Raw genomic sequence first — 72,089 nt, 5'->3', positions numbered from 1 at the left:
GCATCTTATACTGCTCTATATTTACTCTCACTCACTTAAAACTGTGCACATATATTTATATTATATTGTAGATATGTTTATACTGTTTAATTTGTATTGTATTGCACCGACTACGCCAAAACAAATTCCTTGTATGTCCAAAAACGTACTTGGCAATAAAGCTTTTCTGATTCTGATTCTGATTCTGATTTATGTCCACAGTGAGGGGATGAAAACCATAAGTGTGAGCGGGTTAGCTGTGGTCCTGAATCCCACAATGCAAATTCAAAGACTCCATCAGGTGAAACATTGTCTCCTGCTCCAAGTCCTTAAACAGGGTGACAGAAACATTCATTCAGTCTCCGTAAGGAACTGATCAAAGGAAGAAGAATAGGATGATGGTATGTGTGTATAACTGAGGTCTGCAGAGATAAAGCTTCGGGTGACTTTCTTCTTCACCCAGCAGGTGGTCAAGAAGCTCTTCATTTCCTGAAGTGGTGATCCCATCTGGATGGAGGAGCTGGGAATCAGTCGAAATCTGAAACTAAATATAAAAGGAAAACTCTCGAAAGCTGCAGCCTGAATACAAAAGGGAAATTGAAAGCTCAGTAAATGCTGACTGATATTTTATTTTAATGGACTGAATAAAATATTTTTCCTTCAGTGGATTTTTATAATATTTCACCAAACTTTAGCTCTGTTTTTTCCGCCAACAGAATAAAGGTCATTCTCAAGGCAGAAGGTCATTTTACCCCAAAATTGTATCTGTTTATTATGTAAGCAGAAATAGTTAATTTCTTCGGTGGGTTTACTTTGGACCTGGAACTACAAAACAACCAGAATACTCAGAATAGATATCACACATGAAATAGCTTTTAACAACTATAAGTAGCTTCCATTTCTAAACTGTTAGTTTAGTTTGTAAGACTGAAGGTAAAGGCATTTTTTATCCATATTTGCAAATGTTCCTCTAACTCACTGTACAGCAGAATGTTGTTTAAAGTTTTACCTCAACTAAATGTTGTCGACATGGACCCAAACGCAGACATGAAGCGTGGTAGCAAGACAGCAAAGCTTGCTGAGCTGCTCAATGTTCCTTGAAATGCAGAATGAGAGCTTCCTTAAACTTGAAGGAGACGTTGACTCTGTGCAAGAACAATGGTTTGTACAACGCTTTCATCTGAAAATATTCAGCATCCGAGTGAAACGGAAACTAGCAGTTATACCTTGCATGTTTAGTGTGCTTTTGAAAACATGTAAATAATGTTTATACGGTACGTTCTTTGTCTTTGCTGCCGTACTTGTTGCTTCTATTGTAGCCGGCTTTGACCCGCCCTCTGGTGACTTTAACGTTTCCACAGAAGAACCAAGTATTCTGCAATGTCCGAGTTCAACCAGAGTTCATGCTCTGGAACTTCTTTTCGTCGGTGGAAACACGTGACACCGGTTCAAAATCACTTCCGAAAAAAAAATTTGTAGATTACCTAAAACCACAGCGTTGTATATCCTGTGAATTGTAATTCAGCGTCCCTCCTCCTGACTGCACTCATCTGTAATTTGTTTAATTCTGTGTTCCCAAATGCTCCTCCTAAACCTTTCCCTCAAAGGGTCCTAAAACAAAAAGAACATTAAGAGGTGTGTTTAAATCTCTGCACACCCATAAATGAGCATCTGACTGAGCAGAAAAGTAGAAAAACAATGTTTTGAAGAGGCAGAAACCTTTGTCATGCCATGAGGCACAGAGCTATTTTAGATGCCAGAACTCTGACAGATGCAACACATGTTGCATTAATGTGTGCGTGCATCCAGGTGTTAAACTGCTACCAGATGACAATGGAAGGAGAGCAGAGTGTGAACCGGAGCCGGGGCTGGAGGGTGAAGAAAATGCTGATCCAGTGTTTGCAAGGAAACAGAACATTTTCTTTGCAGTTCCTGATGGTGGGTTCATTTCTGAGTTCTCAAAAAGTAGGAGGAGAAATGGAAATCAACAAACTGGGATCACGACCAAGCACTGACAAGACAAACCATCAGTCAGGATTTGGTCCAGAAACTGAAATCCAGCAGGTTGGAGAAAATTATTGAAGTAATGAAGGAGATAAGTCATGAAAATGAACCTCTGCACAGACAGTTGATGTTGAACCTTTTTTTCACGCCTGGTTTACTGGACAAACACCTCACATATCTCCTCTGTTTTCACTTTAGTCCTTATGTAGATCTTACTTTTCACTGATTTAGACTTTTATCAGCCTTTGGGTTCAGATGTTCAGACTGATGGGGGGTGTAACTGCTGCATGCAGGACAGGGATCATTTCTGGGTTCATTATACAAGACATGGGTGGGAACATTAACAACGTGGTGCTGCATATTTTTGAAGTTTTTGCAGGGTGTTTTTGTGTGTGGACGTGGTTGCTAAGGGACAGTCCCTGAAACAAGGCCAAAACTATTTTTACACCCCGCTTCCTCTTCAGGGATGAAACCTGGGCCCTTACGGTCACTGCCAAAGGACTTTTAGAGGAACTCAGTGAGTCGTTCATCAGTTTCAGCTTTCATCACTCTGAAGGCGGGCATCAGCTTTGTTTGATGTATTTTTCCAAACATCCCATTTGACGGGTTGGATGCAGGGCTGTTTGTGGTCTAAATGCCTGTTTTTTGTTCCACCTGCATTATTTTGTTCTTCAAAGCGCAGCATTTCTACTTCTGAGGATGTTACAGATAAACACCGAAAACTCAATGGTTACAAGCGTAGGTGGCAGGCGCAGAAAGGTCTTTTATGCAGCTGTGTGTCCACAGTAGGAGGCTTCCTCCTCCGTCTGCTTCAGCATGATGATGCAGAACCAACACAACCAAAAGGGACTTTCTGGATCCGCCCTGGTTGCTGACGTAGGATTTAACAGGTGGAGCATCAGCCAGGTGCTGCTAAGCAGATAGATTGACTAACTGATCATCATCTGTGAGCATTTCCATATATTGAGAAATATTGGTAGTTTGCTGCTGTGGAGCATACATGTGCGTGACTTTGGCTCGTGGTAAAAATAGTTTTGCAGGTCATTGTGTCCTTGGGCAAGACACTTTACCCTGCTGATAGGGGTCAGAGGGCTCAGTGGTGCCTGTGTATGGCAGCCTCACCCCTGTCAGTGTGACTGTGTGGATGAATGGGTGGATGACTGATTGTACTGTAAAGTGCTTTGGTGTCTCTGAGGTCTTGATAGACACTAAACAAAAAGAAAAGAAAAACACAATGTCGAGAGAGAAAAACAACAGCAATTAACTTGGAATTGGACCCCGGAATGCAGACGAGCAGGCAGCGTGATGGTAAGTGAAAAAAAAAAGGTTTAATTACTGTTGTGGAATTTTCTTATCAAAGTGGGTAGAAGTTGACTCATAACAAGAGAAAATCCAGACTTTGTCTTATAAGTTTTATTCAAAGGCATTCAGCGTTTGAAGACCCTGACACTGAGGTTAGTCAGTGAAACAGAGCCCCGATCAACATTTACACACAGTATTTATACCAGAACATGACAGTGTTATCTCAACTTCAAAGAGTCTGTGTTTTACGACCCCAGACCCTTCCCGGGTTCAGAGGTGACTAGGTTACCTAGGAACAACCATCTACTCTCCCCGAGGCATCACCCTAACAAATGCCCTTAACCATTAAACTTCTGATAATGGCTTTTACAGCTTCCTCCTCTAACACAGATGTTCACTGGAGTGAGGTAAACCAAAGGTCATACACTGTGAAATGCTTACTGCAAGAATTTCCATCACATTACAAAAACTCACACTCAGCAGGAGGCAGGAACAAAACAAACGGGCAGGCAAGACAGCCATGGCATGATCAAAAAAACAAGACTTGGTTAGAGAGCTAGACATGAGAGCTAGACATGAGCATGAGAGTGAAAGATGTTTCCGCGAAGACTAACAGAACAGGTGTGAATATATGGCGTGAAAACCAGGTGGAGTAAGGAGACAGATTAACTTGAAGCAGGTGAACTGAATAAACTTAATTAACAGAACAAAACGTGACTGGAGCAAAACAGAGACTCTTGAACACAAACTAGAAAAACATGAAGCAAAAGAATAACTAGATCCGAAAACCACACTTGACAAAACATGAACAAGACGACAAAACTAAAGCATGACCAGGAAAATAAACAGAAACATGATTCAGAACTTGAACAGAGAAACACATAAGGAAAAACCCGAAACCAAAAACCAAACAACCCTACATCATGACATTACCTTAAAAAAATGCAAGTGTTGCTGTCCATCAGTCTGGAAGGGTTATTGGGTCATTTCCAAACCATTTGAAGTCCATCATTCTACAGAGAGGAAGCTTAGTCCCAAGACGAAAACGTCTCAGACCGCTGCCAGTTTTCCCAGGAGTGGACGTCCCAGCAGATTCAATCCAAGATCAGAGTGTGAAGCTGAAACAAAATGACAAAAAACCCAAAAGCTCCATCTCAGACTCTGCAGGCCTCAGTTAGCAGGTTAAAGGTCAGGGCACTGAACCAGTCTGGCTAATTGGAAGGGCTGAAGTAGAAAGCTGCTTCTCTAAAAAAAAAACAAGATGGCAGCAGGACTAAGGTTGCAAAACTGCATCTGGATGAAGAACAAGACTTCTGGAACAATGTCCTCTGGACACATGAGACCAGAGTGGAGATGTTGGACCATAATGGACAGAACCATGGTGTATGAAACCATACACAGCACATCAGCACAAACACCTTATCCTAATTGTCAAGCAAGGTGGTGGAGGGGTGATGATCTGGGCTTGTTTTAAAACCACAGGACCTGGGTACCCTGTAGTTACTGAGTAGACCATGAACTCCTCTGTAGACAAAAGTATTAAAGAGTCAAATATGAGTCCATCGGTCCAACAACTGAAGCTTGGTCCAAACTGGGTCATCACCACAACGATGTCCAGATCTCAGTTTGATTGAAATGCTGTGGTGAGACCTTCAGGCAGATGAGTAGAAACCTTAAAGAACTCAAGCAGTGTTGGAAAGAATGTTATGATTTGGGGATGTTTGGTTTCGGGTTTTTCCTCATATGTTTCTCACAGTTAAGGTTTTTACTCATGCTTCTGTTTATTATTTTCCTGGTCATGCTTTAGTTTTTGTCTTCTTGTTCATGTTTTGTCAAGTTAGGTTTTTGGATCTGGTTATGCTTTAGTTTCATGTTTTTCTAGTTATGTTTCTATTAGCTTGTATCCTTGAATTTCTGTTTTGCTCCTGTCACGTTGTGTCCTGTCTGTCCATTAACTTTATTTGGTTCACCTGCACTAAGCTAATCTGTCTCCTTGCTTCACTTAGTTCACTCTCCATAAATATACATCTATTCAGTTATTCATCGCGGAAACATTTTCAGATCATGTCACCTGTGTCATGCCTTGCTTGTCTCACCTGCCTGTTTATTGTTTTAGTTCCTGCCTCCTCCTGTGACTGAGTTTTTGTTTTTTGTTCATTAAATCTTTTTCGCCGTCATGCTGCCTGCTTGTCTGCATTCCAGGGTCCTATGCTGCCCTAACCCTGACAAAGAAGAATGGAGCAAATTTTCTCCTCATTGATATTAGAAACTGATGAAGTCAGACATAAACTGAGAGTTTTTGCTGCTGAAGGATGCAGGTGGTTGGATCATGGGGTGTACTTAGTTTTCCCCCATGGCTTCAGGTCAAAACGTACCTGTGTTACAACATTTCTCAGGTTTTTTACTTTATTTATTGGGGCAATTAGAAATGGAAAACGTGCAAAACAAAATCTAAATGGGAAGCAGATGAACCTACCAGCTGTCCAGGATGGAAAGTAAAAGAAGAAATGTTTTCCGCCCACGTGGAGTTATAAAATGGGAATGTGTTGCACACATGAGGAGCACAGCTGTGGATCATCCTTCAGCAATGCCATTTTCATTGATTTCCCTCACCCTTATCTGGGATTAAACACTGACGCTCTGGAATGACACCCATCTGTCCAGACGACCCACGCTGATGTGGCCTTTTGTCTCCATACCTGGATCTTCACCTGGAAGCAATACCAGTGAAACAACAGCTGATCTCAGCTGTTTAATTTAAAGAGATGCTTTAAAACAAGCCGCTCAAAGCTGACATTAATGCATCTCATTCATTCAGTCATAGAGGGAAGAAATAAAATCTCCTAATAACCTCACAAATGCTGCCAGGCTTTGAACGGAAACATCAAAGTTGCTGCGGAAAGTTGTTTGTTCTGCCTGCAGTTCTGTTCAGTCCAACCCTGACAACATTATGTCATCGCTCCAAAGCTCGTGTTATCAGACCTCATGTGGATTTCTAACACTACAGAGAACCAGGAGTCTGCAAACTGTTGATAAAAAAGCATGATGAGGTATGATTACTTTCCTTATTTCCTTACACCATCAACAGTTAGTCAGATGTTTGGTGTGTGTAACATCCCAGAACAGATGAACATATTGATAAAAGTACATGTTATTCATAATGAGATTATCAGTCGGTGGGGGACATAAAACCAGATGAAGACCAATACATCTGATGATTAAAGAAAAGCTCATGCTGCTGGTTTGTAAGAGCTTTCTTGAACATTGCTCTGAGTAGATTACAGCTATTATCTAAACAAATCAAAGAAAAACTGCTGTGAATCTTGCAGTAGTGTTCAGGTGACTGAGGTTGAGCAGCTGAGCAATGCGAAGGTAGGAGATGAGAGACATGAGGAGGTGGCAAAAACTTAAAATGGGCACCAGAAGTGAAGGGATATGATAAGGTTCAAGATGAAAAGTGTAGGAAACCAGACCAGATGACAGGGAAGCAGATCAGAGTTGATGGGAAGATGGATGGAGCTATATCCAGAACAATCCAGGAAGAAAACCTGTTAGAGGCTGCAGAAGACCTAAGACTGGGGTGGAGGTTCACCTTCCAGCAGGAGAACCCTGAACATACAGCCAGAGATGGATGGTTTAGATCAAAGGATAACCATTTGTTAGAAGGGCTTAGTCAAAGTTGAAACCTAAATCCAACTGAAAATCTGTTGCAAGATTTGAAAACTGATGTTTACAGATGTCCTCCATCCAATCTGACTGAGCCTGAGCTGTTTTGAAATGAAGAATGGACAGAAATATCAGTCTGAAGATGTTCAAAGCTGGTAGAAACAAACCCCAGAAGACCTGCAGCTGGACCTGCAGGCAGAGGTGTTTCTACAGAGTTCTGACTCAGGGAGGCTGAATATAAATGCACTCCACACTTTTCAGATTTTTATTTATAAAAATGTTGAAAACTCTGAATCTTTTTCCTTTTTTTTGACCGTTCTGCAGAACTTTCTGTTGTTTTGTCCCAAACAAACACACTGAGGTTCACAGCTGGAATGTGACCAAATGTGAGAGTTTAAGGGTAATGTCCAGCTGCAGCCATTTCCTCTGGGCGTGTAAGCACTTCTCTTCATAATCTGTCATGTAGTGAGTAAGGTCAAAGGTTAAACTGCTGAAGTATAAACTGCAGCATAACATGAAACGTGTTTCCATTATGTCTGGTTGAACATTTACTCTGCAGATATACTTTGTGAACCTTTAGTGTTTGCTTCATTCGACAGCAGATCCACGTCACCAGTGCCTGAAAAACTGATTTCTATTACTAAGTGAAGCATTCAACATACAGACTTGTAAGTATGTCTCCTATCTGGGATTTTCTGCTCCAAGTCAAAGAATCTCAGTCCAAGCATCATTAGTTTATTATTTCTTATTGAAACACATTCACGTTTCCAGTGTATTTTTTTAACAAGCCACTTTGAGGAAAAAGCCCTCGGTAACATGGCCGATCACGTGGTGAACACATATTTCCATAACCGCTTTGGTTTGGAAACTCATCCATTCCTTCTCTTGTTTTTCCCATGGCCAACCATGGCTGCTGCTACACCTCTTCCTACATGGAAATGCTGGAATAACCGACAATCCCACTGAGACCTTAACACAAACAAAGGACAAGATTATTCTTTTATTAAATAACAATAAATATATAGCAGGGTTTGTTTTTCTTTCAGCCAATGTTGACCTTTATAACTCCAGGCCATAGAGATTTCTACTTTTCTGGTTCCCGTTCAGCCAGGAAGGGGCAGAGACTGAATGTCTCTCCAGCTTTTAGTGCATCACATCTCCCTCTGGTTCTGCCAAGTGCAGCCGCACAGTCCCCCCTCCCAGGCTTATTCTCTGACTCACCAGTCTTCCTGAACAATGGCCGCCATTGAAGTCTCAATTGGTGTCTTTAACTGACAGCCTGCATCTATTAATGTGGTAACCGGCCGCCATGGCAACGCCACAGCAACGCGTACATGTTGACTCCTTATTCATTTTAACATGGGACTGGAAACTTTGTTTTATCATGGTCCACAGTAGCAGGGAAGAGGAGAAGGTCCTAAATGCAGGACTCAGAAGTATGACGGGTTCTTCTGGCTGCTCAAATCAAAAACAACAAAACCACCAAGAAGCTCAAAATTGTATTTACTGAGAAGGCAGCAATGATGGAGGCAAATAATAGGAACATGAACTTATCCAAGCTTTTGCTTGAGTGAGAAACATCTAACATCCTTAGAATAAAACAATGCTGTAAACTAAAACACCATCAGCCCAACCCTTCTCTACTTTCTGCAGAATAGAGTAGGTATTTCTCCATAAACCTAGAAACCAGACTTCTGCTCCAGGCATACTTTGCAGAAATCCCTCCTACTAATGAATTAAGACTTAATGGATTGGGAAGGCGTGGTAAGGCGTGTTCGTCACTTCCTGTTTCCGGTGTTGCACTCGGTGAATTGTTTGGTGTGTGAAGCTCTCTCGTTTGATCTGATTTCTCTCTACTATAATATCTCTTACTTGTTCTAATACATAAGCACGTTAAAACACTTACTTTCTGTTGCTACATTTAACGTTTGGGGACTCTCCGTGTTTTACACGGTTTTTCTAGTAGTGGTAAAGGGTCGCTAGCTTAGCTTTAGCTCCATCATGACTACCTGTTCTACTGTTTCTCTCTCTGAGTCTCCTCCTCTCTCCTTCTCTCTGTGTCAGATGTTCAGTTACTCCTCTGCCTCCTTTAGTGATAATGGTACGTGTAATAAATGTAGTATTTTTGTAGCTTTGGAGGCGAGGGTGTTGGAAATGGAGGCCCGGCTCCACGCTGTTGAAAAACCAGCAGATAGCCGAGGCCCCTTAGCCAGCGCGGAGCCACCGAGGGTAGCTCCCCGTAGCAGTCCTCCAGCAGAGCCCGCGCAGCCGGGGCCTCAGGCCGGCTGGGTGACGGTACGTAGAAAGTATAGTCCTAGATCCCAGCCCACAGGTCACCACCAACCTGTCTGCGTTTCTAACAGATTTTCCCCACTCAGCGACACACCTGCTGAGAAGCTAACTCTGGTAATTGGCAGCTCCATAGTCAGAAACGTGGCCCTAGAGACACCAGCGACCATAGTCAAATGTCTGCCAGGGGCCAGAACGGGCGACATCAAATCCTACCTGAAACTGCTGGCTAAGGATCAGCGTAAATACAGTAAGATTGTTATTCACGCTGGCAGTAATGACACCCGGTTACGTCAATCGGAGGTCACCAAAGTTAGTGTTGCTTCGGTGTGTAAGTTTGCTAAAACAATGTCGGACTCCGTCATTTTCTCTGGTCCCCTCCCCGATCTGACCAGTGATGACATGTTTAGCCGCATGCTGTCATTCAACCGCTGGCTGTCTAGATGGTGTCCAGAAAACAATGTGGGTTACATTGATAACTGGCGAACATTTTGGGGAAAACCTGGTCTGATCCGGAGAGACGGCATCCGTCCCACTTTGGATGGAGCAGCTCTTCTTTCTAGGAATCTGGCCAAATTTATTAGTTCTCCAAAACTCTGACAACCCAGAGTTCAGACCAGGAAGCAGGGTCGTAGTTTAACACTCCTCTCTGCAGCTTCTGTAGTGCTACCCACCCATTACCCTATTAAGACAGTGTCTCGCCCACAGCCAAAATTGAATAGATTTTAAAATAATCTAAAAGGAGGAAATCAGGAAAATCTCATAGAAATAAACACAACTTAGACTAAAAAGAAAAAGAAAACAATTAAATGTGGCTTACTGAACATAAGATCTCTCTCTTCAAAGATATTGCTAGTTTGTGACCTGATTTGTGACAATCAATTCAATTCAGTTTATTTATATAGCGCCAATTCACAACACATGTCGTCTCAAGGCACTTCACAACAGTCAAGTTCATACAAGACGACTACTCTTCCTACTGACCATAAATGAGTCAACTCCTACTAATTCTTTAAATTTTCACATTCCTCGAAATACTGGGCAAAGAGGAGGAGTAGCAACCATCTTTCAGTCCAATTTATTGATTAGTCCCAGACCAATCAATAACCCTAACCCCTAACCCTTATTATATTGGGGGATTTTAACATTCATGTTGACACTGAAAGTGGTAGCCTAAATATAGCCTTTAATGCTATCTTAGACTCAGTTGGCTTTGCTCAAAACATTAACAAACCTACCCACCTTTGTCTTCATTCTCTGGACCTTGTGCTGACATATGGCATTGAGTGTAAAGATATAACAATATTTTCTCATAACCCTGTCCTGTCTGACCATTTCTTAATAACCTTTGAGTTTAATTTAACCGAGTACTCCACACCTGAAAGAAAATTTCCTTACAGTAGATCATTATCAGACAATGCTGTAACAACCTTTAAAGAATCTGTTCCACTTTTAATTTCCTCATTATCACAGAAAAACACAGTGGAGGACCATCATTTTGTTTCTTCCCCTTCACAAATTGATTCTCTTGTTCATAGTGTTTCTTCATCATTGCGTGATGCATTAGACAATGCAGCCCCCTTGAAAAAGAAGGTAATCATTAATAGGAGGCTAGCTCCCTGGTTTAATTCAGATCTGCGTACTTTAAAGCACAATGTTAGAAAATTGGAGAGAAAATTGCGCTCTACACACCTAGAGGATTCCTACTTAATCTGGAAAAATAGCCTACTGCTGTATAAAAAGACACTTCGCCAAGCCAGAACAGCTTACAGTAAATCATCTTTAAACTCCAGGGTTAATTGTGGAGTACCACAGGGTTCAGTACTGGGGCCAATTCTCTTTACTATATATATGCTTCCAATAGGTCAAATTATCAGGCAGCATAGGATACATTTTCACTGTTACGCTGATGATACTCAGCTTTACTTATCCATGAATCCTGATTAACCCAACCAGTTAGATAGACTACAAGCATGTCTTGAAGATATAAAAACTTGGATGACTTTAAATTTTTTGCTTCTAAATTCAGACAAGACAGAAGTTGTCGTCTTTGGACCAGAGTCTTTAAAAAAGAAACTGCTTAGTCAATCACTTAACCTGGATGGCATTAAATTGACCTCTGATAATAAAGTAAAAAACCTTGGTGTTAACTTTGACTAGGACATGTTATTTAAATCCCATATTAAACAGGTTTCTAGGATTTCCTTCTTTCATCTCCAGAACATTGCCAAAATTAGAAATATTCTATCCAGGAGTGACGCTGAAAAACTAGTCCATGCATTTGTTACTTCAAGGCTGGACTATTGTAATTCTTTACTATCAGGATGTCCACAAAATGCAGTTAAAAGCCTTCAGCTGATTCAAAATGCTGCAGCAAGAGTTCTGATAAAAATTAAAAAGAGAGATCATATTTCTCCTACTTTAGCTTCCCTTCTTTGGCTTCCTGTTAAATCCAGAATAGAATTTAAAATTCTCCTCCTCACATATAAAGCCCTTAATTGCTGTTCTGGCAATTGTGGGGCTGCCTGGCATGTATGATGGGATCTTCAGGGCGATCAACACTCAGACTGAGATGTTGCTTGAGCTGAGTCGCAGACTGGATGTGATCCTTAGGATTTCAGGCAGGTTGTGGTTCCTGGACTCAGGGGTGAAATGGGATGAATCTTGGAGAAAGTTGTTTGCTCGGATCTGGCGAAAGACCAGGAATTTGGCTGTTTGGATTCGCCTTTGAGAAGCACCAGCGACGGAAAATTAAGAGTCAGTCTAACCCAAATAATTATTGTTTTTCTGAATCTGGCACCCCTGCACGGCCTTGATGGCTGGCTATCTTCAACTTCTCCTGGAAGTTATGTAACCATGACGCTCTGCTCCCTCTGCCCCCTCCCTTCCCTGAAGACATCTGTGGACCTGCTCAGAACTTTGTGGCCGGTTGATGAACATTCCAACGTACCATCAAGGACAATGGCCTCTGTGACAGTGCTTCATGGACTTACTTGCACACACACATGCTCAAGATAAACATATGCACCCTTCACACCACCTTCACTGTTCCCGGCATGATGTTGTTTTGTCAACTTGTTGCTTCTTTGTGTTGAAGTTTTTTGCAATCTCAATCTGTATCCTGCTAAGGATAAAGTGTGAAATATGATTTTTTCCCTCTACTTTCCTAATGTGGCCTCTTTTCTCATCTAACAAGGGCAGCGCCTGTGAGTGGGCAGCAAAGCCTCGGTGACCCTTCCCCCCCTTGTCTTGTGTCATGATGTATGTTTGGATGGGTTCTACTGGACTTCTAATGTCCCCTTGGGGATCAATAAAGTATCTTTGAATTGAATTGAATTTGAATTAATGATCTAGCTCTATCATACTTCAGAGATCTGATTGGTCCATATCTCAAAATATTAGCATATTGTGATAAAGTTCATTATTTTCCATAATGTAATGATGAAAATTTAACATTCATATATTTTAGATTCATTGAACACTAACTGAAATATTTCAGGTCTTTTATTGTCTTAATACGGATGATTTTGGCATACAGCTCATGAAAACCCAAAATTCCTATCTCACAAAATTAGCATATTTCATCCGACCAATAAAAGAAAAGTGTTTTTAATACAAAAAACGTCAACCTTCAAATAATCATGTACAGTTATGCACTCAATACTTGGTCGGGAATCCTTTTGCAGAAATGACTGCTTCAATGCGGCGTGGCATGGAGGCAATCAGCCTGTGGCACTGCTGAGATCTTATGGAGGCCCAGGATGCTTCGATAGCGGCCTTTAGCTCATCCAGAGTGTTGGGTCTTGAGTCTCTCAACGTTCTCTTCACAATATCCCACAGATTCTCTATGGGGTTCAGGTCAGGAGAGTTGGCAGGCCAATTGAGCACAGTGATACCATGGTCAGTAAACCATTTACCAGTGGTTTTGGCACTGTGAGCAGGTGCCAGGTCGTGCTGAAAAATGAAATCTTCATCTCCATAAAGCTTTTCAGCAGATGGAAGCATGAAGTGCTCCAAAATCTCCTGATAGCTAGCTGCATTGACCCTGCCCTTGATAAAACACAGTGGACCAACACCAGCAGCTGACACGGCACCCCAGACCATCACTGACTGTGGGTACTTGACACTGGACTTCAGGCATTTTGGCATTTCCTTCTCCCCAGTCTTCCTCCAGACTCTGGCACCTTGATTTCCGAATGACATGCAGAATTTGCTTTCATCCGAAAAACGTACTTTGGACCACTGAGCAACAGTCCAGTGCTGCTTCTCTGTAGCCCAGGTCAGGCGCTTCTGCCGCTGTTTCTGGTTCAAAAGTGGCTTGACCTGGGGAATGCGGCACCTGTAGCCCATTTCCTGCACACGCCTGTGCACGGTGGCTCTGGATGTTTCTACTCCAGACTCAGTCCACTGCTTCCGCAGGTCCCCCAAGGTCTGGAATCGGCCCTTCTCCACAATCTTCCTCAGGGTCCGGTCACCTCTTCTCGTTGTGCAGCGTTTTCTGCCACACTTTTTCCTTCCCACAGACTTCCCACTGAGGTGCCTTGATACAGCACTCTGGGAACAGCCTATTCGTTCAGAAATGTCTTTCTGTGTCTTACCCTCTTGCTTGAGGGTGTCAATAGTGGCCTTCTGGACAGCAGTCAGGTCGGCAGTCTTACCCATGATTGGGGTTTTGAGTGATGAACCAGGCTGGGAGTTTTAAAGGCCTCAGGAATCTTTTGCAGGTGTTTAGAGTTAACTCGTTGATTCAGATGATTAGGTTCATAGCTCGTTTAGAGACCCTTTTAATGATATGCTAATTTTGTGAGATAGGAATTTTGGGTTTTCATGAGCTGTATGCCAAAATCATCCGTATTAAGACAATAAAAGACCTGAAATATTTCAGTTAGTGTGCAATGAATCTAAAATATATGAATGTTAAATTTTCATCATGACATTATGGAAAATGATTAACTTTATCACAATATGCTAATATTTTGAGAAGGACCTGTATTCCTAACAGAGCACTTCGTTCTCAGACTGCAGGTTTACTGGTGGTTCCTAGAGTCTCTAGAAGTAGAATGGGAGGCAGATCCTTTAGTTATCAGGCTCCTCTCCTGTGGAACCAGCTCCCAGTTTTAGTCCGTGAGGCAGACACCCTGTCTACTTTTAAGGCTAGGCTTAAAACTTTCTTTTTTGATAAAGCTTATAGTTAGAGTGGCTTAGGTTATCCTGAGCTATCTCTGTAGTTATGCTGCAAAGTCAACACCAGTGACTGTCCACTGTCTCTACAAGCTCATCCAGGAGGAGTGAATGCTGCAAGTCACTGACTGGATGCAATCTGCTGGGTTTCCTTAGATAGAAAAACGTTTTATCCAATTTGAATAAATAACTGAATCTGACTGAACTGTTCAATAGTTAGGATTAATTGGAATGTATGTAGCTGACTTTTGTGAAGAACCTTGAGACGACATGTGTTGTGAATTGGCGCTATAGAAATAAACTGAATTAACTTCTCTTACCTCTGCTTCTTCTGCTTGATTGTTGATGCTCTCTTCTTGTATTCTTGGCGCCACCATTTTGATGATTATTTTCACGAGAACTGACGTTTTTTGTTGATGCTGTGTCTGTCTGAGCCCGTTAGATCTGACAACGTTTTGTCTGAGACCCGAGGATGTCTCAAGATTTCAACTAAAAAAACATCCCTGAATGCAAACTGGGTGAACCTGAGAGCTCAGTCGCAGCCACTGCTAGAACTCCTAGTCTCATTACAGTGCTGTGACAAGTCTTCACAGTTTACTTCTGTTTCTGCTTGTTTGTCACACATGAGGCTATGGTTCTCAAAAGTAAAAAAGCTGGACTGCTCCCGCCAAGTTGGCATCAGTCTTTGTACTCCAGAGGAGTTAGGGTATCTAGGTGCCCTGTTAGAGGGTGATGATGGAGTAGGAGATGGATAGATGGATGGAGACCTTGCTTGGTAAGGAGAGCACTGCAGGGGTCTGTCATGGTGAAAAAAGAGCTAAGCCAAATACCAATGCTCTCAATTTATGGGTCCGTCATGAGAACTGTGTCCTGCACTTGTAACATTTTAGGAAACAGGTTCCACATAATTGTATTTTGTTAGTTGAAAGCATAAAAGATTAATTAATCTTACTAATGACATTATGTTACTAGAATAAACCAATTTAATCCAAAAAATACATTTGTTTATGTGTTAACTGTATATTAAATGTTAACATAAAGTGGACAAATGCCCTGTTTCACTTTGAGTGTGACCAAAAGAAAGACATCCTGAAGACAAGCGGCTGAAATTAGCTTCCTCCATAGGTTTAACTGAGCCCATCTGAAAATATAGTGTGAAGAGCTCTGTCATCCAGGGGGAGGCTTAGAGTAGAGCCACTGCTCCTCTGCATCCAAAGGAGCCAGATGATGTGATTTGGCCATTTTACCAGGAGGTTTTCTTCCTTGGCGTTCCCATTTGGAGGTTTTTCGGGGTTGTCCCACTGGTAGGAGATTCTGGGCCAGACCCAGAACACGCTAGTGGGACTCTATATCCTGTCTTCCCTGAATATGTTCTAGTGTGACCAAGTCTGGGATCAGCATAAGACAGAAGTTCAATTTTACTAGCCAAATCCAGGCCTCAAGAAATATCTTAATTAGTACCTGTCTGACAACACGAGGTAGGCTAAAATACACCAAAAGGCAACACGTCATTAAGTATGAATTGTGAAATAAGCACAAACAAACGATCAAAAGTCCAAAAAAATGTTTCTCAGTGTGTTTTATATGAGTGTCAGCCATATTAGATTTTGAGCTTGCAGTTGGTGAGAAACCTCACCTGGTGAAACCTGGTGAGAAGATTTTAGGAGTCATTCCAGCTGACTTTTTAAACATGCAACTTGGAAATTTCACCTTCCAAGCAGACCGACAAAATAAACAGGAAGTGAAGCAAGAAATGCAGTAGGTAACCAGAAAGTGGAGCCATATCAAAACCTTTAAATGTAACAATAAAAACCAAAAGAGCAAAATGTGAATTTCTAACTAGAAAGTTAACATGGTATAGAGACAGGGCTGGTCTTTAGCTGTGCTGAAAAAGTCCTTCAGTTGCAGATGTTTATGAGCTGACTCACTCAAACCGTTAACCTTTCCATCCCACTCTACGAGTGGTGTTTACCTTGAGAACTTATAATTTCCATGATTTGGTTTAAATGAGTAAGCGTGTTTCACATCTGAGAATAATTTCTGCTCATTAGGCAAACAATCCTGCTCTCTCTGCTGCGCTCAGAGCCGACCTGGATTCACACAGAGGAGGGAGAAAATGAGATTACAGGACTCCAGCAATAACAAGCTGATAGTTTTGAAAATGAGTCATGTGACATATGTTAAACCTCCGTGTCGTTCTGCTAATGTTTGTTGAGTGAAGCTGGGACACACTGCAGCAGAGACTCTGGAGCAGCTGTTCCCAACTGGATGAAGTTTAAAGCCAAACGCGACACAGAGGGTTGCTTATAGGCGAGAGCTCATGTTGCAGTGGGGCAGAAGGAAACAGAGTGGGATGAAGTTGAACCTGAGCAACTCTCCTTCTGTAAAATTATGTTTCCTAACGGTGGTCCTTCAACATGACGATGTCCTTCCATTCATTGCTCCTTCAAGCAATGCTTTAGTTTTGTGGTCATTACTCCCCCTGCACACGTGTAGTATGTTACTTTTAAATACTGTGCATCATGAGAAATCTAACATTTACTGTGTATTTGTTTAACATTGTCAGTGACATGAAAAAAACTCTTAGAAGGAAATGAGTAACCCTGACAGTTTAAAACACAGCGCTGCCTGGCATTAAAAATAAAGACTTGATGACAATTCTGCTTCATACTCCCAGACTGAAATCATACAGCCTCCCTGATTTTATTTCCACCCAGTTTTAGTCATCAATCCTGCTGAAGTTTCATAAATTCACTGTAACGTTGGAAATAAGAAGCTGAAACCATACAGTTTTTACGGTTTTCTTGTATCTTTTTCCAGCAGTTACAGATTAAAGCCTTTCGTCTGGTGAAACCACTCCACTGCATTCGTCTCCTGACACATCTGTTTCAACAGACGTGTTGTTGAGCGAACAGAGCAGAGACACAAAGAGAACAAAGAAGCACTGATCCAGGAGTACTTTCTATGGGAAAGAAAAGTGAAACATTAATGGTTGTAGCTCCTTTAGAGGCTTCATCTAGGAGAGAAAGACAGCTAAGCAGATGAACTCTGAGCCAGTTTTCAAGTCCAGAGGATGAAAGAGAGAACATTGAGTCAGTCCCAGTAGAAGCTCAGTCAGTAGCCATGTCTAGGAGAGAGAAAGGGTTAAACACTGAAAGACAGGGCTATGTAGATCATCTGTAGAAGGGGAGCATGAAGTTGTTGACAGCAGAAGCTCGGACCTTCTCCAAGAAGGTGTTAAAGGTAGACACAGGATAACCTAAGCCACTCTAACTATCACTGCAGCGGTTTGGATCAGCTGAAGGCTTTTATCTGTATTTTGTTGACAAAGTCTAGTCCAAAGTTTAGTGCTAACGCTAAACTCAGTTTTTCTCAGTCTGGAAGACATTTCACTCCTGGTGTAATCTAAATCTGCTCATAAAGGGAAAATCACAATAACTTAATGTGTGTCCACAGTAGGTCATCTTCATGAAAAAGGAGGAAGAACAAGTCCAGATGATGGGATCCAGCTAAGACTGCTCCTCCAAGTCTGAGGGCAACAACAGAAGCTGGATTATTTCTGGGTCAGAGTGAGACTTTAACTCAACCAGAGGACTGTAACTACCTGGGTGTCCAACTAATGATGGCAAGATGGAGTAAGACATGACGAGATGGATATGGATCATGTGTAGTAATGGGACTTGCTCCTGACTGTCATGGTGAAGAAGGAGCAGAGCCAAGATATAAAGGTACCAGTATGGTATAGTCCTGCCTGAAAGAATGAGGTCCTGGTTACCAGCTTCTTCTGGTGGGTTTTTGGGGTGCTGCCTTCCAGATTAAGAGAGCAGTAAAAACCTTGAAGGTGAAGATGTCTAACGTTTGAAGAGCCTCATGCTGGTCGAACCAATTAAACTGAGATTTTTCCATTTTTTTATTTGACACTCAGGAGCTAAGCTACACAAAATACAAATTCATTGTCACACAAAGCAGTTTTCCCACATACATACAGGAAGTGCTCAAACTGTTTTCTATGAGCTCTTTGTCTTTTGTTCCAAACAGATTTTACATTAAAAGTGTATTAATGGCCAGAAGGGTTTCACAGCTGTTCACTTTCCAGCCAAAGCTTCCAAAATTTTTAAACTGGGGATTCCCACAAAACTACTGGTGCTGTAAAAACCCATTACAGAACTCAGAAAGAATGTCTGAGTGTAGCTGAGTTCTGATCTCCAGCCTGAAGCCTTCATGCACTTTGAAGTGAAATTAGGAAACTATGCAATAATTCAAACAGAAAGTAAGCAGAACATTGGCACTGATGAATGATGAAAGCAGTCTTTAGACACCATTTACTGTTGATTCTGATAAAAAAACAAGATGCTTCCGGTCAGTCTAAATAAACCCGCTTGTTCTCAACCAGGACCTTTACAATGGAAAGCAGCTATTTATTCTAAATGTGCTCTATGTGTATACGCATACATATTTGTCCCTGTATTTACATATAAATTCAAGCTTTTATTGTTACACTGATTCTACTATTACACTGTAAAAAAACAGAATCATCTGCAAACTATGGATGGATGGATGGATGGATGGATGGGTGGATGGGTGGGTGGGTGGGTGGATGGATGGGTGGATGGATGGATGGATGGGTGGGTGGGTGGATGGATGGATGGATGGGTGGATGGGTGGGTGGATGGATGGATGGATGGGTGGATGGATGGATGGATGGGTGGGTGGGTGGATGGATGGATGGATGGATGGGTGGATGGGTGGGTGGATGGATGGATGGATGGGTGGATGGATGGATGGATGGATGGATGGATGGATGGATGGGTGGGTGGGTGGGTGGGTGGGTGGGTGGATGGATTATACAACAATAAAACCAAAATGGTTGAAAATAAGACTCTGTGAAAATCAGTTTAAATCCATTTGGAGTTTTGATAGTTGGATAATCCCATTTACCAGATGTACTTGAATGCAGCAGCTGTTGGGAAATCCCTTCAGAGTCAGAGGGACTCATCAGATGTTTGCATTCAGCCTGAAAAGATGCTGACATCTGCTTTGGCCCACCTTTCTTTCTCCACTGTAGCTGCATGAAAGACCTTAATGTTCAGAATCAGAATCAGAATCAGAAAAGCTTTATTGCCAAGTACGTTTTTGGACATACAAGGAATTTGTTTTGGCGTAGTCGGTGCAATACAATACAAATTAAACAGTATAAACATATCTACAATATAATATAAATATATGTGCGCAGTTTTAAGTGAGTGAGAGTAAATGTAGAGCAGTATAAGATGCAAGAGCAATACAACAGTGCAGATGATCATTGTGCAAGTAAAGCAGAGCTCTGTAGCGCCACCTCAAAGGTAAAAGCCTTAACAGTTGGTGTTCAGGGTGTGTGGGGTCTGCAGAGATGTTAGTTGCCTTTTTCCTGACCCTTGACCTGTATAAGTCCTGGATGGAGGGAAGGTCAGCCCTGATGCTTCTCTCTGCAGACCTGAGTGTTGGTTGCAGTCTGGACCTGTCCTGTTTAGTGGATGAACCAGGATGGTGGGGGGGTGTATGTGGCGGTGGTGTTCTCAGAAAGTCCACCATCATCTCCACAGTCTTGAGTGGGTTTAGTTCCAGGTGGTTCTGACCACCCCAGTGGACCAGCCAATCCACCTCCTGTCTGTATGCAGACTCATCACCGTCCTGGATCAGTCCAATAACAGTGGTGTCATCTGCAAACTTCAGGAGTTTCACAAACGGGTCCACTGAGGTCCAGTCATTAGTGTAGAGGGAGAAGAGGAGTGGGCAGAGAACACACCCCTGGGGGGCGCCACTGCTGATGGTTCTTTTGCAGGAGAAGATGCTCCCCAGTCTCACCTGCTGCTGTCGGTCCTTCAGGAAGCTGTTGATCTACTGACAGGTGGAGGTTGGGACTGAGCTGGATGAGCTTCTGGTGGAGGATGTCTGGGTTCATGGTGTTGAAGGTGGAGCTAAAGTCCACCAACAGGATTCTGAGTATCCTTATACTCTGTTTTGTTCTAGTCTCTATTCATTTCTCAGTGATTCTGGTTCCTTTCTCTCTACTTATTGGTTTATTTTAGAGAGACAGCTTTCAAAGTGCTAAAAAAAAAATAAAATCTTGCTTATTTTTCTTTTAATCCTCATTGCCTCCTTGTTGTTAGTTGCAATAAACCTAAATATGTATATTTCTTACTCTTAAACAGGAGGAAATTGGGTACAGTTTTAAATAAACACATCAAGTCCCAGAAGAAGTTGGCTTTAGATACAACATGTATCATAAAATAATGCATTCACTACTGAGAAATTCTGAATAAAATACTTAATAATTAAACTTCCCTTAAAGCGAGAACAGGGCAAGCGTTTAGCAAATACCTAAACAATAATGCACTGTGCAGGATGTCAGTATGTTTGCTCAAGGTGTGATCCAACATAGATAATTAATGCTGACATACACTGGGAGGGTCCAGGAACTGTCTGGGCTGCTCTTGTTGCCTCAACCTTCACATGTTCTTGTTTTTCATCAAATGTCTTCAAACCTATAAAATGTTGTAGTCCTCAAATTTTATTGGAAATAAAATAAATTAAATATCAAAAATGTGCAAAAAATCAGAGGTTTCTGAGCTATTCACAAAGACAAATGTTTCCTTATTCCATACCTTCCATCTCTACTCATGAAACCAGTAACTATTTTAGATGTTTAGCTCACTGGATGCCATCTTCAGTCTGTAAAAATCCAACCATGAGATCCAACAAACAAACAGCAGAACCTGTTAGTATCTTTAACATTATTGACATTGTCTCCAGGGAGAGCTGGAAGCTCAACGTCATTCTGTGGTCTTCATGTTTTATCTAAAAGCTGTTTGGATGCCTGGAAGTGAAACATCATATCTTCTCTGTTGCAACATCTTGTCATGAGGCTGAGGGTTCATCATGTTTTAAGTAGGCTCCTGTTTGGATTTCTCTGCATCAAGAGTTTTGCTTATTTTTTTCCATCTTGTAAGTTCCAGGCAGTGAATTTTGTCAGTTGTTATCAGCATCCAGCTCATCACACCTGTTGTCCACCTGTAACCACACCTGTCTTCATTCAGTGATGAGTCAGGTGTGTCTCTCTGCACTCTGGACTCATTGGACAGACAAATATAAGTCTGACACACTGAAAGGGACAGAAATGCTTACATTTGGATGTAGAAACTGGACCTTTGAAGTTCATCATGTGGGCAAAGTAGATCAAACCAGAACGTTTCTGAATGTTTTACAGGGTTAAAATCCAGGGTGTGTAGCGTCACGCCAAGCTGAACGTTCTAGTAGGAAAATGTAGAAAACTTAAACTATAATTATTGAATAATTTGGGTTTAGGCAACAGCACTACTCGGCACTAGAAATAGATAGCAGGATTAATAATGATCTTCTTTAATGCTGCTGGTTGGCGTACATACATTCACAGCAGCTCATCTTCCTCCACGTGTTTATTTGTGGTTCATCAACTAAACGTCTTTTGGGAGATTTTAATGGACCTTCGACGACGAATGGAGGGTGGAGGACGACCTGTATGGGTGACTGCTGAGTGGGTGACGACCCTTCTAATGTTCATCGCTGGATAACAGGAAGGATTATTTTCAGCAAACACGTCTCCATGGCAACAGGCTTAAATCGGGCTTAAATCTAGACGTACTGGCGAGCTGTCAGTTTGGGTTTGTAGAGGAATCTATATCCTATTGCTGAGTTAAATCTTGATGCAGTAACATCAGTCATTGACACTACCACCCATCAACCAGTATTAGAGTTGGTTACCATGGAGACTGGATGCAGACTGAAGAAGAATCTCTTCCTTCTGCCTCGGTGTTGGTAGATGTTTCAGGTGCTGCTGTTTGATCTCCTACATCAGTAGAAGACTTACTTCATTACCTCCAGACTAGAGAAACACAGTTTCTCAGGAGGCTCCAGGATGGCTCCAGGATGATCTAAGAAGGCCTGTAGGTTTCTGACTACTGTAACAGTTAGAAGATACAATGACTGACCTAAAGAGAAATTGAACAAGGGTTTTTCGTTTCGGGTCCAGGAGCTGCAGACTGTTTGTCAGACGAGTCCAAAATCATGAAAGCTGCAGTACGCTGCAGAAGGCACGGTGGCTCAAGCATCATGGTATGGACATATTTCTCATACTATGGTGTTGGGCCTATTTATCAAATACAGGGAGAGGTCATGGTACCTTCTGCTGGAGAGGAAATACCTTGAAATGGGTGTGGCCCTAGTAAGCAAGCAGCATCTGCCATCTTTGGTCCAGAACATCAAATTTAATATTATGAAGCCTCCAGCCTGATCTTCAGACCCTAATCTAGTGGAAAACCTGACATCTAGGCTGACATCAAATCTGCAGTTTCTTAGGCAGCACCAGAAATGCAGCATGTGGTCCAGGCGTCCTGGGCTACAGTGAAAAATCATCACTAACCAGTTTTAGCTTGTTAGCACTAAATAGATTATTTTAACTTCATGCTCACTTTCACTGTTAAACCTCACATGCAGCTGTTCTAAATTGAGTTCCCTGCAAGACACAACTCTCAATGTTGTTTGGAGGATTTACTTCATGCATGTGTTCTGCCGGTACCTGGTACCACTGGGCCAGTTTCAGCTCCCAGTCTCCTGTTCCTGTTACAGAAATGGTTCCATCAAGCCTGATTGAGAAATGAGCCCTGCAATTTGAACTATATTGTCATCTGTTGGTCTATACATACGTGCATATGGAAGTAATAAAATAACAATTATGTAAAACAAAATGAGCAGCTATCCCTTCAGAGGCTATGTTTAGGTTATGCAATCAACAGTAAAAGGCCTGAAGATTGGGCTAACAAGAAAACTGGATTGCTGAACTGGTCACATGGTTGGAATTAACATTTGGAAAACATGAAGCGTTGCAGGAGGGCAAGGAAGTGGATTCTGCTGTTCGCTAATGTAAGAATAAAAGAGATCAATCTCACTAATAAATTTTAAAAACTACAGCATTTCACTTCTTTGCTGCTCTTTTACAACAATTTATTTGATTATTTTTGGCCCAAAAAGGTCCAGTGTTGCTTGTTTGTAATCATCTGGACATTCAGCTACCGGACCTCAGCTGGCCTTTGGAGAGTTCAGAGACCATGTTACTGTTCAGGTAATTGTGTATTAATATGCTTTAATTATTGAAGATTCACTTAGATAACATTGGGTCTGTCAAATATTGTCCTGGGAATCCCAGCCCAATATGGCAGTGGTATCAGAACAATAGATGAAAGAATGATCGAGCTCTGGCATTAATGAGCAGCTAACTCCGCGCACATGTGGACTAAATTCACAAAACTCCTTAAAATATAAAAATCTATTAAACTATATAACTCTAAGTTAAACATATTTCAATTAACAAACTCCTTACTGAGCAAGAACAACAACAAAACTGCAAAGCAAAAGGAATAAAGAAACTAATGGGTATAAATGAAAGAACAAGAGAACCAATAAAACTGATACAATAATATGATAGTACAAGATTTTTTTGTTTAAGAACCAAGGTTATTTTTTGTGGAAATAAAGAACAACAATTGGTATGTCTTTAAACAACCACTCGCAATGGAAAATCATAAAACATTATTTTAATAAAATAATGTTTTAAAATGGTGGAAAGAAACCTCTATGGACTCTATTATTTATAGATATTTGATTATCCCAGCGCTAGCTTTAACGGTTTTGGTTAACAAAGGAAAAATTCTTCTGTACCAACTTTTAGTTTCACATGTGGTTGAAACGCCATTAATAGAAAGACTAAGGTGTATGTGAGCACCAGCAGCGCCTTATTCAGGCTTTTCTTCTGGAGTAATCTTTTGAATGAAGCAAGATTTTTATTTTTAAGCATCTATAAATTTATTATATTAATGCAATATATTAATTATCCATAAAGTACACGAATAATTCCACCCTGAGGTATTGTACCCATCTTTAAAAGCTGGAAATGGATCTACTCTTATTCAATTCTCATCAGAGCATCACTGAATCTCTACACTTGTAGGATGTGTTGGGGGACATTGTTCTGCAGGTCAGAATTCGGGCTGCTGAGATTTTGGTCCCATCTCCTTTAACCCTAAAACAGATAAAACAGGTATGAAACTCAGACCAGTAGGTCAGAGTACTCGTGTGATGTAGCAAGTTGTATGTCATTCATAACTGTCTATTCCTCTAAGATAGTAAGGCATGCACTTTTCGCTATAACACCAGCCATCATGTGCTCTCATGCATGAGGTTTTACCACCACAAACAAACACCATAAAATAAACTACATTTAGATTGTATCATCCTACAGTAATTTTCTCAGCCCAAACACCACCTCATACATGAACTGTTCTGAAGAACAGGAGTACAGGAGGTCCAGGTGTAAGGATTATGATTATTGATTAATTAATATTCATCAAAATTATAATTAAAATCCTAATTCAGAAAAATTATTTATTAACCTAAAATCATTACTTACGAATAGAAATCAGAGATGTCCTCTGGTTTTGTGATTATGGGCTCAAAGCCCTTAATAATTATAATTAGTTAACTATCATTAATGATCGATAATTATTAACCAAACCACACTAAATGTCAACTGTTTAATCAGCTGCTTCACCAAACGGTGGGGGAACTTTGACCTTATTTTGACAGATAAATCATTCTTGCTCAAAATAAACACAAATGTTTTCTCTTTATGTACGTGAATATTTATTAAATCAACAACCCTGATACACTTTGCTATTCTGATTCAATAATCTTCACCTAATCAAGCATGTATAATTCTACAGAACGGGTAAAATAACAACCAAATAAAGGTCAAAACAATATTGAGTGTGTATGAAGGTGAAACCAGCAGTTTATGGGCAAAAATGATAATGGAACGAAGCTTTGGGAGCTGCCTCCACCAGCCCGCAGTCATAAAACCCTCAAAGTTGGAGCTCAGTGAAACACAAAGGCTCGTAAAACTTTTAGGCATCAACCAGTGGAAAAACAGTAAGAGTGAAGACCATGGAATAGTGAGTGTTTCACCATGAGGTTCTAGCTGCAGTTTCAGGGCTTCTAAGAACCTCTAATAGTCCAACTTTAAGTTCACCTGAGTCTGCGCTCAGGTGTTCAAACACAGTGAGACACACACAGCTTCAAAGCATGGCGGCCTTCAGAGTCCAACAGCAGTCAAAGCTTCAATAAGACATTTCATGCACATACAACTTAGAACACACTGGACTACAATAAGTGTCGATTCTAAATCGCCCTAAAATCTTACTCTATCCTGCCCAAGCTACTTCTATCGTACTAACAGAAATAAAACCAGAACGAAATTACTTGGTGTCGTCTTCTCTGGAGCAGTGAGTAGAGGGAAGAGGGGGAAAAGAGTTGTTACCCATCCTTAACAAACTCAAGGACGGTCGGCTTCTTCTCCTTTGGCAAAAGGGGAAAATTATGACGGACCGTCAGCAGTCGACTGGAGCAAAAACAGAGGAAAATTTCGTCCTTCCTTGGAAAACCTCAATGGGTTTTTCTTGAGTTGCGTGTCAGGTCCACGCCTTCGATCGGTAAGGTAAAACTTGCTGGTCCTCGTATCCCAGTAAGCTTTTAGCTCGTTGAGCTTCTCATGAGTTTGGCCAGTGAGGAGAATGAACAGAAACCCACGTGTGAGTTTGTTCTCCTGAATGATGCTCACCTTCGTTGGTGGTAACCAAGTCACGGTTCCAGCAGGAGAAAAGCAATGGTGGGGCATCTCACGTACTGTTTTAAAGCTCACTGTGACATCAGAGCTGCAATGCCCACTTCCTGTGAACTGTAATGCATGCTGGTTGTAGCAGACGATGCTGGGAGGTGTAGTAGAGGATTTCTAATCAAATGGAGCATATCCGGTCTTAATAAAGAGGCTCCGGTCAACAGCTCCTCTAACACAGCTTCAGCATTCTGCCATGTTGGACCCCGGACACGTGACTGTGGATTTAAATCCAACCAGACCGAATGTGGCCTCGGGATTAGACGGTCCAAGTGACCAGAGGCCTCCAGATAATTTCTTCCATCAAGGATCATTGAGCTAATCACATACTTTCCTGAGATAACACTTTCTGCGGATTAAAGAAATCCCATTAATGTGGTCAGGTGAGACACATAGGCTGACCTTTAGAAGATCAGACAGAGTGGGAAGGCGGAGAGGAGGCTGAGTTTAGTTTTTTCTCCTCCTAGTTAACAGGACATGTGATTAGTATTGCTGCCGTCTCCTTGCTTTGCCCTGCAGTCAACCCGGTCTGCCTTAGGAGGAAATACAGCCTGCAGGCGAGCCAGTCAAGGTGAGTAAACTCTACCGCTGTCTTCTACATGTTGGAGCTTCAAAAAGGTGATGATGCTGTTTTAGAGATTTTTGTGCCTGTGTGGGTTTTCTGTAGTTAGTTTGTGAACAGAGAACTTGTTTAATGTAATTATCCTTTAGGTCCTAGAGTAGTATAGGAGCAGGTACAACAAACATAAAAGCTTTGTTAACCCTGCGTTATGAGTATTTCAGGTCTGAGTTTGTTTCCACCTGTGCAGCTCATGCATTCCCTCCACAAACGCAAAAACATGCAGCAGCTGGCCTCCTCATTCTGCTGTCCCCTTCCTTTTATTTTACACAATAAATCTAATTTCATCATGGTTTGTAGAAACAAAAATACAGAACTGGAGACTTTGGATTTGCTATGTTAATGAAAAAGATGCCAGGCTGTTCCCACCCGCTAAGCAAATACCTGCAAAGCTTGTGTACACGGTGCAGCTTTACCTGTGAGAAGGAAGTGGGCCGCTCTTTATTTAGCTGCATGTTTGACTTAGAATCAACCATTTCTGTTTAGGACTTGTTTCCTGATTAGAAATCAGATAATTAGGTTACAGAGGGCCCAAAGATTGGAGTTGTATAACATGGCTCGTGGAAATCAAGACAATTATGGGAAGATCCTAAACATGCCACTGCTCCATTTGCCAGTTAGACTGCAGCTCTGTCAGTGGAAGAGGAGAATGAACGCATCCTCTGAAGATTGTGTTTTTTATTGGTTACATCTTAGTTTAACGAAGACTTGATTAAAATCCTCCAGCAATAAAATGGCTGAACCGTGCCAAACCCCTGAGAGATCACAGGACAGGACAGGCAGAGAAGTTATTCCAGACACAAACCCACTGTACAGCTAGCGTAACATGAAACAGGAAAGAAAGTACACCCTTTTCAATTTCTAAGGTTCAAATGTTATCTTGTCTGGTTCTAAAATCATTTTGGTCTAACTCTTATCATTCATTAGATAAAGATGAAATTAACGTACAGACGCAGTGTGTGAAAAACATCTCCGGACTATTTTCTCAAGCTTTGAACGGAACCTTTTCCAGTTGCATCGCTTTCCTGCACTGCTGTTATCTATCGGCTACCAAAGAACAACAAAGATAATTTCTTTCTGACTTCTTGGGTGCAATCACATTAAAATATGAGCAAGTTTTAAGTGTTTGGGATTTTAATAATCATGCATGTTGCTTTGACAAGCCTCTGGTGAAGGATTTGGAGATTTATTGACGTCACTCAGTCAGAATCCAGCATTTTTGGAATAAATTGTTGATACCCAGCTGAAGGCCCTCCTGGATGAATATAATCTGATAGGAGTTTCTGTGTCATGATAGATGACTTTAGCTCTGCATTTGCTGTCCTCCCATGGGGAGTACCTCAGGGATCCATTCTTGGTCCTCTCCTCTTCTCTCTTTATTTGCTACCACTTGGTGCTATTTTTAGAAAGCAGTCAGTCATTTTCTATACCGCTTCTTCTTTCTTTTTAGAAAGCCAAAATCCAGTTTCCCTTTAAAACATAATGGTTCTATTCAGCCTCACCTTGACTGTCTCGTTGACATCAGGAATCAGGTTTTTTTTTAAATCCAGTGGCTTCAGCTGTGTCCCTTCTTTTGATTTTTCCCCCTTGGCCCTGCATGAAAAATCCAGCCTCACTAATTTGGTTGTGAAAATGAACCCTAGCCTACAACTGGACTCACATCTCAACACTGTAGCTGAAACCTCATTTTTTCAGTTGGGGCAGCTGTGAAAATCAAGTTTGTCCTGTCCAACTCCACCTAGAGACAGTGATTCATGCTTTTATCGCCTCACACCTGGATTATCTTTTTGATTGGAGTTAGCCAGGCCTCCCTCTGGCGTCTGCAGCTGATGTTCCCGAAGACACTTAATAAATCCACAGGAAACCGAGCCTTTGCCTTTTTGATTCCTAAAATGTGGAATGAGCTGTCACTGCAGATGTTTAAAATGAGACTTTCCCAGGTTGTGTAAACCTACAGTTCTCCTTCTAAGATCTTCACTGGGTGCTTTGGACTTCCCTTGTTGTTCTGAGAATTGTTGGTCCAATGAGAGCTTTCAAATAAATCCTTTTCATGCTGCAAAGAGAAACTACCAGCTGCAGTCAATTAAGTTCATTGGCTTTGCTCTTGTCAACAAAAACAGTTTCAGAAACATTAAACGTATTGGGTTAATGCATATATACTGTATATACATATATTTTAGCTTGCAAGTATAATTTTGTAGATTTTGACTTCTCCACAAAGAGGCAATAATAATAACATTTTCATTTACCTGTAAATGTTTTAAATCGATGCTGAGAGAAACACCTTTTCCGACTGCTCTTGTTTGTCAGGTCACATCCATCGGCCATCAGGTTGCTCTTGCATCATGCCTGCCACTGCAGTGGGTATGAAGCTGGATTTGTCCAAACTCACAGACGAGGAGGCCAAACATGTGTGGGAAGTTGTCCAGAGAGACTTTGATCTGAGGAGGAAGGAGGATGACCGGCTCAGGTAACTTCAGAAGATACTTTCTTTGATTATTAATTAATTATTGCTTTAATTTCAGTAGCTGTTCTGTTGATGGTAATATAGAGGTCCATTGACATCACATTACTCACAGAAACGTTAAAGTTAGAAAGAAATAACAGGAAGCTCAACTCTTTAGTTCTAGTGAACAAGTCAAACAAGGACATTTTGGTGAACAGGTTGGGGACGGTTCCTTCCTCTTCCTATTCCAGCACGACTGCACACCATTACACAAAGAACGGTCCGTAAAGACAGATGAGCGAGTTTATTGTGGAAGAACTTCTGCACAGAGTCCTGACCTCAACCTAATAAAATACCCTTGGGGTGAATTAGAGCAAAGACTCTTAACCAGACCTTCTAGTCCAACATCAGTGTCTGACCTCATAAATATAGGTGTGGAACAACGTTCAGAACCTTTGATAATATAGCATAGTTAGATTGTCTTTACTGCCTTTTTTTACTGGCATATTTCTACTGGAACCTTTCTGCATCCAGGCTACGTTTCCCAAAATAGACAGAGGACACATGCCAACATAGAGGGAGAGAGTCAGGACACAAGACAGAAATGTCCTTCTTCGCTTTCGACCTTTTTGGTAGCAAAAGTTATTTGTTTTCCATCTGAATGTTTGTTCCTGTGTAACTGCTGCTGTTTTCATTCAAGGGCCTCTGTGGTCTTTAAAGAGGTGCAGATCTTCATGCGGTTTCCATATAAAACTGTCCACTCCTCAGTGTTGGAAAACCAAATATGTTGGTTTAGAAAATGAAATATTTTGTTTTGCTTTTCCGTGTCAAATAAAACAACAGAATCCAAATTGTTTTCCTTTGTTTTTCTACTTTCCTAAATATTTAATCCACTATCATTCAGAGTCATGGAGAAAAGACTTTAAAGAAATGATGTGGTCGCTCCCAGCTTTTAAAATAATTTAGATCAGACCTCAACAGAACCAAACACACAAGCTGAGTTAGTTCACTTTTAAAGACATTTATTGATTCAAAGCAAAAACAAGAAAGAGGGAAACAGAACAAATATAAAACCTAAATTGTCACAAATTTACATGAAAGCCAATGATTCCAAATGTTAGTATGAAACACAACTGAGCTTAATGTAGGATCTGTCAGTGAGAAAATCATGTCATTTATACAGTTCATTAAGCCTCATGTTCAACAAGACAAACATTTGATCTTCGCTTCTCCATCTTGGCATCTTGAGCATCAGCATCACTACCTGCTAGAGAGAGTCTCTGCATGGTGGTACCATGCAGGTTGGAAACTGACATGAGATCAAGACTTACCAGCAAACCAGAACCAAACCAGACTGAGACGGATGAAGACAGGACAGACTGAATGATGGCAGTGTAGAAGATGACCAGCAGCTCCTGTGGAAGGTTGAACTTCTTGAGTTGCCTCAGGAAGTACAGTCTCTGCTGGGCCTTCTTCTGAACATTGTCTATGTGTGAAGACCATCTCTGGTCCAGAGAAACGGTGGTTTGTATGAACCAGAGGTGGTCCACAGCAGACACAGTGTTGTTGAGGATGGTGAGGGGGGTGTATGTGGCGGTGGTGTTCTCAGAAAGTCCACCCTCATCTCCACAGTCTTGAGTGGGTTGAGTTCAAGGTAGTTCTGACCGCACCAGTGTACCAGCCGATCCACCTGCTCTCTGTATGCAGACTCATCACCGTCCTGGATCAGTCCAATGACTGTGGTGTCATCTGGAAACTTCAGGAGTTTCACAGATGGGTCCACTGAGGTCCAGTTATTAGTGTAGAGGGAGAAGAGGAGTGGGTAGAGAACACATCCCTGGGGAGCACCGGTGCTGATGGTTCTTGTGGAGGAGAAGATGCTCCCCAGTCTCACCTGCTGCTGCCAGTCCTTGAGGAAGCTGTTGATCCACTGACAGGTGGAGGCTGGGACGTTGAGCTGGGTGAGCTTCTGATGGAGGATGTCTGGTATGATGGTGTTGAAGGTGGAGCTAAAGTCCACCAACAGGATCCTGGCGTACGTCCCTGGGTGGTCGAGGTGTTGCAGGATGAAGTGTAGACCTAAGTTAACAGCATCATCTGACAACCTGTTTGCTCAGTAAGCAAACTGCAGGAGGTCCAGCAGGGGGCCTGTGAGGTCTTTCAGGTGCTTCAACACCAGCCGCTCAAAGGATTTCATGATCACAGACGTCAGGGCTACAGGCCTGTAGTCATTTAATCCTAGGATGGTGGGTTTCTTGGGCACCGGGATGATGGTGGATCGTTTGAGGCAGGAGGGGACCTCACATTTCTCCAGTGACTTGTTGAAGATCTCAGTGAAGATGGATGCCAGCTGGTTGGCGCAGACTCTCAGGCATGATGGGAAACAATATCAGGTCCTGAGGCCTTCCTTGTTTTCAGGTGCTGAAAGAGCTTATTTCCATCTTCCTCTGAGATCCTGATTTATCAGACGAGGATTCTGCTCAGGGTTTGGGGGAAGGTCTCCTGTAGGCAGTCAGGTTTTTCAAACCATTCCAAACAGAAGCATCTTCATGTGAGAAGCTTTTCTTTAGCTTCTCTTCGCTGCTTTGATCTAAATGAATGTCTTGTTGCCAGGTAATCCGGTGTGTTGGAAAGGGATGCATCTAAAGTTGGACCATTGCAAGGCATCCTCACAGAACACTGTATCACATTAAAACTATTTTAACTTAGACATAAATGGATGTGACTGATTTGTTGTAAATAACACAGAGCTTTACATTAAATAAAAACTATGTCAGTATTTCAGATTCACACTCGTTGATCCCTCTGACTTTAGAGGACATTACTGTAAAAATGTTCTGAGAAAAACACGACACCATGATTATAACCCAAGAAGCTGCAGGTTCAACAGTGTCTGAGAAAATAAACCAACTTTAGAAAGAAGCTTTGTATGGAGCACACATTCAGAGAGACCAAAGTAAACTCCTGGCAACTGGTCCCAGTGTCCTGAGCTTGCCAGTTAAGCAGAAACTCTGCCGTACCTGCTTTTAATCAGAGGGAGCAAAGAACATAACCAATAAGAAATGTAGGAGTTCTATCCTTTCTATGACTGAAATTTGGAAGAAATACAAGAAATAAACAGAAACTAAATTGTTCATATTTGTTTCATTTCATTTCTGAAAACAAATTAGATATTTGAATTTTAAACAGTTATACATTAGCTGTCTTACAAAGTTTCACTGTACAGTTTCAGTTCCAGTGGATCAAACTGAATGTTAAACAAAGTCCTGCTGAGTGTTTCAGTCTTTGACAAACAGTTTATAGTTGATCTCATAAAACCTTTAGAAGTAAAGCCCCACCGTTGGACGAAGACCCCTCTACATTTTATTAAGGGTTTTTCAGCACAGCCATATGCATGTCAGTGTGTTAGTGCATCAGTCACTGTGAGCTGATCACCCCAGGCTCTGAGGCCTAAAGGTGGTTTTATACAGCCTCAATGGACAGAGCTGCATGCAAACTGCAGTCTAACAAACACAGCAATCAGCAGAGGTGCAGTTTGGAGGTGTGAGTGCTTCTCTCAGGCCCTGAACCTGTCTCCAGCAGCAAGCACACTGCTTCCTAGGTGATTCCTAGGCATGCTGTTGTTTTTATTTGGCATGTGACTTTTATAGATTTTGGAGCCACCAAAAACAACCTTACTTACTTACTTCTCACACTCTTTAAGGTGTAATGGACACCATACTTCTTTCTTATTCAACACTGTCAGTCACGCGGAGATCCTTCAAAGACCGTCCACATTCTGGCTGACCTTTGACCCTGTAGTATTCTTCATCAAGTGAGTAAGGGTCCAAATAAAAAGGTTACTTTCAACAGAAATGTACTCAAAATTACACCTGAGTACTAAATGTAGTTAGAGGCTTGAGGTCAGTGACTTTACCGTATTTGCCAGGAGCTACAGAAACACAACATTTTGCAGTTCAATTCTCTAAAACAAATGAAATTTACAGGAAAACATCTAAAAAAATTTAAAACCACGTTGTGGATAGAAATGTTTCTCCTGACATTTAGATGGTGGGAAATAAGATTAAAGTCCTGCACTCCCCTCCTCCTCCCTCTGCTGGTAAGTGACCCTTTGGTTTTTGACCTTGGCCAATATATCAGAACTGAGATAGCCATGGCATTACATACAGCGCACATATGTCACTGAAACCATGGATGGTAATCCTGTGCACCAGATTTATGGGATTTAATAGGACTGAAGATATTCAGCTAATATTACTTTTAAATCACACAAAGTTTAAACAATAGCAGCTGTATCTGCAAAGGCTTAAGGAGTACGGAAACATTTATCAAGGTGATATGGGCTATAATTCAGACTGTATGGTCCAAACAACAGGCTTTAATACACAATAAGACTGCTCTCATCCTTGCAGCAGTTGTTTCTTATTTGTAATTTTTCTTTTCAGGCTCCACCCAGGCAGGGACATTTGGGACTTGTTATCTGAATTTTTTCCTTTCTACTGCAGTCAGCATCTCAAAGCTCTGAAGGAGGCTTTAGCTTTTCCAACAATCAGGACCAGTTTCCAATAAACTCCACTGAAGTAAACATTCTGTTTTGAAGCACTGAAGACATTTATTACACAAAAAGAGTTGCATGAGTAGAGGAAAGATAGAATTTGGCTTCAGATGGATTTTACTGCATATTGCACTACACTTATTCTGTCAACTAATAATGACTTTGCTTAAGAAAGTTTTTTGCAGTGGTGTTTAACCTTGAAGTTGCTAGATTGTTTGGAGAAGTGAAAATAAAGTAGTTCTTGGATGAATAACTCAAAGAAATAATATCTGCATATTGCAGTGGTGCACAGTCTTATTTATTTAGCTGTTAGAGAAGTAAGTGATTTTGAAATGTGTTTCAGTTATTACTTCCACAACTTGAGGGAAATGTGCTTATTTCTTCCTCCAGTTGAACTCTGTTAGATACAGTAGCTTAGCATTAACGCTGGGTTCAGCCCTATGAAAAGGGCCATAATAAATAAATGAAAGCTAATGCTAACGCTACTTTCCATCCCACTGGGGTTTTATATTGTAGTTATGATCACTCAGTATCTTACCTGCAGTAGACAGAAGTCAGGGTGACCTCAGTGGAGTGAATCATGGAGGAGCCAAGCTAAATGATGCAGAGAGCAGAGACACTTCACAGAGATTTTAAAAGATCTGGTAGTTTTAGACATCAGTTCAATTTTTCTCACTGTTTACTTGAAGTAGTTCAAAATTCAGCTCACTAAATAAAAACAAAATTATTTAATGTTCATAGTTCATCAATAAAAATTGTGCTATGGTGGTATGCTGATTGTCAAAACTCTGAGTACAGGTAAGATACTGACTGCTTATAATGATTACAAACAACCCTACAACAATGAATTATCTCTTAAACATGATGTCTTGAGCTTTAAAGGAAAACATACAGACAGTGACCGACTGATTTTACGGGAGATCTTCACGACGATATTAGAATTCATCAATACAGGCAAAGGTGACCACAAGCTTTGGGTTTGTTTCTTACTGAATCACATTTTGTTTTGTTGTTGTTTTCCAGTGAACTCAAGAGCAAGATTGAGAGAGAAGATACCAAGAGAGAGCTGTTGGGAAATCAGACCAGCCTGACTGAGTCTTACTGCATTCGTTGTCTTCAGCCCTTCAAGTTCCTGGTCAACATCAAACGTCAGTGTTTGGACTGCAGAATTTACGTCTGCAAGTCCTGCAGCCGCATCAGTAAGCGAGAGCAAGGCTGGTTGTGTGATCCCTGCCATATGGCCAGGTAGGACCGGAACAGTTTGAGTATTAGATGAGTGATTCAAAGTAAGCCTAGGAAAATGTCTGCAGGTTGAACGACCGTTAAAATAAAGAATTTCCCATTTTCTGTTCAAACTGTTGTTTTCCAAAGGCCATTAGATACCAAGTAAAGCAAAGGAAAGGCCTCTTATGTTATTCTTGGTTTCACTTCACCCCCGAGACTTTCTGACTCTGATTGTTAAAAGTCCCTACTCTCAAGTTTCACAGTTGCACTCAGTGGAAGGCAGAAATCCCTCAGAACCAACAGAATTTGACTAAAACATTCAATTTGAGCATAAAAGCAACCTTCAGGATCATAATTATGCAGCTCATATAACATACATGATTTACACTGATCTCATGTCAGTTCCCAACCTCTAAACTTTACAACAATGCTCCAAATCATTTTGGTTTTTATGGTGCAGACTGTTACCTGTGTGATGGTGCCAGTTGTTTTTGGTTTGATGCACAGCTGTGACTTAGCTGGCGCTATGACCTCATACTACTGGAGCAGTGGGTTTTTAAGTTTAGCAGAGGTTTTAATTCATCAACTAAAAATGAAAAGTCCTATATGTGGTTAGCTTTTTATCTCAGCTATATGAGCTAAACAGTTTAAGCAAGTGCAAGCTAAACAAGCTAAAGTCAGCTAGGTGTTGTTGAGACAGGTCTACTGTTTTAAATATTCTTATTTTACCAACACACTGTGTGGTGTTTAGGGATGTGAAAGTATTCCTTTATATTTCTCTATTTTGGGAAGTGTCTGCAGATAGCTGAAGAAATATGATTGTTTAAATTTAATACATTTCTCCTAGTTCCTGCTGACGTCCAACATTTTTCAAATGTTTTTTTTTAATATTGGTAATAATCTTGACCTCTAAAACTACTTTGTGAACAGTTAAAGAGCTCAGTTGCTTTCCCAGGCATACTTAAAATCACATCCAGCTAACGAATGACATTTTGGCCTCTGCATTCTGATAAGAGAGACCTTATATAACTTTTACGGCTCACTCTCTGCAGCTAGGAGCGAAAGACATTAATACATCCAGTTTCTTTCAGGTCCATGTGCAAACCATCACACCATTGTTTTCTCATATTATGTTTTTTTTACATTTTATTAGAAGATGTGTGTCTGGAAAATATTTGGTCTCCAAATCTCATTGTTGAAGCTGCAGTTCATAGTTTTACTTGTCTAGAGATTGTTGTTGCAAAAATGCTTGTCCAGTTGAATCCGTGCACTTATTTCCTGTGATGACTATTTTCTTGCAGAGTTCTTAAAATTGGTACCTTGGAGTGGTATCATGAGAACGTCCGAGCCCGTTTCAAGCGCTTTGGCAGTGCCAAGGTGATGCGATCGCTCTTTAAGAGGTTAAGTGAGGAACACAGTTGCTCTCAGAGTGACCATGGAGGTTAGTGGTCTACTTACATGGTTTTATTGGAATTTCAGTGCAGCCAAAGATTATGACAGGAACGTTTAAATCTTTGTTCCACTTGGGAAAATCTGAATGAAGTAGGGAAATACGTGACTGCAACTTGACTTTACAAACTCTTTCAGAGTGACCATTTAGCTGAAAGATTAAGCTCCCACTGATTAACTAAAACTGCTTAGTGGTCAAACACTGTGGTTACTGAACAGCTGCCAGGTTCAAGACGTTCGTATGAAGAAGGAAATAAATGTAAATCAAAAGCCTTAGGATACCATTCAATTACTTGACAGCGGAAACCTTAACAAATTACCATCTGTTTCACTTCTTTCTCTGCAAACCCTCAGGAGTTGCTGCTGGTCAAAAGTTCAATCTGCCACAGTTAGGAAGCATGAACGTGAAGTCAGGGAAGTCTGAGCTTACCGTGAGAAATCCTCAAAAAATGAAAGACTTCAGTGAGATTCAACAGCTGCATACTAACTCCCCATGGCATCAGTATTGTATGCATGAACTGGATTATCTTTCAAAGAGGTGTGACACTTGTTTTAAGTGTGAATGTCAAGGTACAACAAACTCTAAACATCCTGTCTATCCACGCAAGACTTTTCAATGCTGGGAAAAAGCATTTGCCTCTAACAGGTTTCTTCTGTTGTAACTTTTTGTAACACTTAAATGTTTTAAATCCATCCATCTTTTTTTCTACATGCACTGAAGCCTGATTTCTACCAGACCTGAAGAATCATGAAATTAATTAAATAGTGTCCGAATGTGACATTATGGACTTTGTGTTTTGTTTTGTTTACTGATGATCATATTTCTCCAGCCCCTCTGGTTAGGTTGTGTTTACTTATTGTTTACATCCTAGTCCTCATGTTCTCTGCTTCCCTTCCTGTCTGTTCAGTCTGTGTGGTGTTAGGTTTCATTACTCTGTAATCTGGTTTGCTTTATGGGTTCCTTGTTCGTTCTTAGATTTGGTGTTTCGTATGTTCCCTTCAGTTTCTCAGTTTTCCTTCGGAGTTCGCCATCGACTTCCGGGTGGCAGCACTCAAGGATGAAGCGGCACTCAAGGGTATTTTTGTGAATTCCCTTACAGATCAGATAAAGGACCAGTTGGTTTTAAGAGATCAACCTGTGAGACTGGATGATTTAATCAAACTGTCAATCCGTATTGACAACCGCCTAAGAGAGAGACAAGCAGAGAGGAATCATAAGTCAGAGTGGCAGCACTTTATGGCACCTCGGACCGCTTACCTTGATACACCCACTTCCTCTTCGGAGGGATCTGTGGAACCTAAGCCTATGCAGGTTGGTCACACTCGTCTCTCTCCTGAAGAGCGACAACGTCGTTTTGGGGCTGGTCTTTGTTTGTATTGTGGACAAGGTGGACATTATGTTGCAAGATGCCCTAAGAAGGGAAAAGAGGGGGCTCGTCAATAGGTCAGGGGACTTTGATGAGCATGTCCCATTTTTCCCCTATATCTCGTCTGTGTTTTCCAGTCACTATTATTATTGGCCAAGAAAAGTGTCCAGTGGATGCTTTTATTGATTCTGGTGCGGAACAGAATCTTATTTCCTTGGATCTAGTTGACAAACTTAAGATACCTTCTCAGTCTCTCAACCACCCCCTTTCTGTTTCGGGCATCACTGGTCAAACCATATCTCAGGTGAAGTTTAAAGTGCCCCACCTTCACATCATTACCTCAGGTAACCACCATGAATGGGGTGAGTTCTTTGTTGTCTCCTCTATCTCCCCACAATTGGTTCTAGGATTTCCGTGGTTGCAGAGACATAATCCCGCGATTAATTGGGTGGAGGGCAGGGTAGAGAAGTGGAGTGATTACTGTCTCCAGAATTGTCTAAAGACTGCTGTCTCTCACTCTAGCAAACAAATTGAACCACCTGAGCCTGTTGATCTGTCTAAGATTCCTCCTGAATACCACAATCTTGCATCTGTTTTTAGTAAACAGGGGGCTCTTTCTTTACCCATGCATCGTCCCTATGACTGTGCTATTGATCTCCTCCCAGGTGCTCCGTTACCATCCAGCAGACTATACAATCTCTCTGGACCGGAGAGAAGAGTCATGAAGGAGTACATTGAGGATTCCTTAGCATCCGGGATCATTCGGCCATCTACCTCCCCCGTTGGCGCCGGCTTCTTCTTTGTGGGGAAGAAAGATGGCACGTTAAGACCCTGCATTGATTATAGGGGGTTGAATCAAATCACAATCAAAAAGAAGTACCCCTTACCACTCATTGATTCTATACATGACCAATTACACTCTGCCAAGATTTTTACCAAGCTCGACCTGCGCAATGCGTATCATCTGGTTTGGATCCGAGAGGGTGACGAGTGGAAGACAGCTTTCAAGACTCCCCTGGGACATTTTGAATATTTGGTGATGCCTTTTGGATTGACTAACGCACCCGCTGTTTTTCAGGCTCTTATAAATGATGTTCTCCGTGATTTCCTCAACCTCTTTGTGTTTGTTTATCTGGATGATATTTTGATTTTCTCTCAGAACATTGATCAGCATCACCAGCATGTCAGGACCATACTCCAGAGGCTTTATGAAAACTAACTCTTTGTAAAAGCCGAAAAATGTGAATTTGGTGTTTCTTCTGTGACCTTCTTGGGTTTTATTTTTGAAGCAGGCAGGTACAGAACGGATCCTGAGAAGACCAAGGCAGTGGCAGAGTGGCCTACTCCAACGGATCGCAGGCAACTCCAAAGGTTCTTAGGTTTTGCAAATTTTTATAGAAGGTTCATAAAGAACTACAGTCAGGTCACTGTGCCTCTCACTCAACTTACCTCCTCTCTGAAGACATTCCATTGGTCCCCTGAGGCAGAGAAAGCTTTTTGCAAATTGAAAACTTTATTTTCTTCTGCACCCATTCTGACTCATCCTGATCCTAGTGCGCAATTCGTTGTGGAGGTTGATGCTTCTGACATTGGAGTAGGGGCCATCTTGTCTCAACTTTCTCCTATAGACAACAAGGTGCATCCTTGTGCTTATTTTTCTCGTCGTTTGTCGTCAGCAGAGCAGAATTACGATGTGGGAAATCGAGAGCTTCTGGCTATCAAGTTGGCGCTTGAGGAGTGGCGGCATTGGTTAGAGGGGGCGGAAGTCCCTTTTCTCATTTGGACTGACCATAAAAACCTCTCTTACATCCAAAATGCCAAGAGACTTAACTCCAGACAAGCCCGTTGGTCCCTGTTTTTTGCTCGTTTTAATTTTTCTATCTCTTATAGACCCGGCTCCAAGAACATCAAGCCCGACGCTCTCTCTCTCGCCAATTTTCTCATTCTGAGCAATCCAAGACTGAAGCTTCCATCTTACCGGAATCCTGCATTGTGGGCGCCCTCACCTGGGCCATTGAAAAGGACATCAGGGAGGCACAACAATCTGAACCGGACCCAGGTACTGGTCCTGTAGGCAAACTGTTCGTTCCGAACTCCGTCATCAATAAAGTTCTGGATTGGGTTCATAATAATAAACTTACCTGTCATCCGGGGATTAATCGTATGATCACTTTTACCAAGAGGTATTTCTGGTGGCCCACTATGAATCCCGACATTAGAGAGTTTGTCGCAGCTTGTCCCACATGTGCCCGTAACAAGAACTCAAATCAACCTCCTGCCGGTCTTCTTCAACCTCTGTCTACCCCCAGTTGCCCATGGTCCCACATCTCTATTGACTTTGTCACTGGTCTCCCGCCATCTGACGGAAACACAGTCATCTTTACCGTTGTTGATAGATTCTCTAAGACTGTTCATTTTATTCCCTTAACTAAGCTTCCGTCTGCATTGGAGACTGCTCAACTTCTGGTTCTTCATGTCTTCCATATTCATGGCATGCCCTTGGATATTGTCTCTGACCAAGGCCCGCAGTTCATTTCACAAGTCTGGAAGGAGTTCTGTAGGGCTATTGGTGCTACCGTAAGCCTTTCATCTGGTTACCACCCTCAGTCTAATGGGCAGACTGAGAGATGCAATCAGGAACTGGAAGTAGCATTGAGATGTGTGATTAATGACAACCCTTCTTCCTGGTGTAGACATCTCACTTGGATAGAATATGCCCATAATATTCATACTTCCTCTGCTACTGGTTTATCTCCCTTTGAGATTTCTCTGGGCTATCTACCTCCCTTATTCCCCAGTATTGAACCTTACACTGTTGTCCCCTCTGTTCAGCATTATATCTCCAGGTGTCGTAAGATCTGGCGTCAGACCAGGAGGACACTTCTACGCACTTTGGAACAGACTAAAAGGTTTGCTGACCGTCACCGTTCCACTGCACCGGTCTACTGCATTGATCAGAAGGTCTGGCTCTCCACCAAGAATATTAAATTAAAGGATACTACTCGAAAGTTGGCCCCCCGTTTCATCGGTCCTTTTGTCATAGAAAGGATCATCAACCCTTCTGCGGTGAGACTCAAGTTGCCAACTTCTATGCACATTCATCCTACCTTTCATGTTTCACAGATCAAGCCAGTCTCGGAAAGTCCCCTGAATCCACCCACCAAGCTCCCTCCCCCTGTTCGTCTCATTGATGACCATCCAGCTTACACGGTCAATCGTATCCTGGATGTTCGACGTAGGGGGCGTGGTTTTCAGTACCTTGTGGATTGGGCTGGATATGGACCTGAAGAAAGAACCTGGGTACCTTGTTCTCTTATCCTGGACACTGCTCTCATTACATCTTTTTACAGACGTCATCCGGAGAAACATTCGGGATTGCCTGGAGGCAATCGTTGAGGGGAGGGTACTGTGAGATCTCTGCTGGCTGGTTCTGGCACTTCATTGTTCTCAGCTGCAACTCATCCAGCTAATGAGCTCATGGCTTTTTAAGACAGCTGCTGACACAGTCTGTTGCTGGAACATAGTCTCTGTTATGTGGACTTCTGTCAGCCTGCCTGATCGCTTGTTGTCCTGCCTTCCTGTCGATCTGCCCATCTGTCTGCCTGCCTGTTGCCATATGGAACTCTTCTTCAGGAAATCTGCACTGTAAATATTTCCACCGCCAGAACACTCTCTCTGCTCGGATCCTTGGGGCTTCCTCATCCTCTGGCTTCCAACAGCTCTAATCAAGGTCTACCTAAGTTGGAACAATAAAACCTCATTTCAATCTAATTCTGTGCATCGAATCTGTTTGGTTATATTTCGACAACCTGAGTAAATTAATGATAACTACGAATAAATCTCCTATTTCTGTATTTCATTTTCTGTCATCTGCTGACTGCCAGATTTGACACAGGGATTTAATCTCCATTTTTCCTGTTTTTCCCATTCTGTCTCACCAAAGCTGTGCTCTCAGCATTCATAGACTGTCAGGCTTTAGGCCCTTAACTCAACAGAGACTTGTGGACTACAGACTACCTGTTGTACTCCTGAAAACACCTGTATCATCAGATATTAATGTTGCAAAAAAGAAAAAAGAGAAACATATGTGTTTTAAGGAAATCTATAAGCGGGTAAATACTTGTTCCAACCTCTGCACTTAGCTACAGTGATGTGTAAATATACAAGCTAAGGTTTTATTGATCATTTTTGGTTTGATCAGATGAGCTAAGATATTTAACCTAGCTTAATTAGCTATGCTACAAAAGCTACCAGCAGCTAGCTTAGCTTATGTGGCTAAGTTACAGTACGTTTTATATCTTTTTGCTGGTTTTAGGTTCATATAAGAGCATCACATTGTAGGATAAAAAATTGTGTGAAAGTAATAAATGATGATCTGTTTCTGACATTTTAGAACAGTGTTTTGTGCCCTTAACAGAGGGGCAACAAACAATGCTACATGCTAAAAAGGGTTTGTTCTGTGAGGTAGGGAGTAGTTCAAGACTGTGTCCAGTTTCTAGTGTGTGGTTAAAGTCTGTAAAATTCCTTGGAAACTTGCTTCTCTTTCATAGAGCTGCTTATTTAAAAGGTACATTCAGACCATTCAAAAAAAAAAAAAATGCACTTTATTTCAGCCTGGCAGATCATGGCAGATCTCCAGGTGAGATCACAGCATTTGGAGATAGGTGGTGAATCATAAAGAGATAGCCAGGACTCCTGGTACTGCTTACGCTGAATCACCCCAGAGGATTTCTGGGCAGAGATGCAGTGCAGGCTGAATAGCTGGCTTAGCCCAGCGGGCCTTGTGATCATTCACTCACATGTCTCTCATTTTTCTGCCTGGAGTACAGGGCTCTTCAGACCAGAGGCACGGAGGAGGCAGGGAGGGAGGAGAAAACTTCTCTCATGTCGAATGCAGCATTTAGAGTGTGCAACTTGTATTCTGAAACACAGTCTTAAATATGCATGTTAACCATCAGGGCTGAGAAAGTCTGCAGTTCATCTCATGAGGAGACTCATGTGACCATCTGGATTCAGTTCAACACGCATTACTGTACACACACTCTTTCTTTAGCGTTCGCTTCACTGCATGTTCCTGCTGTGGTCCGTTGGGCCCTCAAAGCTCGGAGGGTGTCCTCCTGTGAGCTCAGCGTGTTTGCTGGTGCTAGAATCAGAATACCCATTCTGTCATTTAAATATATCATTATTTAATGCAGAAATGACTGTTTTACTTTTGTTATTTGTATTCTGACAATCTGTTCACATTAATGTGCTAATTAAATGACATTAATTATTATTGCAGATTTTTTAAGATTATCTAAAGACTTGTAATAATGTAATAATTGTGTTTAATTGCAGCTAACATATCCATGCCTTCACTGCTTGCTTGTGTTTTTAGAGCCCCATGAGTTTGACACACAGAGCATGCCTGAGATCCACAGTACGTATACAACATTCTGACCCGATTAACCAGCAGGGCTCACATATAAACAGCCTGAGCTTCAGAAGTGTTCTGATGCACAGTATTACATAGTAGATATGAACAAATAAATATAAAGCTAAATGTGGAGATTGATGAAAAAATAAATGGATTTTGAAAAGTTAAATAAATAATTGTAGAAAAATAAATGTGGGAAATATTACAAAAATACAATCCATAGAGTGAGAAACAAGACATTTTATATTACAGCAATGAAAAACCTAAAACTGTTTCATTTCAATGAAATAAACTTGGACTATTGTCAGAAACGTTATCACCTTCTTCTCAGATGTCACTGAATTCTTCATGGTGTGAGAGAACAAACAAACAGACCGAGTCGTCCCGGTTCTGTCCAAACGGACTGAGATGCTTACTGACTCCATCTGTCTTCTTGGCACTAAGCCTCCTGTCTGCAGAAGTAAAGAGATAAAGCAGTGGTCATAAATCCCTTCTTCCCGGTACTGGTTGGAAGACTAGATGAATTCTACTTACTGATCCTATGAGAAAAATGCTTCTGGACCTGAAAAAATAAATGAGCCAAATGGATTGGACCAGAACTGGCTTCGGGCCCTTTTTTCAAGGGGGCATTTAAATTTATTAGGCAGATTGCTGTTTACTTATCTTTACGATACGTAACTTATTAAAGTCCATCATTAATAGGCTGTGTTTGCCTTAAACTGTGAGGCGTATAAAACTACACAGCTGCCCATAAAGTTACAATATTTAGTTTTCATCTCTTCTTATGAAATGATTGTGAAAGTAATATATTCTTCTACAGATAAAGAAGCAGATAAGGTTTTAATGATTAATATCTTCCAAACATTACGGTTATTGCAGAGAACCTCCGCTGTCTTGGTGTTTTGTTCATTAATAATGTTAGGATGGAGCAGGAGGTAGACTGCTGGACTCACACTTTGTCTGCAGGAATTAGCCACTGCTCCAGTCTGTGCTGTTGAAGACAAAACTAGGTCAAAAGGTTCAGCTCTTGATTCACTGGTCTGTCTATGCTCCAGCTCCAGTTATTTCCAACAATATGAATAAATAGAACTCAGCAGAATAAATCCAGGTTAAATATCAAACCATTAAAATGAAACGGGCTCTGCGGTCGGTCTCACTCATGTACACTCTGGTCAGACTAGCACATCCATCTGGCTCCATTTTGCATTAACTTCTCAGGAGTTGGAGTAGCACCAGACAGCAGCTCAGAAAGAAACTGAAGCTTTATGGAACCTATGGTATAATTACAGGCTGTTTGTAATTAGAACTGTTTTACAGTGTTTATGTTTGAGAGTTCTGTGTAAAATGAGTATAAATTAAATGTAGTTATTGGTTTGTATGAATCTAATCTATTGTGTTTTAAACAGTGTTAACGAGCCGCTTTATGTCAGCTGGAGCTGATTTTAATGGAAACCTCTCAGAGCTCATTTCTGAAAGCAACACAGGGTGTTGCTAACATTTTCATTAATTACATCAGATAACTTTGCTCCTTAACGCTGACCTGCATTTGTTTTGCAGGAACTATGTTGATGTTTGTGTTGTTATGTTTCAGTTATGTCTTCATAAATCAATGATTTCTCTGTTTGTCAGCAGATGGATATGAGGAGCACAGCCTGGATGCAGCAGACTCACAACACCTCCAAGGGGTAGGACATTTTATTTTTAGCATTTTTCCTTAATCACAGAAATAATTAAAATAAGCATAAACAACTAGTCACTTACAACTGTGACTAATTAAGGTATCTTAATACATCTGATGAATATGAGGCCATTAGCATCCATCCATCCAGCGTCCACACCCACTTGCAGGGTTTTAGGGGGCTGGTGCCACCCAGCAGTCATTGGGTGAAAGGCGGGCGACCAGTCCAGGACATGGAAACACACAGACACACAACCATGCATGCACACACTCACACCTAAGAGCTGTTTAAAGAAACTAACAGACCTAACAGTCATGTTTTTGGACTGTGGGAAGAAGCTGGAAAACCTGGAGAGAACCTACAGTTGCACAGGGAGAACATGCCAAGTCCACGCTAGAAGACCCCAGGCCAGGATTCAAACCCAGGACCTTTTTGCTGCTACTGACTGCACCACCATGCAGCCCAGGCCATCGACATCTCAGAAAAATCATCTGTATAATTGTCCATGCTTTGCTAGTAAAGTGGCCTAGTGGATTAGACAGCAGGGCATTTGCATCCTGGAGAGACCCCGATTACCCTGGTTCGAATCCCACAGCCTGCCTCTCTGGGTCCCTGAGCAAGACCTTTCGCCCCTGACTGCTCCCAAGTAGCAGCAACGGCAGCCCACTGCCCCTAAGGGATGGGTTCAATGCAGAGGATCATTTCTCCATTGTTAGATCAATTAAGTCTAAATTAAATAAAATTAAATATGCGCTCAGTGACAAAATAAAACTGATTTTCAACCAGAAAGTACCTGGAGGGTTTGGACTTTGCTGGTCCACGTAGACATAAAAATGGTTCTATGTGCATGGAGCTGGAGAAGGAGAACCAGGTAGCATCAGAAGTGGTGTGATTGTCTTAACTGGCAGGGAATGGTTGCCAGGAATGGTTGCCAGGGAAACTCAATATGTGCAAAATAATAACAGGCTAATTGATGGTCAGCAAAATGGTGAATCCTTAATTACATTAAATGCAGTTTTACACACAGATGGCTTTTACAAGTTTGTTATGCAACTAAAAGCCCTAAAACTGTTTCATATTTCATTAAACCGTAGAACTGCCTGTAGATATGTTCACCCTTAACACACAGAAGCAGCACCATGACCTAAATGTTCAGAGCAAACTGGAGCAGAGAGCTAGAAAAATGTCACAGTGGAGCAACACAACAAGTCTGGAGGAAAGGTCTGCAGGGTCCATGTCTGCATGTTTATGAACTTACAACATGAAGAGGACCAAAACAAATAAGCTGCTTATCACTGTCTCAGTGATGACAGAGAAAGCCTGAGAAGTGATGAAGAAGAGAAAAATATCCAGGTGGATGAACCGAAGATGTTTGGATAGTTAATGGTGAAGCTGACAGCTTCTAGGTTCCTCACCCATTCAGTACCTTCTGTACATCTTAGCATTCAGCTGCTTGTCACAATAAAACCATCTAATCTCTGGACAACACGTCTCTGATACATATATGGGATTCATTCTTAGGCCACATACATATGCTGTGGGTATGTGGGTGCATGCAGCAGGTAGGGCAGATAGTGGGGCAAAGGGAAAGGGTTGAGAATGATTTCTTTACAGTTTGTCATGAGATAATAAGAGGTTTCTGTGTTAATTCCCGCATGGGTCCATCTTTATGTATCCACACCCCAGTAGGACCAAACCAGTCTGATGCGAACCTAGAAGTAGAAGTAGAAGTAGAAGAAGAAGAAGTCTGTGTCTAGAGACCTTTCCTCACCCAGATGCTTTGGCAACTGGCTGATTGGACTGTCACTCCACGCATGATGCAGCCACTGATGGCCTCTGGTGTCCGCTGTAGACATGTCCATACTGATGTACCCATCGCTGGTCTGCATGTGGACCAGGTTACATCCATGACAGCACAATGACACCATTAGAACACAACTCTGAACACAGACCTGGAGCTGCTAGCAGTTAGCAACAGCTCCAGGATTTAAGACTTCTGGTAATTTTGGTTTTAGAGAATAGATCAGAACATCAGTCGGATTCTGCTGCAGGAGTAGTCCATGTTGACAGCGTCTTCTCCACTGCATGTCTTTGCTAATGTTTCAACCAGAGAGCAAAGAGGAGATGATGCAGTAATACTTTCACTGAAGAGCATTTTGATTCATTTTAGCTTTCAGTCTTCTTTATTGGCCTGTTCTTTGCTAAAGTTCTGAAAGTGACGACATCTCGCAGACTTTCTGTCAGATATGGTTCTGGACTCTGGCTTAGCTCCAGTATTTCCCAGAACAAGAACTGGGGCATCAGTTCTCCCATCCAGACACCAGTAGTTCTGGTGGTTCTCTTTAGAAACATGATTTGATATCTTCATACTTAAACCTGCATTTTGTTTTTACAGAGAAACAGTTTCCTGTTTATAAATGAAGACAATGTAGATTAAGATGAAGCAAAGAGCAACAGATGGTTCCGTTCAAGTCCACATTTTGAAAGCTAAAAGCATTGGCAGAAGGTTGCTGTGCTCTGACATCGATCTTGATGACAACTGAGGTGTTTCCTGCACAGGTTGTCTAAGTTGTCTGGGTCGGGATGATGGACCACACCTGGATTGGCCATGCTGCTCTATATAATGACTCAGAGAAGAGTCTGAGCACACCTAAAGGTGCTGAGACTGTAAACCAAACCAGCCATTCCACTGCAAGTCCTCATTAAACCAAGTCTACTGATGTTAATACCACAGGTTCTGTTTAATGTTGAAGCTGAGGTCTGTTAAGTTTCAGTCTCTGCTGCTGCTGCTGTGTTGAGAAATGACAGAAACCCGGGTTCTGCTGGTTGTTTACTGGTTCAGGATTTCTTCATGTCTCAGATGATTGGACTTAAGATGGATGTGACATGAAGAGGCAGCAGGCTGCAGGCTTTGTTGTGTCATTGAAGAGAGTTTGGGTCCACTCAGAGTAAACCAGCATCTCACTGGTTCCTCTTGGGAGACATTTCTAACAGTCAGAAAAGCCACAGTTTTATTGGACTTTTATATGTTTGTAGTAAATTATTCGTAATGTTCTAAGGTTCATTAAGTGGGTTTTACAATTTCTCATTTTCTTATATTTACATATTAAACATCTATAAACATCACGGTTTGTTCCTCACAATCTGACATTAAATCAGGTTCAATTTGTGCTGTTTTATATCAATTAATTATTTGCTAAAGTCAGAGTAATACGAGATTGTTTTATTTTCCTTTAATAAAGCCAGAGGTTTACATACACTAAGATTACTAAACCTTTAAACTATTCAGGAAAGCCCAGATGATGATGTCATGGTTTTGTGAGCTTTTGATTGGTTAATTTATAAACAGTGAGTTAAATAGAGGAACAGATGGGGAAGTATTTTAAGGCAACACCTCAAACTTTCTGCTTCCTTGTGTGACATCATGGAATCAATCTGCAGAAATCAGCCGAGATATCAGGAGGACTACAGACCTCCAACAGCCTGGTTCCTCCTGGGTCCAATTTCCAGGTATCTGAAGGTTCCACATTCATCTGTCCAATTATATCCAAGCATAAACAGCATGGAGATGTCCAGCCATCATACGGTTCAGGAAGGAGATGGGTTCTGTGACCCAGAGATGAATGGGTTCTGGTGTGAATCAACATCAGAACAATATCTGAAGACCTTGTGAAGATGCTGCTGAAGCTGGTAGGAGAGTCATTATCCACAGTGAAACCAGTCCTGGACCAACATGGGCTGAAAGGCCACTCAGAGAGGAAGAAGCCATTACTCAGGGACAGAGACCTTCATTACTGGAGACATGTCCTGTGGTCTGATGAGACTAAACCTGCAGTGTTTGGACATAATGTCCATCGTTACGTTTAGAGGAAAAACAGGGAAGCTGGAAGCCTGAGAACACCATCCTAACTGATGTACGGGGGTGGCAGCATCATGCTGTGGGTGGTGTTCTGCTGCAGGAGGGACTGGTGCACTTCACTGAATACATGTTATCATGAGGAAAGAACATTATGTGAAAATATCAGGCAGAAAGTTAAAGCTGGACACAGATGGGTCTTCTAAATGGACAACTTTTCCCTCCATCCAGGACTTATACAGGTCAAGGGTCAGGAAAAGGCTAAATCAGACCGGTTTTAGCTTGCTCTATTGTCTTTCAGAGCCTCTTTTAAATCTTCTAATTATGACATTAATACTGCTGTAGTTAAAACACTGATAGACGCAGATAAATATTACAGTACGTTTGAATAAGTGCTTTAGATCAGATGTTTTTCCTCTTGTGTTTTCATGCTGGTGAGGATTTTGTCCATTCTGCCTCCTTTCTGATGGTGATGATGTTTCTCTCCCTGTGTTTTCTGAAGATGAAAAAGGCCAAGCGAAGATTAACTGTTGATCCGGTTGATTTCATACCCGGCTGTGATTGCTCCAGTAACTCCAGACCTCAGGAGGATCAGGTAGATCACAACCATCAAGCTTCCCAGAAGACCAACTTTATTTTACCTCTGACCTCTCCTCAATTTTCCTCCAAAGCTCTAACTTGTATAAATCCATCCTCATTATTTTCAGATTGGTTTACATTTAATGCAATAATTATACTCCAGGTGATCTGAATAAAAGACATGAAACATGTTTTAATGTGAAATGTTTGATCAGGTCAAAGGTTTTTCTCAAATTTAGGTGGAAATATTTTAATCTTTCAGTGAGGTTATGTAATAAAAACTGAATTTATATTTAGATGATAGTTTTAAGGTAGCCTTGGTCATGCTGTTGCCTCAGATCTTAAGTGTAATGATGGCGATCCATTTCACATGGACTCTTCATTGTTTTCTCTGGAGTCTGATTTACTGTAACAACGTAGTAAAGATTCATTTCCTGCCTAATGTGGCAGCATGTGGACAGGCAGCTCAGCCTTGAACTGAACGCTCTGTCAACATTCAGACGGCAACACGTCAACATTTTCTGAACTTAAAGAACCTGGAAAGAGTTTTCATGTTCATGTTTCATCTCTGGAGGTTTTACTTCTGAATATCATAAACCTCCTTCTCCACAAACATCTTATCAGTGTCTTCGCTCCGTGTTTTCCTGTTAAACCTGACAGTCATTTTCTCCAGAGTAGTACTAATTATCGGTCCTCACTGCTCTCCATCACTGCACCGCACCCCACCCCCCAGGCCTTAGGTGTTAATGACATCATGGACTCAGATGGAGGTTTAAGGGAGTCGATGCTCGCCGAGGCTGACATGGCGGCCGTTTTTCACCAGATTGTACAAGAGCAGCACAAAGGTCTGGACCTGGAGATGCCTCCACAACAAGGTAAGGTCCAAGTTTGACTGAAAGAGACAGAAGTTATGCAAAGCTTCTTAGATGGAACATCAGAAATGTTACTGGCAAAACTAACGGATTGAACCCTCAGATTTCCCTTTTATATAACGTAGCTGATTGGGAAAATACAGGTGTGTGTTAGCACAATGCCAGGATGGAAAGGCATAAGCAATGACCTTAGAGCAGTATCTGCTGCTTATCATCAACCTGGGAAGGGTTATAATGTCATTACCAAAGTATCTGAACCCTGCAGACTCTTCCCAACAGTGGACATCCCAGCAGATTTAGCCCAAGGTCAGAGTGTGAAGCTCAGAGAAATGAACCCAAAAAAAAATCCAACAGCTCCATCTCAGACTCCACAGGCCTCAGTTAGCAGGGTCAAGTTTAAAGGTCCTGGCAGAAACTTGGAAATTGGCTTTTCATGTCATCCTTTTGTTTTTTAGATGATATCGGGTATGTGGAGCACCAGACCATCCCGTCTCGCTCCATGTCCGGGCTCAGCTACTCTTCAGGTGGCAGTGGGAGCATGGGAGGTCCCAAGGGGTGCAGCAGCTACCTGCCCGGCCTCTATGACTCAGAAGCTGAAGACGACCACTGCCAGCAGTACCCAGTCTACCATCCCCATCCAGGCCCCTGCAGCCACACATCTCAGGAGAGCCTGAACTCAACAAACACAGTTCCACAGGTTTCAATTTATCTTTTCATCTTCAAACAGCAGATGAAACTGATTTGGTTGTCTAATAAATCCTTTTTCTACTGTCCGCCCCTCCAGTTTTAAGTGATTCCGCAATCGCTGAAATTAATGCAACATCAACCAATCCCCGCATTTTTTAACGCTAATGCATAATTTTGAGTTTATTGCAAATTTTCCGCAAAAATTGTCAAAATCATCGGGCTTAAGTGACTGTTAACTCCTGCCTGCAGGTGGCAGTATGTCCTACTTCTACTACACTGCTGCCTCACCCTGACTTGATGTCTGTTAAAGTCCCTGATCAAAATGGCGAGTAACAGAAAGTCACATTTACCGTCAAACATAAGCGCAAAGGACTGAGCAAAGCAGTATCCATCTATTCTCAGAGTGATGGAAAATGATGCACAGCTTGCAGTAAGGTCCTTGACCACCGAAGGAAGTCTATAATTGACTACCACTGACAACACTGACATCAACATGCCAAATAACACAAGGAGAGGGAACATCAGAGGTAACGACAGTAACTGAATCACAAGCAACTATAACCATCACAGCAGCTGAACAAAACCAAGCATGAAAGTATTTCATTGATATTGGCAAATCATTGCTTGTAACTGCATGTTGTCAAGCTAGCGATTTTATTCACATTTCAAAGTAACAATAATGCTAGACTGACGCCAGGCACGTTATCTCATTTTATATCAGTGAACAAATGTAATGAGGAAACAATATCGCCAAATTCCTTGAAATATGTCAAAAGTACTACCACATAATCGAGAAATCCTGGAGGGACTGTAAGTAACTCTGGTCCTGCCTGGTTTGGGTTTTGGGTTTTGTTCTACATGAGCATCTACAGGTCCTTCTCAAAATATTAGCATATTGTGATAAAGTTCATTATTTTCCATAATGTCATGATGAAAATTTAACATTCATATATTTTAGATTCATTGCACACTAACTGAAATATTTCAGGTCTTTTATTGTCTTAATACGGATGATTTTGGCATACAGCTCATGAAAACCCAAAATTCCTATCTCACAAAATTAGCATATCATTAAAAGGGTCTCTAAACGAGCTATGAACCTAATCATCTGAATCAACGAGTTAACTCTAAACACCTGCAAAAGATTCCTGAGGCCTTTAAAACTCCCAGCCTGGTTCATCACTCAAAACCCCAATCATGGGTAAGACTGCCGACCTGACTGCTGTCCAGAAGGCCACTATTGACACCCTCAAGCAAGAGGGTAAGACACAGAAAGACATTTCTGAACAAATAGGCTGTTCCCAGAGTGCTGTATCAAGGCACCTCAGTGGGAAGTCTGTGGGAAGGAAAAAGTGTGGCAGAAAACGCTGCACAACGAGAAGAGGTGACCGGACCCTGAGGAAGATTGTGGAGAAGGGCCGATTCCAGACCTTGGGGGACCTGCGGAAGCAGTGGACTGAGTCTGGAGTAGAAACATCCAGAGCCACCGTGTACAGGCGTGTGCAGGAAATGGGCTACAGGTGCCGCATTCCCCAGGTCAAGCCACTTTTGAACCAGAAACAGCGGCAGAAGCGCCTGACCTGGGCTACAGAGAAGCAGCACTGGACTGTTGCTCAGTGGTCCAAAGTACTTTTTTCAGATGAAAGCAAATTCTGCATGTCATTCAGAAATCAAGGTGCCAGAGTCTGGAGGAAGACTGGGGAGAAGGAAATGCCAAAATGCCAGAAGTCCAGTGTCAAGTACCCACAGTCAGTGATGGTCTGGGGTGCCGTGTCAGCTGCTGGTGTTGGTCCACTGTGTTTTATCAAGGGCAGGGTCAATGCAGCTAGCTATCAGGAGATTTTGGAGCACTTCATGCTTCCATCTGCTGAAAAGCTTTATGGAGATGAAGATTTCATTTTTCAGCACGACCTGGCACCTGCTCACAGTGCCAAAACCACTGGTAAATGGTTTACTGACCATGGTATCACTGTGCTCAATTGGCCTGCCAACTCTCCTGACCTGAACCCCATAGAGAATCTGTGGGATATTGTGAAGAGAACGTTGAGAGACTCAAGACCCAACACTCTGGATGAGCTAAAGGCCGCTATCGAAGCATCTTGGGCCTCCATAAGACCTCAGCAGTGCCACAGGCTGATTGCCTCCATGCCACGCCGCATTGAAGCAGTCATTTCTGCCAAAGGATTCCCGACCAAGTATTGAGTGCATAACTGTACATGATTATTTGAAGGTTGACGTTTTTTGTATTAAAAACACTTTTCTTTTATTGGTCGGATGAAATATGCTAATTTTGTGAGATAGGAATTTTGGGTTTTCATGAGCTGTATGCCAAAATCATCCGTATTAAGACAATAAAAGACCTGAAATATTTCAGTTAGTGTGCAATGAATCTAAAATATATGAATGTTAAATTTTAATCATGACATTATGGAAAATAATGAACTTTATCACAATATGCTAATATTTTGAGAAGGACCTGTAGAGTCTAACATGAATCAGCTTTAATGAAACATGTGCATCACATAGTGTTCATAACTCTAAGTGTTTAGAATATTTTCTCTGCACAGATTATAGAAAAATGTGTTCAACCTCATGTCCTCACATTTTTATTTCTAAAAACATTTTCATGTTTGGTGGCATTATAACCACAAACCCAAAGTGTATTTTAATTCTGATTTTATGTGACCAGAAACACAAAGTGCTGTTTAATCGGGACAATAAAGGAAAATGTTTGGTTATATTTATTTATTTTTTACAAAAAAAGTTGTAATAACTGTGACATGCATTTTAATTCAGTCCTATTTACTCCAATACCCCTAAATAAAGCAAACTACCTTCATAATCAGGAACCAGAGTCCAGCTGTGTGTCATTTAAGAAGAAAGCCAGAAGAAGTTCTGCTTACGTTTGTTTCAAACCATGAAGGAGACGCAGCAAATGTGTGGAGGAAAACCTGAACTCAACAATCCTCACTGTGAAACACAGTGGTGGCAGCATCATGCTGTGTGGCTGTTTCCCTGCCAGTGGTGCTGATGCATGAAAATCAGCAGCTGGATGGTTAAACCCAGACCTGGTTGGGTGTTCCAACAGGTTCCCAAACCCAGATCCAAAATGGTAGGAAAACATTAAGCTTCTGGAATGTTCTCCCCAAAGTTTCAACATTGACCCAATCCAACATCTGTAACTGTGGACATTATCACACAAATGTATAAATGATTAGAAATTCAGTTTGAGTTCAGCTTCTAGGTTTTACTCTGAGCTGGAAGCTTGGTTGGTGTACAGAACATCTAAAGCTGTGCAACAAGAAGAGACCCCTCATGTGACAAAAGGCTATGAAGACCTAAGCTGCTCGACAGATTTCCTTGAGTTACCAGATCATGTTGCAGACCTTTGTAAACAACACATACCAGACCTGGAAGACACAAGTATGCAGGATCATCAGTGTGACATGAAGAGAAGACAGCTGCAACATCACAGGGAGGCCTCAAGCATTACATCAGCGTCTATTCATGGGTTAGCAGGCAACTCGATCCGCTGCTGGACTCAGGGTACGTTCTGCTGCTCGGCTCATGAGAAACAGATAAACACCAGACTGTGTTCTGCAGGCCTCCTTTTAATCCTGCTGTCGGAGTGAAAACATCCTGTCCGTGTCTCAGTTCATTCAAACGTACCCAGAAATACACACAATGGTATAACAATGTAACCCAAAACATGTTCTTTACATCTGTTAAAGGCTCTGTAATTATCAAGACCTTGACAGCTAAAGGTCACTCTCCCTCTGCTGATATATTTTGACATCGTTAATTTGACCCCCAGCCGGCCAGCACACTGGAGACCGACCCAAACAGAATGCTGAGGAAAAAATCCAACTCAGACATGTGCCTGTGAGGCAGCAACGTTTCCTCAGACGACCCTTCGCACGCTGCCGCTGGAGAAATGTTGATCTGGAAGCCGTTCAAGCCCGCAAACGAAAGCAGTGATGCTAGCGTTTCAGTCCTGTTTGTTGAACAAGGAATTAGGAGGAGTCAGCAAAGACGGAGTCTGCAGCAGTTCAGGGGAACAAAATTAAACAGTGATTATATGTTTGAGTGAGAAATCAAAGGCGAATCCTGATGAAAACCACAAGAAAAACCAACAAATGACCGTGATCCTAAACAAGAAGCTGAAGCTCATTACAGGTTCCATACGCTTGGTAGATTCAACCAGTCTGGTGAAATGTATTTACCTAACATGTGTAAACTGGAATGAACTCTGGACCAGGTCTTTACCTACTGAGTTCTCCAGGTCCACAAAAAACAGACACAGACTAAAATGTCCACGATGGAAACATTCTTCTGAATGGCTGCATGAATCCGGGGTGCTGGTGATGCTTTTGTGGGATATCCAGTCTTTCAATGACCAAATGACACAAATTTCAACTAATTTACAGTTTTAGTTGGACTCCATCATGTCTATCTCCCGTTTGAGGTGTTCATGGACAGGATCTCTTGGAATCATCACAGAGAGTAGGGCGTCTGGTTTGGGAGCCTCATGGTCTCAGCTTTGCTTGTTGCAAATGATGATGCCACCACATTCTGGACCATCTGCAGAGGTTTCACCATAGACTGCACCAAGAGCTGGGTGGCATGTTGGGTCTGAGTTTTCTTATGTTTAACAATATGAAGCGACATGATAGATCCATGGAGGCAACATACACTTTAAAGGTCAGCAGGTCATCCATCATGACACCCACGTTTCTAGCTACCTTTGATGGAGCAGAGATGGGGATTGAGTTTGGATGGCGGTTGGTTGGGAAGACAAGCAGCTCAGCGTTTGCTGCTCATGACTCTGAGTGTGGTTGGATCATCATGAGAAGGTGCTGGTGGTCGACAGAGCTTCATCAGGGGCCAGTTTTGTTACGCATAGTGATTGATGTCAAACTGAAGGTTTTTTAAGGGGGTTTCCATGTCTGCTATTGTCCAGTTCTGGTAAGTATTGCTTAGGTCTTGATTCTGTGCAAAGAGGTCTTTACTGTAAACATGTTTTAACTGTATATAAAGAGTGGTGAAGCCCTCGTCTTGCATAACAGTAATTGTTTTTCAGCTTTTTGTCATTTTCTTAATTCTTTCTATGTTTTTCTGACTTTTCTTAGATAAGTGACCTAAACAGACGAATGTCAACCATTGAGACCCTCCTAAATTGCTTGGAGCAGAAGGTGAAGCCAACAAACAACAAGGTAAATTCATAATTAATCAACTATTTACCAAATCTGTGAGTCCTGGTTTTCATGGTAACAGTGACTGGCTTTAAAAATACATTCAGAGTTATAAATGTTGGACCTCTCTGTGAGCAGATGATTCTTTTCCTCTTTGGTTGATAAATATCAGGTATTATGTTCACCAAAATCCTAGTTAAATGTAATTTTTTCTCATTGTTGACATGTATAAGTGACTACAGTGCCCCCTGGTCTTTAAAGAAGGAATTATTAGCGGTACCTTCACTGTTCAGGCCCAGAATCTCTAGTGTGACTTTGTGTATCTCCATGCTCCTTCACGTTGATGCAGAAGATGGTTCATGTTTTTCTGTTAAATGCCTGTTTTTAATTATGAGACATGCTCTAAAATCATGTCTGTCTCAGCCAAACCATTTAACCAGAGAACCACAAACGATCACAGAGTTTTAGCTCCTCTGGTAATTAGTTCCTGCTCTGAGAACTAATGAGAAATGATTTGAAGACTCGTCATCCTTTATTCTCTTTTATGGTGGAGCCCACCCTAAAGCAGTCTGCTTTTAGCACATGTCCCATCCCTTTGGTAGAAAAACATCTGCACCAGATGTTGCATCTGGACTGTTTGGTGACTTATAAGTTCCAAAGCTTCACTGTGATTAATAATCAGTCTATGGATGCATAAAACACAAGTCAGTATGTCTGACTATACATTATATGCATGTTTTAATAAAAAGGCATCAGTAACTTCTTTCAGGCACCCAGGTTCTGTGTAAATAATGAAGGCGGTTCCTGTTTTATAACACAGGCCCTTTTCCACTGGCTCTTTTTGGGCTGCCCGGCTCTACTGTACTCAGCACAGAACCAGTTCTGTTTCCACGGACCCGCTGATGGCTGGGGTTCTGTCTTTAAGCCTCCAGCCGTCAGGTCGCTGTGCTGCTATTAACGTTACTGTGTGACACTGTCTCATCAAAGTAATCTGCGTGAAACAACTGGGATAATTATCTGGACCACAGTCCAGCCAGAACTTAAGGCTCAGAGGTTCTGATGTGAGGGGGTGGCAGGAGAAGCAGAGAGGAGAGACCCTGCTGTCTGGACGTTGAAGCTTCAAAGTTTGCCTGAAGAATATTTTGGAAGTTAAGAGGAACTTCTTGTCTTAGCCATGGCAATAACGAGGACCAGGACCTTAAAGCCCAGAACCGTGAACTTCTGACCGCAGTGAAGTTAGTTTTAGGTTGGATGTTGGATCTTTGTGCTCCATAGATTCAGCAGAGACTTCCTCCCGTTTGACCCAATGAAGGCAGTCTGATTACGGGCAGCTGCTCTCTGCCTGCTCCCTCCTCCTCCAGACGCTGGTTCTCTGAAGGACCATCAATAAATGTCAGAACCAAACCCGCTGTTTCATGGTGGTTTGTTTTGTGAGGAAATGTTTGTGCATCTGAACAGTTGATTTTATTTGTGATCAGCTGGTTAGGATGTTATTAACTACAGCGCCCCCTACTTGCATGTCATTCAGAAAGCTGATGTGTCCTTTTTCTTTTCTTTCAGCCTTCAGCTGATTAGTAAATAGTAAAATTGTATTTGGGTTTGACCCGCTCCGGTCATTGTGGTCCTAAATATTATTGTAGTCTTCTCCCTGCACTGCCTCTTGGAAAACCTTCTCATTTCTCCTGGTCCCACAGCCAATCAGTGAACAGCAGTCTGTTCACGTCACATGTAGTCCCTACTCTGACCCAGTCGGACCTGCTCAGGGACCAAAAAACTAGGTACCGGTACGAAAAAACAGTCCAGGTTTGTATTCCTAACCTACATTGAAGCAGGGTTAGAGGTGACCCAGATGTTGGGGATTTCATGAGAAAATTTTATTTCAGTCGTTAGAGACTTGAGGTTTGACTTGGACTTGGAAAAAATGACTTGTGAACATCTGTGGGTAAGATGGGTGAAACCACCAGTTCCTGTGCAACTACTACAGTAGATGCTTCCGTTACATCATAACATATTGAAAATTATTATAATAGAATTGATCAGATCTCGGTCACATGGAGAGAACATGAATGAGAGAAGATCAATAGAGTAGAATTCCTGAGTAAGCAAACAGTAAACCATCAGGACCCTCTTCAGTTTGCTTATCGCTGTGGAGTTGGAGTTGAAGATGCCATCATACACCTGCTTCAACAAACCCACTGTCATCTGGACAAAGCCAGCAGCACTGTGAGGATCATGTTCTTTGATTTCTCCAGAACATTTAATACAATCCAACCTGATTTGCTTTGTCAGAAACTCCAGAAGACTCAGGTGGAGGCCTCAACAATCTCCTGGATCAAAGACTACCTGACAAACAGACCACAGTTTGAGAGACTGAAGGGTTGTGAGTCTAACCAGGTAGTCAGCAGCACAGGAGCACCACAGGGGACGGTACTCTCACCATTCCTTTTCACTCTGTACACCTCAGACTTCCAGTACAAGACAGACTCCTGTCATCTGCAGAAATACTCAGATGATTCTGCAGTCGTGGGGTTCTCACCGGGTACTCCAGCTTCCTCCCACAGTCCAAAGACATGCCTGTTAGGTTAATTGGTCACTCTAAATTGCCCTTAGGTGTATGAATGAGTGTGTGTGTGGTTGTTTGTGTGTTGCCCTGCGATGGACTGGCGACCTGTCCAGGGTGTACCTGCCTCTTGCCTGTAGACTGCTGGAGATAGGCACCAGCTTCCCCATGACCTACTATGGAATAAGTGGTAGAAAATGACTGACTGAATTGAATGTCATATTGTCTCATATCTCATACTGTATTATATGGTTCTGTATTATAGAAAATTGCATTGTATCGTATTTAAATCTCGATTTACTGTTTGTTTTGTTCTGTATTTTTTTTATCAGTATGAATTTGATTTAATAAAAAATCTGACATGTGAGATATGATGTCTAGGTAAAGATTTTATTTGTGGTTACGTGGTTTTTTTATTGTATTTTTTATTTCATTGTGCTTTTATGTTTTTAACTTAATTTATTTAAATGTATTTTTAATTAATTTGTTTTATTTTTTTTATAATTTAGTTTTATTTTATTTAATAAATTAATTTTAATTTAACTTTATTTATTTTGTTGTAATTGTTTTATTTTATTTATTCATTCATTCATTCATCTTCTATACCGCTTCTTCCATAGTGGGTCACGGGGGCAGCTGGTGCCGATCTCCAGCAGTCCGGGGCGAGAGGCGGGGTCACCCTGGACAGGTCACCTTCCCTCACAGGGCAACAGTGCTACCGACTACGCCACCATGCAGCCCTATTTATGCATTTCGTTTCATTTTATTTATTTTTCAGTTTTACTTTAATTATTTGGTTGGAATTTTTAATTTTATTTTAAATGTGTTGTTGTATAAACACAACACAGTTCTAAAACCATGATGTGAAACCTAAAAAGCTGATAAAGGCTCCTCACACTGAGGTCACTGAAATACATTTTATGGATTGTTGCTCTGGGTTTTTTTATTTTGCAGCATAAATCTTATGATTTACATTGTTTTACATTTTTATATAAAAATGAGTTAAACCAAGGAATAAACTGATGTTTTAAATGCATGTATTTCATTAGTTTAAAGTTAAATGTCTGAAAACCCAGAATTTTTCCTGAAATGTTATCTCTGCTCTTGTTCTACAGGACAACAGAACTTCGACCCCACAGAGCTCCTCTCCTCTTCGTCCTCCTCAGCGGGAGGAAGTGGACCTCGAAGAACAGCAGCTCAGACAAAAGCTGCACGAGTTGACGGACAACATCAGCGATCAAAGCTTAACTTCTGATGAAGATGAGTCTGACAGGCCTCATTCTTCCCAAGAAATCCCAGCCTGGCGGAGTCCTCAGTGGGACCCCAGGCCTTCCAGGATCCCCACCAGGCCCACATCCAGAACGAGCATCACCAGTTCCAGACTGGAAGAGGAGCTGTCTCTGCAGTGTGACTCTCTGAAGGTATGCAGGCATTTGGCAGCGGTAAAATCTGCAGACAGAAGGATCCAAATCTACAGTAAGTTTGGTTGCGAGCAGAAGGAAGGAAACATAGAAAATATCTAGCATCCTTCATTCTGCAGCCTCTAAAACCATCATGGCTCATGAAATTCCTCACCATCCCCATTGGAATCCAGTCATAAAGCAAATCTCACACCAGTCGTGTTTACTTTCCCAGTTTTTTCATAAAGAACTGAGAAGAAATGGTTCATCTGAAATGTAACAAGAAAATGTAAACAGTGAAATGTTCTGGTTCCACCATCCCAGTAAAACCAGTTGTAGGACAAATGATGGGAAACAATGGTTCAGAACCCTTCCTTGCAGCTTGGTCCAAATATAAACTAAGTGCCAAAAAGTCTTTTTAAGACTGAAGATATTTTAATTCTCAAATGTCTAACTGGTGAAACATTAAATTTACCAAGACACAATAATAATATACATAATAATGCTGCATGGTGGCGCAGTTGGTAGCACTGTTGCCTTGCAGCAAGAAGGTCCTGGGTTCGATTCCCGGGCAGGGGTCTTTCTGCATGGAGTTTGCATGTTCTCCCCGTGCATGCGTGGGTTCTCACCAGGTACTCCGCCTGTTTGGTAACTCTAAATTGCCCTTAGGTGTATGAATGAGTGTGCTTTGTGTTTGTGTGTTGCCCTGCGATGGACTGGCGACTTGTCCAGGGTGAACCCCGCATCTCGCCCATAGACTGCTGGAGATAGGCACCAGCTCCCCACGCCCCACTATGGAATAAGCGGTAGAAAATGACTGACATAATAATGCCAAATTTATTGGGTCATCCCTCTAAATCATGGGATCCAGATGTTCCTGTCACTTCCATGGTCACAAATGTTTATCCAGAATCCCGGCATGTGGATCACTTCTACTAACACTGGTGAAAGAATGGGTCGCTCTCAGAAGCTCTGAACTCCAGTGTGGTACCATGAAAAGATGCCATCTACACAGTTGGTCCAGTTATAAAATGAACCCCATTTTAGCCTAATATTAAGTGTTAGTGGTATTAGAACAAATAAACGGCAGCAACTCAGCCCTGAAGTGTCGGGACAGGCGAAATCACAGAGTGGGGTGAGTTCTCTGGAAAATCTCTGGAGTTATCTAGGAATCCAGTGGACCAGCCTGGGTTTGGCAGCAACCAGGAGAACAGCACTTTCTGAACTGGAAAGTTTGGTGGAGGGAGGATTATGGTGTGGTGCTGTTTGTCAGGGGTTGGGCTTGGCCAACATTCCCATAAACACACCCCTACATCTCCCAGAAAGACGCCCCAGAAGAGTTGGTTTTTAAGTGCGTGCAGGCCAATGAGTGAGGACTTTTGGCAGTATAATTTATGTTGCAGCAGCTTATAAATGCCAGTCTCATCCTCAACATGTCATGTTTACTGGGCCGACACCAGTCTGTTGTCAGTAGATGTCATGTGACGCTGCAGTGGAAGAATCCGGGTAAAATAAGCAGCTTTTCTTGGGCTGATCAGTCACTGCTAACTGAGCCATTCAGGCCAAGCATTTCAAACAGAAGCAACAAACTTCATGTGAATCTGTAGTCAGAGGAGCCTGTATGTAAAGATTTGATCCTGTAAAGAAAAATGTATTCAACTTGTGTCGCCTCTTTTTAGTTTTAAAAGTATTTGTTGATTCAAACGCTTCAATAAAAACAATTCAGTGAGAACTTCAGTCTTCAGCTGATGAAACCCAATGAAGTTCCTGTCTGCCTGACTTCAGCGCAGAAAGCATTTTCTAAAACGCTCACATCTCTCTCTCATGTTATTATCGTCATGTATCCAATCCATGACATGTCTTCTTCAGGCAGACTGTCTGTCAGAGAGCCCTGAGAGGAAGGAGCGCCCCCTACAGGAGCCATCGATAACGAGCTTCAGAGGCTCCACAGCTTTACTGGTTGAGCTGGAGGACAAAGTAGCTCAGGCTGCTGCCAACGTCCAGAGCGCCCAGAGTCAGGTCAGGATGAAGCAAGTAGCAGGAGGAGCTCAGCAGGGATTCAAATCTGGATCTTCTAGTGAAACATTTTCTCCTTAGGTGTCTTACATAGAGAACCGAATCGCTGCTCTGAATGCTGCTGGGATGCCAGCAGACAGACGAAGGAAGGTAATGATTTTTCATTAAAGGTTTCATTTCATTCACAAAGTCAGGGCTGTTCTGAAATATTACCTCACATGTTTGTTCATAGGATAAATAATCAGTGTGTATTTAGAGAGGCAACTCTACTCAGACCAACTGATTCAACTACTGAGTTCTGTTCATTTGTTTGGTTCCAAGCTTCTGATCTTTTCTCTGCTCTGAGCCTTTGATGGAAGTATGCAGCAAGGAGCCAGAAGAAGCTTCTTCTCTGACATTTGGTCTTTTTGTGTATCTGTTTGCAGTCAGCGATCCCGGTTCAAGCTCGGAGGCTCTCCCACAACTTCCCCACAAGTAAGAGCTGACGCTGCACGCTCCCCAGAGTCATCCAAATGACTCACCAGCTTAACCTCGTTAAACTCGGGCAACATGATGATCTGGTTTGTGAGCCGGAGAACAATGTTTCCCATTGAGTCGTGGTTCTTATTTTTCCCTGCTGGAGAGAACAGACCTGGATTCTCTGATCTGGAAAACTGTATTCCTCAGGATTAAGATTGTAACTCATGTTATTTCTGTGATCAATGCAATGGAGAACACCTTCCAGAACAGAAATCATGGCTCTCTTCAATGCTGCAGATTTGTCCTTTACCTCCAGGAAGCCTGGAGGTTTGGGAGTGGGTTAAGATTTAGGATTTTTGCACGGTAAGAAGTCCTGGGTTCAGATCCCGACCTGAGGTCTTCTCCAGGCAAATACATTCAGTCTGTTTTTCAATACCAAAGATTTGCTGTATTTATAATTTCTTGTGTCATGTACAGCACCTTTCAAAAGTATTCACCCCCCTTGGCATTTTTCATGTTTTCTTGCCTCAGAACCGGGAGTTAAAATGGATGTTTGAGAGTTGTCAACATTTCATTTACCGAACTCTTCCCAGGCCCGAGTTTTTGCCTCTGCCACAGCCCGGGCCGCAGCACGCTTGGCCTCACGGTACCCGTCAGCCGCCTCAGGAGTCCCACAAGCCAACCACAGCCGATAGGACTCCTTCTTCATCTTAACAGCATCCCTTACTGCCGGTGTCCACCACCGGGTTCCGGGATTGCCGCCACGACAGGCACCGCTAGACCTTACGGCCGCAGCTATGGGCAGCAGCATCGACAATAGATGCGGAGAACATGGTCCACTCGGACTCTATGTCTCCAACATCCCCCGGGATCTGGTCGAAGCTCTCCCGGAGGTGGGAGTTGAATACATCCCTGGCCGAGGGCTCCGCCAGGCGTTCCCAGCAGACCCTCACTATGCGCTTGGGCCTGCCAAGTCTGTCCGGCTTTCTCCTCCTCCAGCGGATCCAACTCACCACCAGGTGGTGATCAGTGGACAGCTCAGCCCCTCTCTTCACCCGAGTGTCCAAAACATGCTGCCGAAGGTCTGATGATACGACAACAAGTCGATCATCAACCTCCTGCCTAGGGTGTCCTGGTGCCAAGTGCACTGATGGACACCCTTATGTTTGAACATGGTGTTCATTATGGACAATCCGTGACTAGCACAGAAGTCCAATAACAAAACACCACTCGGATTCAGATCTGGGAGGCCATTCCTCCCGATCACGCCTCTCCAGGTGTCACTGTCGTTCCTCACGTGGGCGTTGAAGTCCCCCAGCAGAATAATGGAGTCCCCGGGAGGGGCACTATCCAGCACCCCCGACAGGGACGCCAAGAAGGCCGGGTACTCTGCACTACCACTCGGCCCGTAGGCTGAAAAGATAGTCAGAGACCTCTCCCCAACCCGAAGGCGCAGGGATACGACCCTCTCATCCACTGGGGTAAACCCCAACACGAGACGGCTGAGCTGGGGGGCAACAAGCAAACCCACACCAGCCCGCCGCCTCTCCCCGTGGGCCACTCCAGAGTGGCGAGCCCGACTATTTCTAGTCGATATCTCTCGACCTCCCGCACAAGCTCAGGCTCCTTCCCCCCCAGCGCGGTGACATTCCAAGTCCCTAGAGCCAGCCTAAGCATCCGGGGATCGGGCCGCTGAGGTCTCCACCTTCGTCCGCCACCCAATCCTCTTTGCACCGGTCCCTCACGGTTCCCCCTGCAGGTGGTGGGCCCACTGGGGGATGGCCTCGCGTCTCTCGTTCGGGCTTGGCCCGGCCGGGTCCCGCGAGGAGCAACCCGGCCACCAGGCGCTCTCCGACGAGTCCCGACCCCAGGCCTGGCTCCATGGTGGGACCCCGGCTCCGCCGTACCGGGCGACGTCGCGTGCCTCGATATTTTGTTATTCATGAGGGATTCTTGAACCACTCTTTGTCTGACCCATCACCTAGAGCCTGTTTGCCATGGGAGACCCTACCAGGGGCATTTAGGCCCCAGACAACATAGCCTCTAGGGTCATTTGAGTACTCAAACCCCTCCACCACGTTAAGGTGATGGTTCAAGGAGGGGAAGAGTTCGGGGAGGCACTGGAGAAGGACTACCGGTTGGCCTCGAAGCGATTCTGGCAAACCGTCCGGCGCCTCAGGAGGGGGAAGCAGTGCTTCGCCAACACTGTTTATAGTGGGGGCAGGAGACTGCTGACCTCGACTGAGGACATTATCGGGCGGTGGAAGGAGTACTTCGAGGATCTCCTCAATCCTACCATCACGCATTCCGTGGTGGAAACAGAGGCTGGGGACTCGGGGTTGGACTCTTTCATCACCCACGCTGAAGTCACAGAGGTGGTTAAAAAGCTCCACGGTGGCAAGGCTTCGGGGGTGGATGAGATCCGCCCTGAGTACCTCAAGTCTCTGGATGTTGTGGGGCTGTCATGGTTGACACGCCTCTTCAACATTGCGTGGCGGTCGGGGACAGTGCCTCTGGACTGGCAGACTGGGGTGGTGGTCCCCCTTTACAAGAAGGGGGACCGCAGGGTGTGTTCCAACTACAGGGGGATCACACTCCTCAGCCTCCCTGGTAAGGCCTACGCCAGGGTATTGGAGAGGAGAGTCCGACCGATAGTCGAACCTCGGCTTCAGGAGGAACAGTGTGGTTTTCGTCCCAGCCGTGGAACACTGGACCAGCTCTATACCCTCTACAGGGTACTCGAGGGTTCATGGGAGTTTGCCCAACCGGTCAACATGTGTTTTGTGGACTTGGAGAAGGCATTCGACTGTGTCCCTCGTGATGCCCTGTGCGGTGTGCTCCAGGAGTATGGAATCAGGGGCCCTTTACTAGGGGCCATCCGGTCCCTGTACGAGCGGAGCAGGAGTTTGGTCCGCATTGCTGGCACTAAGTCGGACCTGTTCCCAGTGCATGTTGGACTCCGGCAGGGCTGCCCTTTGTCACCGGTCCTGTTCATAACTTTTATGGACAGGATTTCTAGGCGCAGCCAAGGGCCAGAGGGGGTCTGGTTTGGGGACCAGTGGATTTCGTTTCTTCTTTTTGCAGATGACGTGGTCCTGCTGGCCCCCTCTAGCCAAGACCTACAGCATGCGCTGTGGCGGTTCGCAGCCGAGTGTGAAGCGGCTGGGATGAAGATCAGCTCCTCCAAGTCCGAGGCCATGGTACTCGACCGGAAAAGGGTGGCTTGTCCTCTTCAGGTGGAGGAGTTTAAGTATCTCGGGGTCTTGTTCACGAGTGAGGGAAGAATGGAGCGGGAGATCGACAGACGGATCGGTGCGGCTGCCACAGTAATGGGGGCGCTGTGCCGGTCCGTTGTGGTGAAGAGAGAGCTGAGCCGAAAAACAAAGCTCTCAATTTACTGGTCGGTCTACGTTCCTACCCTCACCTATGGACATGAACTTTGGGTCATGACCGAAAGAACGAGATCCCGGATACAAGCGGCTGAAATGAGCTTCCTCCGTAGGGAGGCCGGGCACTCCCATAGAGATAGGGTGAGGATTGAGGTCTGGACTTTGACTAGGCCATTCCAACAGATTTAAATGTTTCTCCTTAAACCACTGGAGTGTTGCTTTGGCAGTATGCTTTAGGTCATTGTCCTGCTGGAAGGTGAACTTCCATCCCAGCCTCAAATCAAAGACTGATCCAGGTTTTGCTCCAGAACATCCCTGTATTTAGGACCATCCATCTTTCCCGCGACTCGGACCAGTTTCCCAGTCCCTCCTGCTGAAAAACATCCCCCAGCATGATACTGCCACCACCATTTTTCACTGTGGGGATGGTGTTCTTGGGATGATGGGCGTTGCCCACATGCCTTTTGGCAAACTCGAACGTGCTTTCTTATTTTTAACACCAAGTAATAACTTTTTCTGACCACGCTTTCATTAAGCCCAGCTCTATGGGCTTCATTTCACTAATTATGGGACTTTTGAAGGTAATTGGTTGCACCAGAACCTTTTAGGGGCTTCATAGCAAAGGGGTTGAATACATTTGCACATGCTAATTTTCTTAGTTTTGTTTTTATTTGTTTTTTACAATTTTTTCCTCATTTTATTTCACCAGTTTTAACTATTTTGTGCAGAACTGTCACATAAAACAAGATTAAATTATAGGTTAGAATGTACCAAAATAGGTCAAAAAGCCAGGGGAGGTGAATACTTTTGCAAGGCACTTTGCTCTTTAAAGTTCTCAGAATTCGATCCTCTGTTCTGATGGTGGTAAATGAGCAGGATGATTAGAACTCCATCTCTAACTTTCATTATTTTCGCTTCCAAGCAGCCGGAGCTGAAAGTGATCTCAGAATTTGGTCTCAATCAGCAGTTCTAAAGGTCTGGACGTTATTTTCAGTCCATTTTTAGGCCTAGATGTGAAACAGATCCAACATTTTGAGGGTTGAACGACTCTCTTACAGATATTTGCATCCCAAATAAAATGTTCCTGAGGTCTTTCAGGAATTTGCAGAATCCTGATAGAACAATGTAATCCTGGCAGGTATGATCACAGTCTGATCTGGTTCTAAACATTCCTTCAGTCCCGAACTTTGAGATAGAACTCTGCAGAGAGCAGTGGATTATTTTTACTCTGCTGTGGAGCCACACAGGCAGCAGAACATGCATTAACCATGTGGTTGGTGATGTCTCCAGACCAGGTGGACATGTTTGTGAGGAACTCCCTCTACAGGGGCTCCCTGACTCAGAGGAACCCTGTGGCAAAGCCCAAAGGCAGGGCTCCCTCTGCGGTAGGAGGCCACTCTGTGGTGCCGGGCGACACGAAGGGTTCACTTCTAACATGACACAGCTGCTATTTGGGGAAAATAATAAGATCTGTGAAGCAAACCTTCAGAATTTCTTCAGTCAGCAGAGCTTTTAGATGTTATAAGTTATGGGGTTTTTTCTGCAGTTTGATGAGAACATTGATTCCAGATCCAGGAAGTACATTTTTACCTCTCTGGGCCTCCAACGTTCTGAACAGCTTAGTGTTTTGATGTTAAAGGGATTGTTTTGAATTGGGGTTGTGGAATGATCCCAGTCTGGACAATCAGAAACCTTCTGATGGAGGATAAAAGCAGGGCAGATTTTCTGAAAAAGAAACATCATTTCCAGAACCTCTCTGGAGGTGGAGGCCTGGTCATGTTTTTGAGTATTACGGTTGCTGGTCTTTCACAGTTCACACCTGACCCAGATGCAAGGTCCTGGTGTTTGGACCTCATCTTTTCATCCTAAATGATAGTCAAATCTAATAGGACGACATGCCTTGATGTTTCTGAGAGGATAATGATGACTGGCCCATTAGTGGTCACAGTGATGGCTCCTGGGAGTTTTAGCTGTCAGTAGATGTGTTGAAGATAAGGGCTGCATGGTTGATGATGCCAGCTTGAATACAGAATGTCAAATGTCAATCAGCACCACTTCGCCTTGGAGCACTGAGGAACAGCTGATCATCTGACCTGACAGAAGGGTGTCTGAGGGTAGAGCAGCTCAGCAGGGGAGGTGCTCATATTTACTCGTGCAAGTTCAAAGACGCACTGCAGCGTTTTGTACCCTCTGAAGCTGAACCACTAACCCCTACATAATGTGCATTCAAGGCAGGTGGTGACAAAGGCATGAATTAAGATCTCTAAGTGCGTCTGAGAATGAATTAGTTTTATTTTAGCCAACTACCTCAGATGATAAAAGCTGGATCTGCCCTGATCTCAGGATCAAGTTTAAGCTCCTTGTCCACTTCAATCCAAGGATTAGTGATGGTTGTCTAAGTGCAGTCAGTCAGGGGTCCTACACTCACCGGCCACTTTATTAGGTACACCTTGCTAGTACCGGGTTGGACCCCCTTTTGCCTTCAGAACTGCCTTAATCCTTGGTGGCATAGATTCAACAAGGTACTGGAAACATTCCTCAGAGTTTGGTCCATATTGACATGATAGCATCACACAGATGCTGCAGATTTGTCGGCTGCATCCATGATGTGAATCTCCTGTTCCACCACATCCTAAAGCTGCTCTATTGGATTGAGATCTGGTGACTATGAAGACCATTTGAGTCCAGTGAACTCATTGTTATGTTCAAGAAACCAGTCTGAGATGATTCGTGCTTCATGACATAGTGGGTTATCCTGCTGGAAGTAACCATCAGAAGATGGTTACACTGTGGTCATAAAGGGATGGACATGGTCAGCAACAATACTCAGGTAGACTGTGGCGTTGAAACTATGCTCAGTTGGTACTAAGGGGCCCAAAGTGTGCCAAGAAAATATCCCTCACACCATTACACCACCACCACCAGCCTGAACCGTTGATACAAGGCAGGATGGATCCATGCTTTCATGATGTTGATACCAAATTCTGACCCGACCATCCGAATGTTGCAGCAGAAATCAAGACTCATCAGACCAGGCAACGTTTTTCCAATCTTCTATTGTCCAGTTTTGGTGAGTCTGTGTGAATTGTAGCCTCAGTTTCCTGTTCTTAGCTGACAGGAGTGGTACCCGGTGTGGTCTTCTGCTGCTGTAGCCCATCCACCTCAAGGTTCAACGTGTTGTGTGTTCAGAGATGCTCTTCTGCATGCCTTGGTTGTAACGAGAGGTTATTTGAGTTACTGTTGCCTTTCTATCAGCTCAAACCAGTCTGGCCATTCTCCTCTGACCTCTGGCATCAACAAGGCATTTGCGCCACAGAACTGGATCACTGGATATTTTCTCTTTTTCGGACCATTCTCTGTAAACCCTAGAGATGGTAGTGGGTTAAAATCCCAGTAGATCAGCAGTTTCTGAAATACTCAGACCAGCCTGTCTGGCACCAACAACCATGCTACGTTCAAAGTCACTTAAACCACCTTTCTTCCCCATTCTGATGCTCGGTGTGAACTGCAGCAGATCGTCTGGACCATGTCTACATGTCTAAATGCAATGAGTTGCTGCCATGTGATTGGCTGATTAGAAATCTGCGTTAACGAGCAGTTGGACAGGTGTACCTAATAAAGTGGCCAGTGAGTGTATCTCTACAGAGAAGGTTTCAGCTGTGCTACCAAAAACCATGACTTCAGTTTTATTTTGCTTGAGTCTGAGGAAGTTGAGAGCCATCCGGGCCTTAATATCCTCAACACACTGGTTCAGTGATGTAGCACAAAATACATTTTTCTTTCTTGGAGAGGGTGAGTGTCGTCTGTGTACGGTGGAAGGACATACCATGTTTTCTTTGTATGGAGCCAAGCAAATAAAGAGAGAAGTGAAGGGGCCCTAAAATTGAGCCCTGTGGGACACCACACAAGGTTTGACTTCCAGGCTTCTCCAGACGTCAGGCTTGGTAATGCTTCTGGTGTCTTCTATTTGTTTTAGATGGCATTAGAAAGTCATCAATGTTCTCATCTAACTGTCAGCCAGAAAGAGCTGATTAAAGTTTAATTGGAGGACAACAATGTTCCCCTCAGGGTCAGGGAGTGGAGTTAGAAATGAGCTCTTCATCATGTCGGGGCCTTCAATGCTTCTTCTCAGAGATCTGATAATTAAAGACCAATCAGGGTTCTCCTGGGATTTGATTTTCTTTTCCACTTCATTCACTTTCATGGTTTCAATCCGTCAGCTCTTTTCTCTCATTAATAAAGATGTAAGGCCACCGTGAGTGAGCCAGGATACCCCCATGGTACACACAGACCCTCTGAGTCTGGGTCATCTACAGGCTCATCTGTACAAGAAGACTTCAGCGGCCCATCAGATAGCGACAGTTCTGTGAGAGTCCAGAAATAACAACTGTTTGCTCATCTAAAACACAATGAAGGAGGGGGGCAGAGAGAGTGATCAGAGATTCTTCAGAGCTGTGGGTTTACAGAGCGCTGAAAGTTCTGAAGGGTCAATGATCGCCACACGACCTACAGAACCACATCTAGATGTAAAAGAAACAGAAGCTCAGACATCTACTAGACCGAAGAATAATAGAAGTGATAGAAAAGATAAAGAGACACAGCGAGACAGTGGTGAGGTGTGAGGTAGTAGCAGAAGGGTCGTAGGTCAGGTTGGGATTTCATCAGAACAAACAGCAGTTAACAGAACTTTAGGCGCCAGTGGGTCCAAAAAACAACTGGAAATCAATTAATTATATTTGGACACAACAAATCTAAACAAATGTTTAAAAACCTCAAAGACTATTCAAATCATTTCAAATACAAACAGAAAATTAATAAAAAAATGATCTACGTCGTGATTTATGATTTTCACGTTTTATACATACATTTTTATCTATTATTTATTAGCTTTTTGGGTCTTTTATCCTGTAGAAAACTAGAATTATTATTAAACAAATCTGCAATTAATTATTTATTACAATACATAACTAAGTTAGGTGATCTGTTTTAATGTTTCACAAATGAATGTATATTCATTGGTTTTTATTATACTTTTTCTTATTCTGTAAGAAAAGTAGGACAATCCTGTAATATTTAAATTTCATCAAACGTCGTCCACATGAGTGCTCATAGCAACACTGAAGAAGAATCTAAAAACTCATTATAATTCAATGGTTTTACCGTTTTTAAGTTTAATTTGCTTCCTGTGTTTCTGCTTCCTTATTCAGACAAATGCAGAGAAATCTTTGGACTAAATGTGCGTTTCTATAACTTTAATCACCTTCAGATCTTTCACTTCCAACCGGTTTCACTCAACACCTAACATCTATTTCTTTATTTTTGGGGAAAGTGCCTCTGAAACCTGCTGTTTTCCTCCTTCCTGTCTGATCACCATGCCATTCCTTACCTGTTAGCTTTCTTGACCTGGAAGTGATGTCATCAGCAGGTCAGCATGCTGATCTGATCCAACAAGCTAACTGGTGCTGATTATTCCTCAGTAACTGTCCTGGTCTCTCTGTGTGTTCTTGTCTCCTGTGATAGAAACTGGTCATGACGCAGGACTCATGAGGAGGAGGCTGAGCATCATGTGACCTTCACCATTTCAGTCAGAGGTTTGACAGATTGTCAGTAGATGGATGGACCATCCCAGAGGAACCAGCCTCCTGCCATATTTTTATTAATCGGGTCATATTTATTTAGTTTAAGGGTTTAATCTGAACCAAGCAGGAATTAATCTGTAACCACAGCGATTTGAGGGCAAAACGAGATGTTTGCTTCTGATGGATCTTCAATTTTGAGATGTTAGTGATAAAACACCTGCCTCCCTTTCAAGGAAACTCTTTTGAAGTGAAGTTTTGTTCATTTGTGACTCGTTTGTCTTTTGATTAAACTCTGTTAGAACTTGGAGATGAAACCACGTTTGAACTTTGGAAATGTTTCCATTCTCCAGTTTCTGTTTCTCCTCCTGCTTTGTGAGATCTGACCTTAGGTTCAAGAGTTTAATGATTTTTATTCTCATACAAGCTCACATTTACATGTTAAGGTATGAAATTCGGACTCAGGTCCCGGTTAAGAAGCCTAATACTTAAGTTAAAAAAACTAAGTATAACAAGCAAAACTAAATCTAACAATAAATAGCAATCAGTACAAATATATATGGAGCGATTATCAAAAATAAATAAAT

General features: G+C 42.5%; 1 protein-coding gene and 1 long non-coding RNA gene across 4 annotated transcripts in view; both read left to right on the top strand.

Annotated features, from left to right (window-relative positions):
* Positions 1-560, top strand: part of LOC124871934 — a 5,056-nt gene extending 4,496 nt beyond the window's left edge. The window contains exons 3-4 of the long non-coding RNA XR_007039165.1: positions 202-280; positions 446-560. This is a non-coding gene — a long non-coding RNA (uncharacterized LOC124871934). The remainder of the gene's footprint in view (positions 1-201; positions 281-445) is intronic.
* A 26,108-nt stretch (positions 561-26,668) lies between these two features.
* On the top strand, positions 26,669-71,822 carry mlphb (melanophilin b). Of its 3 annotated transcripts, none has more exons than XM_047369977.1 (16): positions 26,669-26,732; positions 29,091-29,250; positions 34,805-35,026; positions 36,307-36,446; positions 43,199-43,240; positions 44,870-44,922; positions 49,275-49,367; positions 50,085-50,226; positions 50,679-50,920; positions 56,040-56,123; positions 59,778-60,083; positions 61,932-62,081; positions 62,160-62,228; positions 62,504-62,552; positions 67,217-67,311; positions 71,447-71,822. In XM_047369977.1, exons 2-16 carry the CDS (start codon positions 29,126-29,128, stop codon positions 71,471-71,473), a joined length of 1,839 nt encoding a protein of 612 aa, XP_047225933.1. In that variant the 5' UTR covers positions 26,669-26,732; positions 29,091-29,125; the 3' UTR covers positions 71,474-71,822. The 3 variants fall into 3 exon arrangements, with proteins under 3 accessions (XP_047225933.1, XP_047225932.1, XP_047225934.1); XM_047369976.1 differs by having other exon boundaries at positions 44,867-44,922; XM_047369978.1 differs by lacking the exon at positions 67,217-67,311 and having other exon boundaries at positions 44,867-44,922.
* The last annotated feature ends 267 nt before the right edge of the window (positions 71,823-72,089 follow it).

The sequence above is a fragment of the Girardinichthys multiradiatus genome, chromosome 7 (genome assembly GCF_021462225.1).
Source record: "Girardinichthys multiradiatus isolate DD_20200921_A chromosome 7, DD_fGirMul_XY1, whole genome shotgun sequence".
Lineage (NCBI taxonomy): Eukaryota > Metazoa > Chordata > Actinopteri > Cyprinodontiformes > Goodeidae > Girardinichthys > Girardinichthys multiradiatus.
This window is presented reverse-complemented; position numbering and strand designations above follow the sequence as displayed.

What these genes read in the sequence shown, in the direction of transcription:
- mlphb (XM_047369976.1), top strand. Translation starts at nt 29,126, where the DNA reads ATGCCTGCCACTGCAGTGGGTATGAAGCTGGATTTGTCCAAACTCACA. An exon ending in GAGCATGCCTGAGATCCACA is followed by an intron (nt 43,241 to 44,866) that starts GTACGTATACAA and finishes TCTGTTTGTCAG; the next exon opens with CAGATGGATATGAGGAGCAC. An exon ending in CCAGACCTCAGGAGGATCAG is followed by an intron (nt 49,368 to 50,084) that starts GTAGATCACAAC and finishes CCCACCCCCCAG; the next exon opens with GCCTTAGGTGTTAATGACAT.